Here is a 72,089-nt window from a genome sequence, read left to right as displayed (position 1 = left end):
TGAATAAAGCAGTCTATTGAACTCGACGAAATATGCCGTTAAACATTAGCAACGAATCAGCATCATCACCCAAAGAACTGTGGAACTTCAAATTTGGAGAGTTAATATATTTAAAATCATGGTTCAACCAAAATATTTCAGACGTTTTTCCAAAAAATTCTTAAAACAAGTTGTGCGCCTTGTCAACATAAAACCACTTTGGCGACATACGTATCTAAAGAGTCTGCCGTTGTACAATGTTTTTTAGATTATCATTATTAAATCTGAAATAAAGTTACTGCTTATGCTTAATTTCAATTATTTGAAAATGAGTTTTGAAACTTGTATTCTCGACAATAACGTTTTTTGTTAGGAAGGCCATATATAAACAATAAGTATGGGCTTCAAAGTGCTCAAAAAGAACAAAAAACAAAAGTGTAATTTTTTTAATCGTTAACTTTTCACTGCGTCCAATAACACAACAAAATCATTTATATATTAACAAGGAAAATGTTTAATTTTGGCCAGAAGCAAATAATACACTCTGGAAAAATATTTTTGAATCTAGAATATATTCCAAATTGGGCCATGGGCCAAAAGAGATCCTAATATCACACAAAACATACACATCTTTGAGCCCCTAATAACTCAATGATTGAACACTGTCGAATTTTGCCTAGTGGAGCATGTCCCATTGAACCTCAGTCCATTGTTTCTCACAAGCACCAAAATTTTCAAACTGCTCCATGGCAAGATTAGGAAGTCACGCCCACTCGTCAACGTTATGAATATATATTTCACAGTGGACAAAAGCTAAAAATGCCAGAAAATGGTTCGCATGTTGGAAAGGCTAAAGTTGAAAAAGGAGAGACGGAGATGGTATAAATTTAGTTTGCACCCCTCAAAACCAATTTCATCTCGCAGCTTGCGTCGCTCTGCACGGACGTCGCACCTCACCAGAAGGCGGAGTCAAACATCAAAACTCATGACTGATTCCGGATATAGTATGAGTGTGAGAGGTGATTTTCTACAGTTCTACGTATCCCCATATCTTAGAAATTGAATACATTCATATGAAATCGATCGTCCCATGAACGTCACGCGGGGCTCATTTGTGATTCAAATCTCGTAGACAAAAGGGGCTGGCATGTTTAGCGCAAAATGCTGAGATCGTCCCATGAACGTCACGCGGGGCTCATTTGTGATTCAAATCTCGTAGACAAAAGGGGCTGGCATGTTTAGCGCAAAATGCTGACACTTCAATATTTACCGAAGCCGCTCTACCGTATAAAAATGCTCGGCGTTGTGGCCAAGTGGAACAGGAGTTCATAGAGTTCTCATATCATTGGCCTGGGTTCGCCTACGACAGTTTTAAATGAATCGGCCGCACGTTATTTTTTTATCACGAAGAAGAATGTGAGTCATAGATTCAATCAATGTCTGTATCAATGAAACTTTCTGTTGCATATTTTCCGCAATTCATTTAATCCTGAGTTGGTATTGTGAAGTTTTCAGCTTTACACGTGATGCATTTTTATAGCGACTTTCACGATTCCAGGTTCTCGATTTTATGAAACTTGTTTATAAATTATAATAACATGAATTCGTATGAATATCAAGAGAGGAAAGGTATTAGCGATGCCTAGGCAAATCGTTTCATGCTTTCGAAAATAATCATATCATATTCAAATATAGACATTTTACTTTCCAAACATCACCCCCTTTGAATTCTATTCTTTCGATTTCCAAATTGCCAAGGCGAAGCCTCGGAACACCTCATTCGAGATTCTCAAATTTAGTTGTGGGCGGAGTAAGAATGAACTACAAAGGATCTCTGGAAAGGAACCGTTGCACAATAGTAGTTCAGTCATTGCTATAATAAATTAAGAACTACAAATTTATTCGGCCCTCTTGATATATTCGAATACGGCCTCCTAGGAAGATCGAGGACCTCGTTTGATAATTCAACCTGTAGAATATTTGTAAGTCTTTCAGTTGTCTGGCTCACCAGCCTGACCAACTTTATTCAATTGTATGTGATAGGTATGACAATATTGCTCAGTTCAGTGGTGCTGTAACTTCGGTTTGTGTTTGCTGACAACGTATAGAAGCGTCGCATCTGATCGTTAACTTCTACAATTGACTCAATAATAGTCGGACTGATGTTTGCGCTTAGAATTGTGCGCTTCAAGTATTGAAATTGGAGTTATACTAAATGAAACGCATTGAAACGTGCGTCACAGTTGAACAATATTATTAACAAATGTAATAACTGGGGGTTTTAAAAATTATTCACATCACGCAAGATTCGTGTGTCAGAAAACGATGTCAAATTCTTGAAAACCTATCGATCCAAAAGCTGAAACCTACTGAATGTTGTTAAAAAAAATTAATCTGACGATGTTTTTATGGGACATGTTAAAAATCCAAACCTCAGAGATATGTCTCCATGTATTAGGTACGTTATGACGTTGCTGTTGCTTCCGCCTGGGCTGCATCCAACTAACATTAAAGCTAGCGCTTGAAGAGGTGTCATCGATGACAATTTTATCAATCCATATGTGATAACTGTAATTTGGACATGAGAATTGCACATTGGTTAATTATGAATATTATAATTGCATTGACAAAAATTAGGTGTTCTGGAGTCTATATCCGGAGTATGAATCATCAATTTTGTAAACCCGGAGAGCTGGGGCCTGAAGTTCTGAAGCAAAATTCATAATAAAGCTCACGACAGTCGCATGTTGTTGTCATAGTTTGTATAATCAAAGTATAGGCGGATAATAGTAGTACTCTTATTTTATTTCACATATTTTTTTATTTACTCGTGTCTACTTCATTCAATAGCTTACCAACATTTAATTTCAATTATTATTTCGCGATTAAATTGTTCCAGTTACAAACATGTTATTGCAGAAAAATGAATTTATTAATATTAATCAGTAAACAGCTCTCAATTCAGTTTTATTCAGCAACGACCACAAGCAAGATCATCTATAGAACCCACGCTCAGATTAGAAAGTTGTTGATTGCGGATGTGGATATGTCTCATTATGTTATCTGACTCCTCTTTTTGTCTAATGCATTGAACAATAATGAGGTATTGATTTTATTACATTCCGTGACGTTATCTCTTGAAATTCTATGCAATATATCGAATGGGAGACAATTTAGTGGAGGGAGTCATACAATGTAAAAAGTATTTAACACAACAACTTGATTGAAATACCTGGGACAAGAAATATCTGGCATCCTAGTCCAACGCTGATACCTACAGGTTTCTTCAAATTTGCTATGAGTTTTTTATGGTCCACAGCACATCCCATTCCAAACATAATCACAATGAGAATCAGGCTGATAATAAAACATATATTATACCATGGTAGTTAATGGGAATATAAAATGACCATGAGAATTATACCAGACCATGAGAACGTATAACTCAAACATTAATATAGGTTGTACGGACTTGTTACATCTGTGACGCATATACCTAACAGCGTTTTTAATGCAATAGTTCCAGACAATATTTAATGTTGTATCAAAACTTTTTGAAAAATCGATTTTACTGGTGTGTATAATGGAACAACAATAGTATTAAACATGTCACCTTTACATTACTTATTTTTTTTACTTCAGAATTAAAAAAAAAAAACATTGTTTTTCTTTCGGACTACTTAAATAATAAAATAAAAACAAGTTTAGGAAAACAAATGTATATGACGACGTATCCGGAGGCTAAAATGTACTAATCTATTTGAACGTACAATATTACATCGGACTAAATCCCCACAGAAGAATCGGATAAAAACGGCGATATTAATTAAATGATCATGTATAAAAACAATGAAATCTAATTAAGTTTCTGAAAATAGATTTAATGACTTTATAGCTGTGATGCTGTGTGGTCTATTAAGGCGAAATAATTATGGCCACCAGTTTCGTTGAGAAATTTTATTGTGAATTCAATTTGAGATAAGTACAATGTTCTAATGATATACTGCGGATGTTATATAACCTTGCAGGATAGTGGTAATATGAAAAAACAATATTCATTTTTTATAAATTTTAGAGTAAAACTTTCGGAAAAGTTTAATAGCTTAAAACGACATAAATTGAAACCTATTACTCGCAAAGTAGAAAATATGAAGATTCTTGCTAAAGCAATACTTACGTGAAAATAACTTTAAAACCTGGCATGGATGCAAATGAATTTGTATTTTCCTCAGTGTGGTTTAAAAATGGCATCGTTGTTATATTTTCGTATTCCATACTCATAGATTAAATGTATAAATAGTATAACATAAAAGCAGGTCGATATCGTTACGGCCTTCCGACTGTTTACGACTGTAGAATAATCACGTATCTCATGAACTGAAACATAATCAAAATATTAGTATAAAAAAGGAATTTTATAAATAACGACAGATAAAACTTATCTCAGTTTATCAATGGCCCTTACTTGGCTGATTATATATATAATAGACTAATTGTCTTAGCTATGAATCGATTTCCCACATGTACACTTCACATTTACAGTACTAAGCATAAATATCTAAAAGGCTGATTACCGTTACTCTCAGATTCTGTTAAAAAACAATATTATGAATACATTTGTAAAAATCTGTCAATAATTCTTCAATTCACAATAAGACTAATTTTTTCGAAACAAGCTGCATGATATACATGATATACCGCAATACATACATTGGAATCACACTGAACTGCCATTTCTGGGAATGAACTACTACAAGATAATCTCCGATGTCGATCAGCGTACGGTTTTGAGAAGACATAATATTCTATCTCCTTTACAAAACCGACATGGAATATAAGAAAAAAGCAAGCCATGCCCGAATGCAAACTCACGAAGGCAAAATGACTACTGCAGCGTCAGCAAAATTCTGGTATTAACTGGGTAAAAGAAACACTTTGTGTCTCTTTCCCATGCTAAAACAATATTCAGATGAGCGATGCACTTTATATGACTGCTTCTGATTAATAATTTTACGTGGAAATTCTTACAAATTTTTTTGATGCATTTTGATAAATGATTTTTCTCTCCTCAACAGTCGTTGAGTACGTCTCAACATATATATTATAATATATCATACTCCTGTAAAATTTATGATGTCCCCCGGGTCAAAGCTCTTGTCTGAAACATAAGAAACCTTTTAAAAATAATATCAGGCAATGCAACGTAATAGTAAGTTTATGTGGTCTGAATTGTTTTATTTTTCTACAATTTCTGTTGATTTTATTATGCATATATACTGTATATGTCTGTTTACTATTGCTTTGTTCGGTTCGAAGGTATGTAAAGTTTGACCAAAAACTTCAAAAACTAAGTAAAATTCACAATTTCGGCGTTTATATGCATATATGCAATATTTCATTTTTCACAACCTCAACTATCAATATGGCTGCTAGTCAAAATATCCTCTGATACAAATTGCGGTGGTCCATATTCTTCTGATTATCCCTGAAAACTGTACTCTATTTATCGCATACAATATGAATATTAAATCAATGGATACCTACATAATAGACAGATACAATTATCAATGGTCACGAGAACATAGAGAGAATTTATAGAAATCAAGGGGTCGATAAAGAGTGATTTCAATAACCCCGAATGCGACCAGCTATTTGTACCTATCGCTTGCAAAAAGGTTGCTATAAAGTGAATCTTCTGACTAACATTTTCCAATGTAAACATTTCAATTGGATAATACAAAACATTCGCACGCGACATCAATGCCGGTGTTTAAACGCGCACTTTTGTCTTTTTCATTAGCTACTGAAATTCTACGATAAACGCGTTTTATAGATCGGAACACGTCTTTAATTTTACGTCTTTAAATAGTTACGTTCGTAAACTGGTCATGCTTGGCTATACGGCAAGTCGCTTTTCTACTTTTTGGATTCACTATTCCTTTGTTTAAACTTTAAACCAATGGATTAGGAAGATTTGCGTTCCGCTTACGGACCCAGTATAAAACCGCCTTAAGCTATGTTTTTTTATTGTTGCCCGTCGCATTTGCTACCTAACCTCTTATTTATTGGCGAGTTCTATGCAGTGAGAACGTAGATAAAATTAATACAGTTGAAAAATTCGATCTTCACTATAAACAACGTACACTTTAAGGACGACATTTTTTTTCTACAACATAATAAATGATGTCATTAAAGTTGTGCGCAAGTGTTCCATACGCCCCAGTAAGCGGGCGTTACACGCTCATGGTTCAAGTAACTGTCCCACGTTGCTAATCGTGCATACATAAACTTCAGTGTCTTTTTGCTCTGCTTCATCAACCTATGTAAAGTTTTCGTGTAGATACTGTAGATAAAGATAACAAGTAAACAAGGCAAATTTAAGTGAGCAAAAGCTACATTTTAATGAATTATATCACACATCGTTTCTATATTTATTAACTGCGTCAAAATCAAGAAGTTATACCGGGAAGACGAATCTTTTTTAATGAATTCTTTTCTACCATTTTTGGTTTCTGAGTGAATTTTTCCGAAATAGTAACATAATTTTAAAATAGTCTTAAACATGTTTACTGTTGTAACTACTGGTATTCAGTAGCTGTTCCTCATTTAGTTACTTTTTTTATGCTAACCTGCATCAGCGTTGCAGGTGTCACTGCTTGAAGACCCTTCTAGAACCCTCGCGACTCCTGCCACTAACTTATATATATTTATTTGTTTTATCCGTTTTCTATATATATATATACACTTGTTTTTTGCGATGACAAATAAACGATTGATTGAATTTTATTATTTAAAAGATGATGGTGGGTCATATATTGAAGACACTGCTTTGTTGTTATTTCATATTGTAGTTGTCGTCAATTCAAGTTCATAAACGAAAAATATTTTCAAAGGTCATTATATGCGCGTAAAGAACAAATTGCAAAGTAGCATCGAGTTCTTGTATACATGCTGCGAGCCTGCGACCATGGTTAGTTTAGATATCTATATTTTTACTGCTAATTCACAAGATTTTTGTGGTGAATCGTGTGTATACTAGGGCCGGGAATTTCAGGGAAACACTTTAACCGTTAACCGGGTAAAATTAATCGTGACGTTTCGCGTAATAATTTATAATTTTAGCTTGTTGCGTCACAATGGTTACAAAGCAATTTTGCGTGATTTTATCCCGATATCGCTCAAAATTATTCACGAATCAAGATAGCTCCATGATCGCTCTGCTGCAAGAGATATGCAGCGTAGTTAGGACATATGGAAGTATTTTAGTAAAACCCGATTCCGTTATTAAATGTCATTTATGTGACAAATTTTCAGTGTTCAATGTGCAAATTCTACTTCGAGATATATATATAAAGAAAAACAGCATCAACTACGCACTTGTTGGTGGACATTGAATATATATACGATTTTGAAATAAAATTTTTTTTATTTTTTTATCGATCTATATTCATAAAGGTACAATTGATACACGGAACTTTGTAAAGTAAACAAAATCAAAGGTAAAAACATGTACGTGACATGCGTTCATGTACCGCAAAACGTTAGAATGGTACACAGATTACAAGTATTCCTATAGTCTCAGCCTATTTTTGCGTTCGAGTATTGTGAAAGAAGTCCTTAAAATTCAAACTGGCTTATTCCATCATAAAAAGCGTTGCTGCAATACACTGCAAGAATCAAAAGCTACGACAGGTCAAAAACCATCAATCCGTGGATCGCACTTCCCACGGTGTATGCCAAAGTTAGGATATATGTCCGTGAAAAGCATAATGCACCAGATAAAAGCAAAATTAAAACGTACCATCAAGCCGCGCCAGACTACAAAGAAATTTCGAATGTAGGATAGGACCGAGGTCATCCACCACCGGCAAGGCCCGAGGATACATAGCTAACGTGCCGTCAATATTGCAGTATTGGCGTTGTGCCCAGACCCGACGCAAAACACGCCCCCATTTGCCTCATTTCTTCGACAATATACCGGCCTAAACTCTTTAGCAAAAACGGCGACAGCAAAAAATAGTCATCCCCAAAACCGCCATCCTCACACCAACCCCTTCAAAGCTTTTCAACTAATTTTGTTTACAGCAGTAGTTTTCAATCGGTAGATAAGTGGAGAATTGGGGGTTGCTAGTGGAGAATGAACGAACTTGTAGAAAATTACACGCCGTAAACGAAATAAATAATATAACAGAATGGAAATCAGAGTAACACTAAGCAAAGAAAGGTGCCCATGGTGCCAGCAAGGTACTTGAATTTTTCAGTCAATACCGCACATAAAAATCAAGTTGTCGTTTTTAATCTGTTAACATTACACATTGTATTGACTTTTCTGCACCCACATCAGTAATAATTCTTAATGACAAGTTCTATTAAAATTAGAGAATCTTTGTATTCATCTAAGGACCTAGATTATCTCGTTGAGATCACATTCCAGTTATTGCTCTAAAACTTGATTTTAGAGATTTTATTACATAAGACTTTGAAATATGTTAGAAATTCCACCTTCAAATTCCTCGTACAAAACTTATTGACGATATCATTGATTTCATATGGACTGTGACTGAATACCTAAAACTATTCAATGTTAAAAGTTTAGATTGATCCTACTAAATACTTACCCGACCTCGGAGTATGGAAGCCTTCACTTCGCATTCGAAGGGTACGGCATATACATGCAAAATCAGAGCATTTCTTTTGGGGGCTCCCGAATTATGTGCACCAAGATGGCGCACAACCTGAACCCTACCCTGGTACAACTATTATGTTCAGATTGTGCGCCATCTTGGTGCACATACTTTTGGAGATCCTTTCTTTGAAAATCACTCCAATGCAGTAGTCTACTGTTTTGTTTTAAAATATACATTGAAAACCAGGACAAAGAAAAGTAAATTGGCGCAAAACTAATTAATTAGGTATCAGTACCTTCCTGTGAGTCGAGAACATTACTAAAGTAATGATAACTTCATTAAACGAAGCATAAAAAGGAATATCAATGAGACATAAAATTTATGAAACAGCTTTCAATGTAGCGGAAAGATCATAGGCTACTCACTATTTTGATCATATAAGTCAGGGGTGGCCAACCTGCTTTCGACCGCGATCGACAGATCGGTAGTGATGTCATAAACAAAAATGAATGAATACTGAATACGCAGATAACTGCACACACGCATACAAAAATTCCACCGCTGCCAATAAGCTCGGCTCTGCGGTCGCATTCTCAATTCAATTCGTTTATTACTCCAGAATGCAATGAAATTGCCACAAAAATTAGCATTTTTATGCTCCATTCAATTTGTTAGGTTAATTATGTAATTGTACCCGGAGTAAATGTTTCATCATTTATTTTGGATCGTATATATTATATATCATACAAATCAGATCTAGGGCCTGTCTGATTTTTAGTCGTTAGTATTTTCAATTCCTCAAAAAACCTTCAAAGTATCCATGTTTTATCTAAACAGCGAATAAATAATATTCTCAAACCATAAATAATACATTTCAAACTTCAGTACCTAGTTACAATTTTCTTCAAGTCCGATTCTTTGCTCGCTTGGAATTCGAGAAAAAATTGGGCATTCTGAGTGAGACAATAACTTTTGTACAGTGCATGAATTGTTGTGGGATCGTTTGCCAGTTCAGACAGATGGTATTCAGTACATTCATTTCTAAAACTTGGCAGTAGTGAAACTTGCAGTTGTCACATAATAACATGCTCTATCGCAGTGGTTCCCAAACTTTTTAGAGTTGGGACCCACTATTTATTACCACTAATATTACTATTATGGCGACCCATTTAACTTTTTAGGACATAACACAGAACACAGCAATGGCTAATCATAGCAAAACTACCGTGTTTCCTCAAAAATAAGACCTGGCTTGAGAATAAGACCTAATTTGAATTTTAAAAATGATTTTAATTAAACCCTACCCTTGAAATAAATTCAAAATATGCGGGAGAGGAAAGGTTCAATGACCTGAGGTAAGGTGAAGATCACACCACTATTCAAGATTGTGTGATATTACAAGTATATATGATATTTGTCACTTGATTTTTGTATAGGACATACAAATAAAAACAATAGATGTCGGTTTATATATAATGTTCATTAAAAAATCTCGTGGTTTTTTACAATGTAATTTTATTTTTGATAAATAAACCCAAAAGACCTCTTCCAAAAAAAACATAGCGTTATTCTTCAAACGAAAATAAATCTAAATCCTGTCTAAATTTCGGGGAAACACGGTAAGAAGTGCTGTACATTGTACAAAACTGGAAGCTGCTATGCGTAAAAAAGCCGTAAAAGAAGATCGTAAAAAGGAAACTTTCACAGATTAGAATTTAAATTCAATTTAATTTCTTTTGTTTTTTTGAAGATTTACGTATTCGAGTCGCCACCGATCCTAATACCCAGTATAATTATTCAAAACTTTCTACACCTTTTCACCCACTAAGATTCCTTTTGCTACCCATCAGTGGGTCTCGACCCATAGTTTGGGAACCGCTGCTCTATCGGAATTGTCCATACCCAACTACTGCATGTGTATATATATCGTATTTTGCGCATGTACAGTAGGATACTATATTCTTCCTGTTTTAAAACTCACAACAGGCGCTGTATGAAACTGGTTAATTAAAGGCAATTTTTTGTAATATGTTATTATATTTACTCAACATCAGACGCGATCGACTACTCGAGACGTATGGGCCACCCCTGATATAGGTCATTTCAAATGTTTACTCCGATTGTAGGGAAAGAGAGACATTTGTAATTATGACCAACTGTGCTGTCTGCGGAACAACGCATTGTAGTATTAACTATTGAAATTCTTTGGCAACAACTTTGAGTTTTTGACGAATGCTGGTTCATTACTTTCGCAACTTCAAATGGGTCAAAAACGGATGCAATATATTTTCCTTCAAATTCTGAATTCCCCAACTACGTATTTGAATTTATAGTTGCAAATGTCGACATGAACTTCGCTCAAAGACCAATCTCATGTATTATTTAACGAGTGCGCGTTAGCTTATTTTGAGTAAACTCACATGGGATCACATTTATTGTGACGCTATGGTACGCGCAGTTTATTCACAATAGCGCTTCCAAATCCACATCACACGGAACATCAGTTGAAGCAATAGTTAGAATGTCTTCTCAATATGCATCAGTGATCCAAGTATTTAGCTGTTCTTGTAGACTTTTTCTTATGAAATTCTTGTTCGAAGTCACGTGCTAACCCAACACTGACATTTTTTTTAAAATGGCTTGTCAAATTTCAATACTTTTTAGCTTTTTTCAGATGTTTTCACTCAACCAGTGATAATTTTCATGAGAGGAATGTGAATTCAACTTTGTAGTCGCTCAAGTCGCCTAATTTCTGCCATACATTCTCCATGTTGAATAACAAAACAAAAAAAAAATGTCGTCCCTAACTTTTGGCGCGGCGGTGTGGCTCAACGGGCTAAGCGTTAGGAATACGCTCGCCACCGCACCGCTAATTACTCTGCGTGGGTTCGCAGGTTCGAATCCCATGCAGGGATGGTTATGTGCGAGAGGATTGCTGGACTCCTCGCCGTCGTTGGGTGGTTCACGTAACCGCTGGTCGGTTACGGCTTCCTCCACCACCAAGTCCATGCTTCCGAAAACAAACAATACAGTAAAACTAATCCCATACCCGACTTGGAATGGTAACCGGACGAGAGGCCGTGGTTCGCCATATGGATAAGCCGTCTTATCGGCTTTCCTCTCCCCCGGGATAAATATGTAAATCCTATCCTATCCTTTTGCCAAGATGTACTTGGAGGAAATCACATATCATATTTCTCATAAAACTTTTGTGGTGGATAGCTCGAAATAATTTAATTGAAAAGTATCCATTCATATAAGTCCAGTTGGAAGGTTTTAATATATAGCTTCGAATATGTATACAGTCGACTTCCAGCAAATTTCTATGTTTTGGTGCTTCCAGACTATCTTGCAAATATCAAAAGCGGAATCCACCTATTTTTCAAATTCGTTTTTCGGCTAGGTCAGTCAGCGAGAAGTCGACATAAAAAGTACTATAAAAGAATTCTAATTGAAAGGAATTTTATTGCAAAAATCAGTACAGAGGTATACTTGAGGTACAGTAATTATAAGCAGCAAGACAAAAATAATGTCGAATGCATTTAACATACAATTTATTAGGAAAAGTAATCTCAAAAAATGCATAGGTAGAGATGTACTATAAGCAAATCACAAATTAGGGTAAAATTACCTTGATTAAAATTAAATTGAAGATAATAATAACATCAAAGCATGTTGGATCACCAGATGAAGTAATCTAGTTGTCTAAGCGATATTCATCTTATGGTTGCTCACCAGTCTTCAAACGTTCGTTAATTTCCTCAACCACAAGAGGAAGCTGAGCAATACTGTCTACAACATAATGTGCTCCACTTGTCATCAATTTCTCTCTATTACAAATCAAACACCATACTTTATCAAAAACTCATCGAAAATTGGTTCACAATAATGAAATGTTATGTATTGTCTTTGTCTTATTCAGGGATGGGATTCCCAATTTTCAGAACAGGAGCTCACTAACAACAGGTTCCCTCTTTCAGAAATTGAATGTATGTTTGCAACTACATTAGCTGCTTCAACATGAAACGCGTAACATAAATCTAATACATAACATTCGAAATACAAAATAATGCCGCTAGTCCTCAGCTGCGGTGCAGGTTACTCATTTACTATGGTCGTCAAACATCTCAAATCAACAAAAGGTTGAAATCATTAAGACCAAGTTATCAAATAGGAGTGGTCTGCTGATCTATTAGGACACCACACAAAACCGTGCCCAAAAGTATTCAGGAACTTTTGCGCCAAGCGCTTGTGCACGCATACCACTTTACTGCTAATTGTCACAAGTGGTTTCGCAAGTTTTCCCAATCCATTGCACACTGAAAACTATTTGAAAAATTATGCCTCCCAAACGGCCACATCGCAAACCATAGCCAATGACGTGCCTAAGACTTAATATATTTACCTAATACTGATGAAGTTGGATTCAATAATTCCTCTTCACATCACAAAATTTCAAAGAGTAACAAAACATGTATCAAATAACTGATTAAAATTAGGTAAAGCAAACCTTGACATCTGTCTTCTTTGCTCCTTTTCTTTTTCCGTCATATTGTCCCATTGTTCATGACTGTCTACATTAGTATAATTGGAATAAGCAGCAACTCCAACAGTCCAACATCCGGCATTCAGGCCTTCATCTATACCAGTAATGGTATCATCAACCTGTTAAGATCGTTATTGTTAATAATTTGAACCTACTTTGAATGACGTGCAACACACATTGTTCATTTTGACATGGCATAGGGCGACGATAGGCAAACCGCAAGAGTTTTTATGCGGCTCTTCTCGCTAATATTAATTATTATCCAAGTTTACCTAAGAGAAAACTGTAGTGTAACAGTTTTTTTTTTTCAATTTATTGAGTGGTAGAGAAGTCAAGCGACAAATCTGACGTCACAATGGTCAAATGTTTGTGGCTGCGTTGACGGTACTGCAACTTGGTTGCGATTAAGTGCGATATGTGCTTTATATTTATTTATTGTTAGTTTTATTGTTTTGTGTAAATTTATTTTTTGTTCACGGTATTCTAAAAATTATAATTATGTGGCTCTCACATATTTCTGACTTGCTGCATGCAGCTCTTGTACTCAAAAACTGAGCCCGCATAGGGTAACTGGCACACAAAGAGAGCTTATTTTCAAAAAAAAATTGTTGTTGGGACAAAGAAATAAAAATTTCCATTCTTACCTTAACGACAGATTCAATAGGCCAAACTCCCAGGTTCAATAGATTCTGATAAAGCATAAATGGCGCAGGTCTGAAACCCATGTTGTTAGGTACTTCATCGCCACCGATAGAACTATCAGGAATGTAGCCTTGCTTGGCAGCTTCTCTAAGTAGAATATCAACCATTGCCTAAGATAAAAGTATTTTTATTCAGATTTTCATTGAAAAATATTACACTCCTGATTATTTAACCCAGTGGTTCCAAAAATTGTCAAAAAGCGCCCCGAAAATTAACAGAGTATGTTAAACATACCTAATATATGATTGAATATTTTACATATGGTGTATATTATAAATGTTTTATCATCTTTTGATATTTTAAATGCGGTGTATATGAATCAATAAATTCCTTTTCTATGTCGTTTACTTTCTGTTACGTAGTGTCTGCCTCTATTGTTATGTAACAATAGAGCTATACACTAATTTGCGAGCTTCTTTATCTGCTGAATTGCATTTACCGAACAAGAGTGATTTTCTTCCAAATGAAAATCAGACAGACATGAGGAAGAAGAGAAACTGCCTTCATTGTTTAAGCCTACATGTCTACATTAAAGATCAAAAGTTTAGGAACCGCTGACTTAACCTATGGCCCATTTGTGCTCAAGAATATTTGCACTCGCTGACATTTGCTCTAATGGATATTTGCACTATTGAAAATAAATAAAATCCTACAATATCCCCTCCATTGTGCTTTATGTTTATTAATACATGCTGGTTATTACACTGATGCTCACTGATGCAATTGAACATGGGTGCGAAAGTTATGGAACCATATACTGTTTTCTATGAGACTGCTACCATCCATAGTGCACACAACATAAAAATTAATACAAACCTTGGTGAATCCTGTAGTTGATCCTATTTTAACTTGTAGTTGCGATTTCAGATAATTTAACGCTTCAGCAGTTCCAGGTATAAGACGCCCATATTCACTCAGACATTGTAATTGCATTGGAACAAAATCCTGAGGAAATTAGTTTTTATGCGTGACTGCACAAAGCAAGAGTCCTTATGGGCTTTAATGAGAACAAATGAAAAATTAATCGGAGTTGATTTTAAAAAGTACATCTGATCTGTATGCAAAGTATGCAAAATTTTCACGGGTGGATGAAAAAGTTTTTAATAACTTACTAAATGTCAAGTAGGCATAACAGCCCAGAGGTGGGCAATGTTTTTTTGCAAGAGACACATTCAACGATTTCACATTCAAAGGATTGCATTGAGAAATGTATTTAATTTTTTTTAAAACACAAAATCATATAGTGAGTTACCTTTAAAATTTGATATGTAGATTGTAGAAAAAACCCAAATTAAAGATTTTTAATTTAATGGAGTAACAGCATCAACTAACACAAATTTATTTGACAAATCAAAGTAACTCATTACCAGTTAATATTCATCAAATAATTATTGTGATTATTGTAATTCTTGTAATTATTGAGGATCCGGAGAAGAAAAATACATCAACATTATTTTAACAATTCATAGTTCAGATATTTTATATTATGTTTGAGAATAAATCAAAATTTTGTATGTAGTTATTAAAACAAGATCCCCCCGCTCTTTCCGCAGCGGGGGGATCTATGAAATGCTTTGACAGAAAGCAGTTTGCCCATCTCTTTTCTATCCATATAAGGTTTGAATATATAAACTTGTAAAATCGTATTTGTGATTATTCATCATCAAGTTCGTATTTTCTACATTTAAGGAGTGTTCATTTAAACACAAGCTCTCAGCTCAAATAGACACCAGAAATAAAATAAAAAAAATACAATCAAAACAACAAGTAATACCTTGTACAGAGTCTGTACATCACTTCCTGCAATTTCAGGATCAGGCTTATGCCCTTTGACCTTTTCCCACCGCTTTTGAACATCTGGATTCTCCAAGATCTGCCCAATATGAAGATCTTTTCTAAAATGCCAAAACAAACATTTTTATCTGTAAAACCTAGAATTTTGATACATGGTCCCAAGATTCGTCGATGGGCCGATTTTAATGAATTGAAAACTCTGGTGGTGCATATAATAATAGTGCATATTAGAATTCTTGAATGATTTAATGTGCAACCTCATCTCCATATTTCAATAACTTCCCACCCTTGTACTGTTCCTTGAACATTCGAGGGATTATATATTTCCACATTTTCTGAGTTTTCATTTAAATCCATAACACTTACAAAATACAATAAAGCCCATATGAACCAATGTAAATATGCCCCAAATTAATCCGCACAAAATTAATATATTTTCTCACCGGATACCCATGGGGGTCCTTGCTTCAGTCATTGAGATCGGCACGCCATGTTTTTCGAAAACTTTGGCAAACACGACTGCTGGACCTAAAACGTGAGCATCAGCAGTTGTCCCACTCCAATCAAGTATTACAGCTTTTATCTAAAATAAACAAACTTTTTTATGTTAGCTTTAACAAAATAATAATTCACCACCAGTGTTCACTATTAGCGCACTATTTTGCAAAAATTGCGAAGCACTTTCGCAACTTTTTTTAGGGACTGCGAAATAGCACTTTTTTCCGATTTTGAAGAGAAATAGCACTTTTTTCCGATTTTGAATGGAATAAAAATTCAAAGTTAACAAATATTTTCGAGTATTAAGTTGACAAATAAGTAACATACTAGTACTTTTGTAACTCAATTCTGCATATCATAGCGATATTTACCAGAATTCTAACCTATGAGATGCAGACATAGGAGATAAAGCTTATGCATTAACGGCAAAATTCTTGTTTATAATATGATTATTATACAAGCACACGGATTCCGCTTCTCCCGCATAAACGCTTTCGGCGTCTTTGAAACCAGATGTTGGAATACTACACAGTGCGTTTCTTTGAACGAGAGTGGTCATGTGACTATCAATGATATCGATGAATTCAAAATGACTATAAAAGTGTTAGTAAAGTGTTATAGTCACTTTGGATGAATTGTGACCAAAGTGCACGATTTTCAAATCAGACGAAACTTTTAGCTGCATGTCACAGATTTGCAAAATCACCAAATTCACAAAATACCATTAAGTGCCATTTTATTGTAATCACAATGTTGAAAGCACAGGGCATTTTCCGGAATTTTGCGATATTTACACAACTATTTCTCATTGATATACGAGTACGGGTGGGCAAAATTTAATACTTTTTTGAATCGAATATTTTTAACCGAGTACCGAATAACAAATATTTTTGGAAGGTCGGTAAAAAATCTGCAACAAAGCCTTTTTACTGGTTAATACCGTTGTAATCGCTAATTGTTCTTGTCACCGATCGTTTTGGCAGCGATATCCAGGTTTTGGTAATCTATATTCCCGCCCTCTCTTTTTTACAAATATGAATTCTTGCGGGTCGGCGGACATCGAAGTTTTATATTTCGGGTTTACCCGTTGGTTCGCATCGGCAACAGCTGTTGAAGACATTGAGGACTCAAATTAACATTTGCGTTTGCTTTAAAACCTATCAAGATTTGTATATTTACCGTCCCAATTTTATGCAAATGGTAATATTATTGTCGATACCGTGATGCAGATATTTATTAAGACGATAATTAACTTTCTCATGTTTTTCTATGGGGATAAGGTTCGCAAATCCGAAATTGTGCCAATCCTGAATGTTGATTTAAAATAGTGATTGAATAATTCGGCAATAAAGGCATTTCTGCGTGGTCATAAGACGAGATGACGTTAATGAACAGCACTTCTTTTACAGGATATTTTACGTATGCGACTTAATGCTAAAAAGATTGGGCTCGAGTGCTTTTTTTTCGAGTGCTCGAGTGCCTAATAGAGGTCAGGCGCTAATTGTAACTGATTCCCTCAAGTTTCAACGTGTTTTCAACAAAACAATACCCCGGCGATAATTATAGCTAAAATGTTTCCCAGCAATTCACAATTTTATTTATGGAATTTGCAAATTCACCAGTTTCTTGACGATTTTGATAATGTCACGCCCTAATTATTCGTGCAAAAAATACTCCCCTTCTTCCGCGGCGGTTTGACGGGTTCTTTGTTCCATTCTTCAGAAAGTTCTGACACGGGGATATAGAATACTGAATCCGGAGGGTTGAATCCCTGTCGACTTACTGGCGATTTTCCGTTTTGGAATGGGTGAAACATTCTCTATTTTAAATTAAATGACGTTTCGCGGGCTAGAGTTCTCCCCGAATATGATGTGTACCAGACGTTAGTCAGACGATAGATAAAACATTATATTAATAACGACGCCCCGTTTTCGAAAATACAAAGTTATATCGCAAAAAATGCGTTTTGCAACCATGCGATACATTTGGAATGAAACATTATTTACGGTTAATTCAGATCATATTTTACTCTCCATGACACCCGGTATCCGAAAATACAGTTGTATCGCGAAAAATGTGTTTTGTTACATTTAAAATGAAACATTTTGGCGATTAATTTAGATCATATTTTACTTTTCACGACATCCGTTTCCGAATATACAAGGTTATATCGCGAAAATGTGTTTTGTAACATTTAAAATAAAACATTTTTGCGATTAATTTAGATCATATTTTACTTTTCAGGACACTCGTTTTCGAAAATACAAGGTTATATCGCGAAAATGTGTTTTGTAACATTTAAAATAAAACATTTTTGCGATTAATTTAGATCATATTTTACTTTTCAGGACACTCGTTTTCGAAAATACAAGGTTATATCGCAAAATGTGTTTTGTTACATTTAAAATAAAACATTTTTACGGTTAATTTAGATCAAATTTTACCTTTCACGGCAACCCCTTTCCGAAAATACAAAGTTATATCACAAAAAATGCGTTTTGTTACATTTATTTTGCATTCCCAATAAAATACATATTTTCCCTAATTAAAGTCGTCGATGAAATTGTTCCTGTCGTTCAAGCTCGACACACGTTTGGACGAGTGTGGGGCGGTTTTTTGGTCGACGATAAATTAAAAAGTTGCCACACGTTATTTGTATAACGATAATAACTGAAAATTAAGTTTTTATAATAGAAGTGAATTTGTCTCAAGATGGTATTTTACGATTCTTGACCACAGAAAATAAACACGCCGACAGGCTTGGTTATAATTGATATCCGTTTAATTTATTTTACACTATTAATAAACGCGCCACACCAAGTGCGGCCATATAAATTGCAGTCGCATCGGTATGGACTGTATCTTTTTGGCGCTCTCACATTAATAATAATTTTCAACAAAACAATACCCCGACGGTCATTAAAGCTGAATTCGTTACCGAGTAATTCACAATTTTATTCACGGAATTTGCAATTTCAAGATCTCACTTGACGATTTTAACGCGGTTAATTTAGATCAAATTTTACCCTTCACGGCAACCCGTTTCCGAAAATACAAAGTTATATCACAAAAAATGCGTTTTGTTACATTTATTTTGCATTCTCAATAAAATACATATTTTCCCTAATTAAAGTCGATGAAATTGTTCCTGTCGTTCAAGCTCGACACACGTTTGGGCGAGTGTGGGGCGGTTTTTTGGTCGACGATAAATTAAAAAGTTGCCACACGTTATTTGTATAACGATAATAACTGAAAATTAAGATTTTGCAATAGAAGTGAATTTGTCTCAAGATGGTATTTTACGATTCTTGACCACAGAAAATAAACACGCCGACAGGCTTGGTTATAATTGTTATACGTTTAATTTATTTTACACTATTATTAAACGCGCCACACCAAGTGCGGCCATATAAATTGCAGTCGCATCGGTATAGACTGTATCTTTTCGGCGCTCTCACATTAATAATAATTTTCAACAAAACAATACCCCGACGGTCATTAAAGCTGAATTCGTTACCGAGTAATTCACAATTTTATTTACAGAATTTGCAATTTCAAGATCTCACTTGACGATTTTGATGATGTCATGCCCTAATTATTACTGCTTAAATGCCTCAAAATACAACAAATGTAATCATTTTCGACAATAACAAGCGCAACAATTCGTAAACGAGCCGTTATAACGAAATTCGCGATTGATTTTACCTCTCTCTTGTCACTTGACGATTTTGATGATGTCATGCCCTAATTATTACTGCTCAAATGCCTCAAAATACAACAAATGTAATCATTTTCGACAATAACAAGCGCAACAATTCGTAAACGAGCCGTTATAACGAAATTCGCGATTGATTTTACCTCTCTCTTGTTTACAATTTTAACATCCCGCCGGCCATGTATGGTCGAATAAAATGTTCACATATTCGAAACATGACTTGGCCAAGGATGAAAGGGATCACTAAAGAGCTAATAGAAAGTACATACGCGAGGGTATGATAATAATATCAAGAATATTTGTGAGCATATCACAGGACGGAAATATTTTGCACCCCGCTGTTTGTTGGCAGAACAACGATACGCTAAAGTTAATTGATCGAATACAGGAAAGTATTTATTTATCATCTCACTTGCGAACATCGAGGTTTTGGCGGAATTGTACGATCATGTTGTCTTTCTTAAATAATAACTTTTTCAATAAATGTTCATTTTACTTTTGCGTCTTTATTGTATGTCGGGTTTTCATTTATTTTAAATTCGAAACTCTCCGAAATACTCCAACAGGTGTATAAGTACAATAATAATAGTACTTACCAAAGTACTTACCAGGGAAGTTTAATACACACGATGTGTTAAGGGCGTCGTAACTCCCGTTTTTTTATTTGATTGTTTTACATTCTGCTTGAAAAACAACGTCGTTTTGCAGCCCTCTAACGTAACTCTCGCGACCAAATCTTTTTCGTTTTGTATGGCATCGTCTTGGCGCAATTTATTGCCGACTGAATTTTATTTGTGTTTTAGAATACCGTAAGTTATTTTCTGTTTGTTGGTTTCTAAACTTTACAAACTTGGTAGCAATTACTATTAATGTGAGCCGACACGATTTGTGCATATAAACGATAGAATATCGCGACTGGATGTCCGATATCTGAGAATGCGTACTTCTCTTTCAACATTAATTTTCAGGATATTAGCGTTCATGTGGTCGAATAAAAATTATTTGGGGGAATTATTTTGCACGGGTGATCCACCCTGTAACTAATATGGTTTCCAGCCTGCATGTATCAATCGTTGTCTGTTAGATGGAAGGAGTAACAAATGTGAAAGCCTTTGCTGTTCACGCAAGTAAGCAACTGACACCGTGGTACATTGCATGAAAGTTTTGTCCGCGGCAGGTGTTAGCAGATGTCCTTTCGTTGCCGATGAATTCGCTTGTTTTAATGAAACATGAATTCGCTTAAAGGGAACTCGGTTAACGGAAAGGCTTCTCTTTAATTCATAATATTAACCGGAGGAGCGCTTTTTCGAGTATCTATGCTGTTTTAAATGGTTTATATGAAAGGCTAGGGCACCTAACTTGTTAAAATCGGCAAAAGCACTTTCGCACTTTTTTTTTGGACTGCGAAGCACTTTCGCACTCATAATTTGCTTAGAGTTAACACCAGTGTTCACTATTAGCGCACTTTTTTGCGAAAATTGCGAAGCACTTTCGCAACTTTTTCTAGGGACCGCGAAATAGCACTTTTTTCCGATTTTGAAGAGAAATAGCACTTTTTTTCCCATTTTGAATGGAATAAAAATTCAAAGTTAACAAATATTTTCGAGTATCAAGTTGACAAAAAGTAACATACTAGTACTTTTGTAACTCAATTCTGCATATCATAACGATATTTACCAGAATTCTAACCTATGAGATGCAGACATAGGAGATAAAGCTTTTGCATTAACGGCAAAATTCTTGTTTATAATATGATTATTATACAAGCACACAGATTCCGCTTCTCCCGCAAAAACGCTCCACGCTCCCGGCGTCTTTGAAACCAGCTGTTGGAATACTACGCAGTGCGTTTCTTTGAACGAAAGTGGTCATGTGACTATCAATGATATCGATGAATTCAAAATGACTATAAAAGTGTTAGTAAAGTGTTATCGTCACTTTGGATGAATTGTGACCAAAGTGCACTATTTTCAAATCAGACGGAACTTTTAGCAGCATGTCACAGATTTGCAAAATCACCACCAAATTCACAAAATACCATTAAGTGCCATTTTATTGTAATCACAATGTTGAAAGCACGTGGCATTTTGCGATATTTACACAACTATTTTTCATTGATATGCGAGTACGGGTGGGCAAAATTCAATATTTTTTTGAATCGAATATTTTTAACGAGTACCGAATAAGAAAAATATTTTTAGTTGGTGGAAACAATAAAAAATCGACAACAAAGCCTTTTCACTGGTTAATTCCGTTGTAATCGCTAATCGTTCTTGTCACCGATCATTTTGGCGGCGATATCCAGGTTTTGGTAATCTATATTCCCGCCCTCTCTTTTTTTACAAATATGAGTTCTTGCGGGTCGGCAGACATCGAAGTTTTATATTTCGGGTCTACCCGTTCGCTCACATCGGCAACAGCTGTTGAAGACATTGAGGACTCAAATTAACATTTGTATTGGCTTGCATTTGTATTAATATTACCTATCAAGATTTGTGAATTTACCGGTCCCAATTTTATGCGAATGATAATATTATTATGATGCAGATATTTATTAAGACGATAATTAACTTTCTCATGTTTTTCTATGGTGATAAACTTCGCAAATCTGAAATTGTGCCAATCCTGAATGTTGATTTAAAATAGTGATTGAATGATTCGGCAATAAAGGCATTTCTGCGTGGTCATAAGACGAGATGACTTTAATGAACAGCACTTCTTTTACAGGATATTTTACGTATGTGACTTAATGCTAAAAAGATTGGGCTCGAGTGCTTTTTTTTCGAGTGCTCGAGTGCCTAATAGAGGTCAGGCGCTAATTGTAACTAATAAGTTTCAACGTGTTTTCAACAAAACAATACCCCGGCGATAATTATAGCTAAAATGTTACCGAGCAATTCACAATTTTATTTATGGAATTTGCAAATTCACCAGTTTCTTGACGATTTTGATAATGTCACGCCCTAATTATTAGTGCAAAAATACTCCCCTTCTTCCGCGGTGGTTTGACAGGTTCTTTGTTCCATTCTTCAGAAAGTTCTGACACGGGGATATAGAATACTGAATCTGGGGGATTGAATCTCTGTCGACTTACTGGCGATTTTCCGTTTTTGAATGCATGAAAAATCTTCTTTATTTTAAATTAAATGACGTTTCGCGGGCTAGAGTTCTCCCCGAAAATGATGTGTACCAGACGTTAAACGATAGATAAAACATTAGATTAATACTTTCTATGACGCCCCGTTTTCGAAAATATACAAAGTTATATCGCAAAAAATGCGTTTTGATACATTTGGAATGAAACATTATTTACGGTTAATTCAGATCATATTTTAATCTTCATGACACCCGGTATCCGAAAATACAGTTGTATCGCGAAAAATGTGTTTTGTTACATTTAAAATAAAACATTTTTGCTATTAATTTAGTCATATTTTACTTTTCACACACCCGTTTCCGAAAATACCAGGTTATATCGCGAAAATGTGTTTTGTTACATTTATAATAAAACATTTTTGCGATTAATTCAGATAATATTTTACTTTTCAGGACACCAGTTTTCGAAAATACAAGGTTATATCGCAAAATGTGTTTTGTTACATTTAAAATAAAACATTTTTGCGATTAATTTAGATCAAATTTTACCTTTCACGGCAACCCGTTTCCGAAAATACAAAGTTATATCACAAAAAAATGCGTTTTGTTACATTTATTTTGCATTCCCAATAAAATACATATTTTCCCTAATTAAGGTCGTCGATGAATCTGTTCCTGTCGTTCAAGCTCGACACACGTTTGGACGAGTGTGGGGTGGTTTTTTGGTCGACGATAAATTAAAAAGTTGCCACACGTTATTTGTATAACGATAATAACTGAAAATTAAGATGTTATAATAGAAGTGAATTTTTCTCTAGATGGTATTTTACGATTCCTGCCAACAGAAAATAAACACGCTGACAGGCTTGGTTATAATTGATATTCGTTTAATTTATTTTACACTATTAATAAACGCGCCAGACCAATTGCGTCCATATAAATTGCAGTCGCATCGGTATGAACTGTATGATTTTGGCGCTCTCACATTAATAATAATTTTCAACAAAACAATACCCCGACGGTCATTAAAGCTGAATTCGTTACCGAATAATTCACAATTTTATTTACGGAATTTGCAATTTCAAGATCTCACTTGACGATTTTGATGATGTCATGCCCTAATTATTACTGCTTAAATGCCTCAAAATACAACAAATGTAATCATTTTCGACGATAACAGGCGCAACAATTCGTAAACGAACCGTTATAACGAAATTCGCAATTGATTTTACCTCTCTCTTGTTTACAATTTTAACATCCCGCCGGCCACGTATGGTGGAATAAAATGTTCACATATTCGAAACATGACTTGGCCAAGGATGGAAGGGATCACTAAAGAGCTAATAGAAAGTACATACGCGAGGGTATGATATTAATATCGAGAATATTTGTGAGCATATCACAGGACGGAAATATTTTGCACCCGGCTGTTTGTTGGCAGAACAACGATACGCTAAAGTTAATTGATCGAATACAGGGAAGTATTTATTTATCATCTCACTTGCGAACATCGACGTTTTGGCGGAATTGTACGATCATGTTGTCTTTCTTAAATATTAACTTTTTCAATAAATGTTCATTTTACTTTTGCGTCTTTATTGCATGTCGGGTTTTCATTTATTTAAATTCGAAATTGTCCGAAATACTCCAGCAGGTGTATAAGTACAATAATAATAGTACTTACCAGGGAAGTTTATTACACACGATGTGTAAAGGGCGTCGTAACTCCCGTTTATTAATTATAAATTTTTTTACATTCTGCTTAAAAAACAACGGCAGTCATCTCACGTAACTCTCGCGACCAAATCTTTTTTGTTTTGTATGGCATCGTCTTGGCGACGAATTTATTGCCGACTGAATTTTAATTGTGTTTTAGGATAAGTTATTTTCTGTTTGTTGGTTTCTAAACTTTACAAACTTGGGTAGCAATTACTATTAATGTGAGATTTGTGCATATGAACGATTGAATATCGCACTGGATGTCCGATATTGAGAATGCGTACTTCTCTTTCAACATTAATTTTCAGGATATCAGCGTTCATGTGGTCGAATGAAAATTATTTATCAAATGGATTGGTATTTCGAGACACTCTCAAAATTATTTGGGATCCACTACCATATCATTCGTTTGTTTTTTATATTCATGTTTTTCTCAAGAATCACCCTCGTTATATTCAGTGTACCTTCGCAAAAGAAAACTCTTTGGTGTCATCGTTCCTATTAGTGTAATTGAAATATATGGAAACCTCGCAAGTGGCGTTGTGATGCGAATATTTGATACTAGGTCAGCAGCATTACAAAGAGTGCTATTTATCAATGCTGAAAGTACATGACATTTTGCCAAAATATTAAATTTTCTGCCCGATTTAAACTAACTCGCACACAAACCAAGGCATGTCGACATTTAAAAATTACTTATCTTTGGGTAAGCTCTGAAATAGTATAATATAAATGTAAATGAGAAATTAGGTCACGCTAGCTCACGAAACGGGAGGATTTTCAAAGTGATCTTGTGTAATATTTCGGAGAAAAAGGTTTGAAAGGAAAGTAGGTCAACCTATCTCCTAAAACAGGGGAGTATCCTGTGTAATATTTCGGAGGGAAGGTAGGTTAACTTGTCTAAACAGCGGGTGGCGACTTTCAAAGTGGTTCAAAATCAGATTAGGTTTAGGGATAAATCGAAAAGTTTAATTTCCCGCGCACCTAACCCTAATTAGTTGATTACTATTTATATTTGGGGGGGGGGGTATTTTGCACGGGATTTGTACAAACGATCCACCCTGTAACTAATATGGTTTCCAGCCTGCCTCGTGTCTGTTAGATGGAAGGAGTAACAAATGTGAAAGTCTTTGCTGTTTACGTGAGTAAGCGACTGACACCGTGATACATTGCATGAAAGTTTTGTCCCCGGCAGGTGTTAGCAGATGTCATTTCGTTGCCCATGAATTCGCTTGTTTTAATTAAACAATTCGCTTAAAGGGAACTCGGGTTATCGAAAAGGCTTCTCTTTAATTCATAATATTAACCGGATGAGCGCTTTTTTAAGTATCTATGCCATTTTAAATGGGTTATATGAAAGGCTAGGGCACCTAACTTGTTAAAATCGCCAAAAGCACTTTCGCACTTTTTTTTTCGACTGCGAAGCACTTTCGCACTCATAATTTGCTTAGAGTTAACACTGGTTAACACTGTTCACCACACTTGCATAATTTTATTTGAGTAAAAGATCTTGAATTCCTAATAACGCAATATTTGAAAAAGGCACGATGACGGGCAACGCTGGTACATCTATGGCCAAGTGGTCCAGTCAAAACCTTTCATTATTTGCGTTCTATCCACGTATTTTCAATGTATTTTTTGAATGAAACATACTTTCTTCGCCTTACTATCTGTTATTTGTAGCAGAACCACTGTACTAGATGGTACATGATGCTCAGCATATGAGAATGTAATACCACTGATTTCCACTGGCAAATTCACAGCTTTAAATCTTGTTGAAATGAAATATTCTAGCCTATATTTTTGAATTATTGACACATGAAAATCTTTTCCATATGCTACCCAACCCACCTTTCCTTGATATGGCTTCCTTTTAGGCATCCGTTTGAAAAATGAAGTTGGGGCCAACTTAGCAATCATATGTGCTTTAGATTCCATCTTCAAATGTTATGACATCCAAAGTAACTTTTGATTTTTAGGATTGAATTTTCTATCATTACATTACATGAACAAAATTATTTTTAATTATTATTTGTACAATATCATAAACATGATTTAGACAACTTGACAGAGTTGCTTCTTGGGAATGTAACATGATATAAAGCAGATTAGTACAGCACCACAACGTCATGAAAAAGCATTCAGCTATTACGATATAGCAATGCAATACAGACAGAATGACAATTACATTGCAAGTACAGGATTATTCTGCCAACCAGAATTTCTTACAAACATAAAGTCATGGTACTAATATACACTCACATTACAGCAAAATTGTGTCAGTTTTACGATAAGAGCAAGTAACATAATGATGCTACATAATAGTAAGTTAGATTGCAAGGCATAAAATCTAGCTAGACAGCAAATAGAAGCTGTGTTTACACAACTAGCACCGATAACTCAATTGCCTGGTAAGTTACTTATTAACTAAACCTCATAGTCATAGATATTGAATGGCAAAGGGACTTGGTACATTTTATGGCCTTCATCTCAAGCAAAGTTACGGTAGTTGGCACACAATAATAGGTAAGCAACAAATAACTTCCATCTTGGCACAAAACAAAGAAATTTTCAGTTCCTAAAGAATAAATAGGCATAAATAATTAAATTCATTAGTGTGCACAATTAAGTTGTCTGAAAATTTTTGTATCAATGTACTTTTAAGTCTCACAGAAAATCGAACAACACAAAAGGCATCAAATATGCTTTATATATACCTACATCAAATATGGCACAATAATAGCATGTATATTTTAATTCAATTGTTAACACGAGATTTAATCATTTCTTGGGTATATTCACCCACCCAATTATTGTTAATAAGAAGAAGCATTTTTTTTAACGCTTAAATAATTGATCTAGGCAAGCTTGAGTTTGATATACGATAACATAAAATGATTATAGCAGACAAGAGGCTACAAAAATTCTAGAAGTACGATTAATATAGCAAGTTTAATGATACCCAAACAAGACATTTTTTAAATTCACATAAAGGCACTTCAAAAAACATATCTAATCCGAATCACAATAAAACAAATTCATTTCTTAAGTGCGACCTACAACATGTGTGCTTAAATTACCATGGTTGGGAGAAAAGTTCAACTTACAGTAATAATTATTATTACGTATGTATATATTCACAAATATTAATTCCGTTACTTCTAATCGCGTTACTTTTCTTGAATGAAATGAGTCGACAATGACATTTGCCTAAAACAAAAACACTGCAAAACACAATTTATAAGCAGATGATAACTAAGCAAATTATAAAACTAGAATGAGAAAAAATTGCTTCTTAATTTTTTGATGCACTATAAAGTAATATTGGTATAGAAATTGAACAACTTATATTAAATTCATTTCTCCCCTTTTCAGGATAAATAGCATTCAATAATTCAGAAATTATAATTTGTCTGTATTTATGGTACACAAAGTGCTATTTTTTGTAAGTGAAAATGAAGCCAATTTAGTTATATATATAATTACAACTATAATTTTCAATTAACTCCAATTACAGAATTGGCTATCTGAAAGTATTTACATTTACACTGTATAATCATTTTCTACATTTTTCTCCTTGAACAATTCCTGTATGACATCAATAGTCAGGTCAAAATTTATACCGAAGTCTTTGATAGCTTGAATTGTTTCTTCTTCTTTCTTATCATCAAATTCATCAACTGTCTCACAACCAGCAATTTGTGATAGGAATACTTCGCGATAAGGTGAAGCCCTCATTGCCAATTTGAATACTCCGCCGATAAGCATTCCATGGTATTTTTTCAATGATCCTTCATATGCCATTACCGCACAATTTTTCAAAATTCTTTTCGAATTATCCTTGGTCACATAATCTTCCTTCAATAGGTGAGAAAAGAAGAGAGATATGAACTGCAATCCACGTCTTAGCCACATCAATGCATTGGTGGCAATACCCTGATTTTTGACTTTCAGAGCTTTGTCAGTCTCAGCCAACTCTGTATCGATGAGATCATTCAGAGTTCTAAATTTCTTCGGATTTTCCTCAAATCGTTTACGAATCTTTGCAACATTTCCACTTACATCACTTTTGACAGGGGTGAAAACTTTGCCCATGACCTCAAAAAACTCCACAATCTTATCACAGCTATTAAGAAAAGAATCGGTCACGATTCGTTTATCTTCTGGTATGCATGAAAACTTATGATCAAGAAGTGGCATTTTGACAACTTGGGGAATTCAAACAGTTGCTTGATATGGAAATTGTTAAAATGGTACTAGTACTTTTGATAGTCAGCGTTAATTATTATTCTGCAAAAGAGAGGATTAATTTGCTTCAAAGTTGTAAATACAGTATCTTCATACAGTGATATTTGTCGCTGACACATAACGAAAGTTTACCCTGTTATTGCCACACACCAGTTTTCATCAGATCACTACAGTCGCACTTTACGCTGGATCAAAGTTATTTTCTGATTGGGACATCATAAATATCAAACATATTCTGTCACCGGATGAGTCAAAAGCATTTTATTAAGATCGTGCATTTTTGTTGTGAAAAAAATCAGCTGATATCTTGCTCGGCTAACTTTTTGGAAGCGAGGCCTAAATTAGGATGACCACCAGATCGCCACACCACGGTCAGACGGTGCGTAATTTTTTCTTTCGATGGAGCCATCACACAAAACTTTAAAAAAGTTAAAACAAATCCCATGAACCCCTCAGAAATTTTGGAGAGAGAAAAAGGGTAATAGCCTTTTAGCAATAACAACAATCTTGAACCACAGAAAATTTTAAAGCAATTAAGCAATTGGTCAATTAGTTGAATAGAAAAGCGATTTTTTTCATGACAACAAAAATAAGGAAAGCATACCAATAATAAGACTAACAATTAAACAAAACAATCCATGAGTACGCTACTCGTCCAATAGCTCAATAGTGTGGCATTGTGCGATGGAAATCGTGCGGCTATGAATATCATGAAAATCAAAACGACTGTGGTAAAATGTACGATAATGTTCTATGAAGAACGACTCTACAATTAAACCTAGTCTAGTAGGTAAGGTCTAGTATAGTTTAGTACCACAAGTACTTCCAGTGGGCGTAGCACTGTAGCATAACGAATTTTGCATATGTCAGTATGTTATTCCTAACCCCAACCAGACTACGTCATCCGAAAATTATGTCACTACGGCGCCACAATCACGTCACTGAGCTTGCCAAAGTGTATCGGATCGTTGCGACGAGAAAACAAGAGAAATAGCTTGCTCGATTTTGGGTGATTGGCTGCGCGCTTTGGACGACTAGGCCTAGGCTATCTGCATACTTTGGTGGGCCTACAAAACTACACGAGACCCACCGCACTTTACCGGTATACGGTTAGGATAGGATTTACATATTTATCTCAGGGGAGAGGAAAGTCAATAAGACGACTTAATCATATGGCAGTATGGCGAACCATGGCCTTTCGTTCGGTTACCGGTACCAGTCCAGGTCGGGTATGGGATTAGTTAGCCAGTTATTTGTTTTTCGGAAGCATGGACTTGATGGTGGAGGAAGCCGTAACTGACCAGCGGTTACGGTACGTGAACCACCTTATGGCGCCGAGGAGTCCAGCAATCCTCTCGCACATGATCATCCCCGCATGGGATTTGAACCCACGAAGGGCAATCAGAGATGCGGTGGCGAGCGTACCGGTACCGGTATTCCTAACGCTTAGCACTACCAGTATGCGCCACACCGCCGAGCCGGTAATATCAATCAACTTTTGCCATGATCCTGTGGTATTTTTTATCCGTATATAAGTGAATTAAAATTAGTTGGTTACCGTTATTCTTATCGGAATAAAATTGCATAGCTTGACACGGCGCTAACTAACTTACAAAAAAATTGTAGCTAGTTCGCAGTCGCACATTGTAGTTCCAATTCAGTTGTGCCGAATGTCATCATTGTGAAGATAATTAGATATATTTTATATTAGCATGGAAAAATGAAATTCATGAAAATTAGATTATTATGCATGTCAAGACATGGGTACAAGGTACGGTAGCGCGTTAAAACAATCGGCGTCTTCGTGACATCATTTCAGCACAGAAAATACGAATTCATGTCCGTATGTCATAGCGAAAAAATATGTTGCCAAATTTCATTCAAATAAGACATGAATCTAATACGAAATGCAAAACAGCATTTCTAAACAAGGCAACATAATATTTTTGTGGGCGTTACAATTGACAAAATCAATTTCTCTGCAAAAAAAATTACGCATTATAGAAAAATTTCAACCTCATTTCAGAACGCGGAAAGAAGTATATAGAATGAGTTAAATATCCAAGATAATATTCGAAATGCCAACATAACATATTCAAATTTTGAAATCTGGCCACGTTTTTCAAGTATATTATCTGCAAATGGTTTAGCGCCCCGCCTTCCCGTAGGCGTAGAAAGTCATTCAGTCGCTCCAAAGAATTGGAACACCGCTCTTCCTTCAGCGATAGCTTCAATGGCTGTGATAGTGACATCAACCTAAAGTAAACGTACAAGCAACACGGAGTCGTTCTGGGTAATATACGAACGTAAAAGCTCAAGCAGTCATCAAATGCGATGCTAATCAGCAAGCCGCTGTGCGAGGACCTCGGCTGCAAATGGAAGCGACAAGCTAGCGCATGGATATCGTGCAGTGGCTGAGCGCAGCTGTCGCTGTCGGGTTGATCCTTCCAGCCGTGATATGCAGGGCCGGATCATGCTTTCCAGATGCCACGAGCACTTTAGGACCTTGGTGCCCTATATTTTAGAAGTAATAATATATAATGATAAAACTAGTGTTCCATGCTATCTGAAGATAAATAATCAGTTTCAGTAAGCATTACTGGTTGAAGGCCAAATTATGATTAAGTTACATGATAAATTTGCTCATGCCTACAAACATTTATAGAGAGGTTTATATACTTGATATAGGAAAATATTGAGGTATGAAACGTTTGGCCAACTCAAATCATTTCATTAAACACTGAGGCGCCATTGAAAATTCAACAATGGAAATTTCTGTGGTGCCCCTTTCCCCGGTGCCATGAGCACGTGCTTATTCTACTTAATGGGTAATCCAGTCCTGGTGATATGCTCGTCTTAGATGCTAAATCTTGCAAGTGCCAGTTATCGTAAAGCGAAACTGCGAATGGATCATAAATAAGGTTTATTTGATCTTGTAAGCGGAGTGGTTAAATGCGGTAATTCTAGAGATAATAGACTCTGTACCGTCGATGTATTATTCAAGTGTCCATATCTTCGCCAGGCTGCTTATTTACTTGTGTCCGCTGCTTTTGCTATTTCCACTGTTTGCAATGAATGACAAATCCGAATTCTTGAATCTTCTGATCTAACAATCACAGTTAAACAAAGCAAACTGTGACACAAGCACCTCTTACTTCTGAATTCTTTAATCTTCTAATCTAACAACCTCAGTAAAACAAAGCAAACTGTGACACACGTACCCCTTACTATAACAGGGTGAGACCAGACAAATGCGACCACTGCCGAAGTAGGCTATATTCTATAAGTATAGCAATAAAATGGGTTAGCATCAAGCCTCTTTCATTGCTGACTCTTTCCGACTGTCTTGGTGCTTTTAAAATCATTGAATGCTTTATTAATTCTTCTCATCTTCTGGTTACGCGACTAATTTATAGGCTTACAAATATAGGGAAAGAAGACACAAATATTAATTTCAGTTGGCTTCCAGGCCATGTGGTTATATGTAGAAATAAATGAGTTTACCAGTTAGAGCGATCTAAAGAAAGCATTGGAAACACCACTGTAGACAATATGCGATATACTGAATGCAGCAAAAATTGTAATAATCGTATGGTGTATTAATAAATGTAACTTTGAGAATATCAATCGTCAACTGTCACACTTCAAAATGTGTATCCGGTAGATTCATATCCAAACCTTTATCTCACTCGGGGTATGGGGTATGTGTTCCAAACCATCATTATGATTCATCGCATACAACAATCTGTTTTTTGAAAAAATACCGGTAAAGAATTTTAGCCTAGTCTATCACAGCTATTTCTACACTAATTTTTTATTACTGCAAATAAATTGAAATTTCGAGGAAGACAGAGTGATCATTGGATTATCTGATTCATATTTAAGTTTCAGAAACACAACTAAAAACTAACGAATAGAGTTCAAAAACGCGAAAACAAGGTAATGTTTACGACCACGCTTGGAAATCTGTCTGAGCGAGAAAGATGTCTGAGCGGATGCGAAAAGGGAGCATTGTTACGTCACTTTTTGCATCTTGCTAATTGGCCAATGTCACGAAGTAAGCAAGGAAGTCGATGCTCGTGAATAGGTCCATTCAGTTGAAGTGGAGAATTCTCCGTCCATCCGTTGGTCTTATGTTATGACTCCTGATATAATCTCTAGTAGTTACTTATCTTTAGTAATCTATGTCAGTTCAATGATTCTACAAATTCGTACGGTAGTCACAGTAATTTCGAAATCCCAAAATTCCAATTTTTGTTTTTTGAATTAGATAATAGAACCTTTGGTCTCGCTGCTCATAACCGGCTTTGGTTCCCGCGACTGTAAATCCTAATCCTAAAACTTCCCTTCCCCAGTAAAACTCTGTACGATTGATTTCTTACTTGTTGGAACAAGAGAGCTATGCTCAAATATATGGACACGTAGCGCCACCCAATGGCAATAATTTTGATGACGTCATAGCGAAAAAAAAAAGTAATAGCCTTCTGGAGAAAAATTTTATCTTCAACCACTGAAAATTTCAAAGCAATTGGTCCAGTATTCGAAGAGAAAAGCGACTTTTTAAAAACGTGTCAAAGAACAAGAACAACAACAAGGATAACAAGAACAACATAATATTGAAACGATCGTTATGTCCACTACGTGTCCAATAAAACAAACATGGGTGTCGCTGCTCGATCACCAGTCTTGGTGTCTCGCGCCTCCCTTCACCCTAAAGTACCATATTTCCTATTTCTTGTATTGTGTATTCACATTGTGTGCTTTAGAATGGTGAAAAAATAAATTACTGATTACAAACTTGATTTTTTTCTCGTCTCCACCCCGTTGCCACCAAGTGACAAGCTGTAGTTGTCCATGGCAACTACTATCTATTGCTATAGTGATCACTTGCACTTCTTGCGTCTTTCGCTGAGGTTTTTATCTTAAAGTTTCCTCATCTTTGCAACAATTAGACTAGTAAGTATATCATATCAGCGTTTAATAGTTTCAATATTACATCGATGAGACGACATTTTGGTATTTTATACATAACCGAGGTGGAAATAGCAACAGCAGCACTTTTATGTTAAGACTGTAAGATGATATATTTTAGTTTAGTACTTTCCATGCTACTTTCCATTAACCAGAGTAACAGGCAGGTGACTTATATAGGTATGACACTAAATTTGTCTCATTAATTGAATGAATAAACATTCTGCTCAATACTTGCTGACTTGAATATGCAGTTGCGCAATTTATAAAAAAAATTTGACATTTTATAAAATTTTGCGAAAATGGGAGTACATTGACAGATATAATGGATTGTTTCTTAGGTGAAACATCAAGATGCAGAGGGCAGCGAGTCGACATTCAGAGACTTCTGAACAGGAGATGGATGGCCTCGAAAATGAATTGGCCAAGATGCAAAGACAGTATCGAATAATGGAGGGAGATCGAAAAGCATATTGCGAAGAATCTCAAAATATCATCAGAAAACAAAGAGCACAAATTTCAGCTCTACAGGTAAGACTGAAAAAAAAATAGAATACTACCGTGTTTTCCCTAAAATGAGACTAGGTCTTATTTCTATTTTACTCCGAAAAATACCACTAGGGCTTATTTTCAGGGGATGTCTTATATCTTCATTTATTAAAAACAAAAATGCAAAGTTGAGAATTCATGATTTTCAAATATACAAAAAATGAAAACCTGTATCCATTTACTTATAAATAACACAATTTTATTCAAAATAACTTCAAAACATAGATTATTAGTCATTTAAAACGTGTAGGAGATTTCTTGCTATTGACTTGGTCAAAAAAAAAAAAATTTGCGTTATTGACTAGGTCTTATTTTAGAGGGAGGGCTTATATTAAAATCATTTTGAAAAATCAGTGTAGGTCTTATTTTCAGAATGGGTCTTATTTTCGGGAAAACACACAAAGGGCTTTTACAATTAACATTCACCTAGCATAAAAATTTCAGATTTTATTTCCTTTTAGGACATATTCAAGTGTAATAAATTTTTATCAGTTGTTTAAATTTGAAGATAACACATTTGTTTTACTACACATTGCCTTTCATAATAAAGTATGTCTAGGAATGGCCAGAAGCAAATAAAAGTGTTGTATTTATACACTTGAGCTCTATGACAATTCCAGATATTTATGTTAAGTTTACTATATTTGTATACCTTGGTGTATATCTTGCAAAAAATGAATCAATACTAAATTTTAAATTGAACGTCAATGAGGATGTCCCGCTTCAAATGTTCAGGCATTTGAAGTCTCTAGAGCTGCTTGTGGATATACCGATCCTAATGATCCCCTGTTTTGACCAGAACCTTGTTGACCCTAGATTCTAGATTGCGAAACTAAATATTTAATATTAAAAATAAATATGGGTAGCCACACAACATACACGGTAAGCTGTGATCCACCACTCAAGACGTGACGATCGGCTGGTCGACCATGATGGATTGTTGGCCACCTCTGGTATATACAAATGTTCTTATAAAAATATACTTATTTAATGAATCTGCCAGGATATTGCCATATTCTTTATTTCTTTGATGTCCCTGTTATTATTATTTGTATGGAACAAGTTGGAGCAAAGTTACTCATTTTTTTTATTTCATGCTATCTTCAACAGGAGGAAAGGGAAGACATACAGACCAACTTGATTCTTGCTCAGTCTATGCAAAATAATAAAAATGATAATTCAAATATGGATGAGTTACGTAATTTATTGTCTGAGCAAGACGCATATGAGAAAATGATTCAAGAGGAGAGTATGAGTATACGTAACCTTGATAAAGAAATTCGAGGAATGGAAAAAGAGATAATTGCGCAACACAAGAATATGGGTGGTGTGCATTCTAGTCATCTTCGACATGTCAGTGCACAGAAGCAGAGTCGTGTGTTGGAAAATCGGCTCGATAAAGCAACAATCGAATTTAACAAAATGCTAACAGCTAATGCTAAGCTAAGAGAGGAAATTGATCACCTCAGGTAAAGGATTCTGTCAGATATAATCATATTGATATTATTTGATATTGATCATATTGATTTTAGAAAACATTTCACACAAACATTTACTGTGTATTTTAAACAAGCTGAGATTTACATTACTATTGATAAGATTTTCATATTAATCCTGTGGGAGAGGAAAGTTAATAGAACAGCTTAATCATCTGGCGTGACAGGGTCTCTCGTCTGACTACCAGATCATGTCGGGTATGTGATTAGATAGCCAGTTATTTGTTTCATATGCATGGACTTGATGGTGGAACCACCCAATGGTTACGTGAAGCACTCTAGGACAGTGGCGAGCAATCCTCTCGCACATAATTTTTTCCCGCGGGATGTGGACTCATGCAGGGTAGTCAGAGGTTCGCTGCTGAGCATATTCTTAACGCTTGGCACGATGTGCCTTACTGCCGAGATAGGGAATTTCAGTTGAATATAACTAGCCTATTAAAGAAATGCCTTAATCCATAAACATGTCATCAAGGCAAGCACAAACATCACAACAATATTTTTACCTAAAATATTGATTTGTACAGGTCACAAAGAGTTGTTTTCGATAATTTGAATAAGAAACTGAGTAAAGAGCTGAATGAACAGAAGAAGATCATGGCAGAAATAATTGAACAATCCACACAAGCATATGATCAGAGAGATGAAGCTCAGGTTTGAGTTTTATCAATAAATATTTTCTTTGACTGCTGATCTCCATATTTAATTAATATTATGGCCTACAAAATTACAGTTTGCTAAACCCGAAATTTTTTTGTTATCAGCCCTACCGTTACCAACAACCAAGTCTCAAATTTTTACCACAGGATAACAGTTTTAAAACTACTCCACAGTCTTCTCTGGGTTAAGCTGTTGCCACACTGTTTTCTCAGACACAGTGGTTTTCAACCAGGGTTCAGACAGTCCAGGGCTTGCGCATGTTTACATTCAAATCCGAGTCTGTATTCTTATATGTATATTACTTAAATGTATTGAAATATTAAATATTGAAATGTCATATTTTATGATAACGAATATAACTTTATATACATATAATCAAGTGCACAAGGGTTTCTCAAGCTTCTGAAATGTTTGTGTATTGGGGTTCCGCTATACCGAAAAGGTTGAACACCACTTTTCTGGCATTATAAAAACACTAATAATGAAATTATATTTACACCTACTGTGTTTAGGTCAAAATGATGGCTCTGAAAGAGAGAAATGAAAAAGATCTGTCCCAGTACAATATGGAATACAAAGAATTGATGAGAATAATTGACCATGATGCAAAATTAAAATTGTTCATGAATGTGAAAGCGCAAGAAAGAAGTGAACTTGAGGAAGAAGAAGCAGCTAAAAGAAGAGCAGGTTCATTTTTTCTATATTTACCTGTGATAGCAGTATCGGAATGTCTATCAGTCTTCAGTATAGGATCATTTTTGGGTACTCCCGTAGTATGTGTACCAGGTTAGGGTTAGGCCATAATTTTATTCCGATTTTCCCTATTTTAGTTCTATTACGAGTTTGGGGACTGTCTGTGTTAGCCAAGTCAATATACCCCCTGCCCCTGCCCATAGGTTTCAATCCCTTTACACATTGCTGTAAAGTAGGCAAACAAATTAAAGTTACCTCCATATTGGTACACACACTCCTGGAGCGCCCATATGTTTTTTACATTTAATACAAACAATATTTTTGTAAAATGGCTTGATACCACTGTAAAATATGTCAATTGGAGAGAAATTCATTTTATGGTGAAACTTGAAGTTTTTTGTGATAACATCAAACTCCAGGTTACTGATGTGCTGCCGTGCTTTCATGTGGTAGGCTACAGATCGTCAATTGTATTCATAAATGTTGATACTATTTGGATAAATGTCGGTAATACAGTAGCAAATGCTTTTTGAATGAAATCCCTCCACATATTCTGTTCTTTTATCACTTGGCAGGGGTTAAGTGTAAAATCCAATAGAAGTCCAAGTGCCGGACTTGGGCTCCGAACTGTCACTTTTCATTCGATTACCAGGTATTTAGGGAATTTTCAGACACACAAAATTTCATATGATTGCTAAGTATTAATTGCACTCAATTTGACTAATCTCACAATGTTTGAAATGTAAGAAAACGTTGTTCAGCAGTATTGAACATTAACATTGAGGTGTTTCTCTTGCTGAATGAATACTTTCGTAGTAACTATGATATAGTCAATTAACTGAATCACTTGTGTTATTTTATTTTAGGAGAGGAAGACAGAGCAGAAAAGACAGCCGAAGAAACAATGGAAATATATCAAAAAGCATTTGGTCGTATTAAAGAAGTCACAGATGAAGATGACATTAATTTGCTTGTAATTCGATTCATCAAAACAGAAGATGAAAACTTCGCACTTTTCAATTATGTTAACGAGATGAACAATGAACTGGAGCAAATTCAAGATCAAATTGATGCTGTGAAAAAAAATATCAAGAAGTAATTCCTTCTGTTTAAAATATTCTTTAATAAAACTTAATATTTAATTAAAATTTAGAACATTGTTACTATGTCCTTAGTTAATTAATGACACACAGTAAAATTTCTGAAAATTTTGGCGGGTACTGAGGTAACATTCACATACAATTTTTATGCTTTTAATGTTAGTTACTAAATAGTATTCTCTGTTGCTCCATGCTTGTTAATACCCATTTTGTTATCCCCTGTGTTACCCCTAATACTAGTAGCGTTTCTGTTTGACTGTATCAATATTTCTTGTATGAAAACCAAATTTGTGTTGTGAATTTGTTTAAGGTTTAAAGAGGAAGGAGTTCAATTCCAGGAGGAAAGGGAGAACATTCTTCGTGGTTTGGATGAAAAGTTTAAACAAACAACGAAAGAGGCTGATTTGTTTGACAAGTTAGTAGTACATCACGTCCATTTATTTTATTGAACAGCCCAAAGGAAAAAATTGGGACATGGCATTTATATGAATTGATGTAATGAAAAACAACGTGTGCACAAAGGGTTTGGCAAGGCTAACAAGGTGGTTTGAAATATGACTAAATAAGGGGCCAAATACAATATAAAATTAGATACACCAACATTGAAAGTAAACAAATTTCTACAATTCCCACTGTGATTTGGAATTCCGGATGGACATAGCGATGTTCATAAATTAACCTGTGTTTCAGGCAATTGAAAGCAAGTGTGAAGATTCTTGACCAATTAAAGGCCGGCATCGAGTCAGTGTTTGGAAAAATCAATTGTGATCGTTCTGCAATTGCTGATATGCTCGGAGATAATGATAGTGTGAATGAAAATAATATGATGCAGTATCTCGGCATCATTGAACAGAAAACCAACGAACTTCTGCAAATTCATGCATATCTCCAATTGAAAGAGCTCGAATCGAAACCAGAGAATGTTGCACCTGTTCCAGGCACCCCGCCAACAGCTACTGTTGCTCTACTTGGCGGTACAGCTGCTCCCGTGGCACTGTCACAAATTGTAGTTGTACCACCCTCCACAGAGGAAGATAAGGATGAAGACGACGATGAATCTATTGATATGGGTAGACCACTGACGACCAAAGAGCTCAAAGAGAGGGTATTGCGCAACATTCAAAAGAAAGAGTTAATCAGCCAGGCCACCGCCGATGTAACCGGTGCACTTCTGACCCAAGGCAAGCTACAAGGTGCCACTGGTTCTCCTGAAAAAATTGCAAAACATGAAACACAGAAGAAAAAATCAAAGTAGTTTATTTTTGTAGATTTTATTTTTTTACTTACAATTGCACATCCATTGTCTATAAAAAGCCATAATATTTCTATAGCCATACATCACTGAAAGTATTTTTACACCGAAAGTATTCTAGTCTATATATAAATAAAACTGTGCAAATTTTATTTTTTATGTAAATGACATTACACAATAAAGAGCAGATCCTAATCCTACATTTGAAATTCTATAATTGTATATTGACACAGAAAAGTCTCATCCTTGACAAGAAAGAAGGGAAGGCAGAATTACGTACTTGTAATAGGGATAAGATTTACATATTTGTCCTGGGGGAGAGGAAAAAAAAGGCTTAATCATATGGCGAACCACGGCCTCTCGCCGGGTTACCGATCCATATCAGGTATGGATTGGTTAGCCAGTTATTTGTTTTCGGAAGCATGGACTTGATGGTGGAGGACGTCGTAACAGTCCAGCGGTTACGTGAACCACCCTACAGTGGCGAGGAGTCCAGCAATTCTCTCGCATAGAACTATCCCCGCATGGCATTTGAACTTGCGGACCCACACAGGTTAATCAGAGGTGCAGTAGCAAGCGCACTACTGACTCTTAGCACCCTGCGCCACACCGCCGAGCATCAGGATTTCTTTTTGAATGGGGATAGGTAATTTAGTGATAATAATTTATGAAGAAGACGGTAATTACACTTCAAGCCATTTGTGCAAGTACCCTCCATATTTTCTGGAGAAACTTATCTAATACTGCTGTGAAGGATAGGTTTCAAAAGCCTCTTTACTCTGTAGGAAGAAGAAATGGTAAGAACTGGGGTTAACAGGATTATTTAAACAGATTGGAAAATACAACTTCAAAATATTAAATGCTCTATATCAGTGGTCGGCAAACTGCGGCCCCAAACAATTTTTTTTTGGCCCTCCAACGAACTTCCCTTTTAAAGCACAAAACAAAAATTGTGCATAAATAAATTATTATCTGCGCACAGATGTATGTCCTAACAAAGGCTGCTGTTCGGAGTTTGTTTTTGGTAGTTAGCATGAGCAAAAATAGGCACATATGAATCACCGAATGTGCCTACCCTTAGTTTTAATAAAAACAGAAATGTGCAATGTGGCAATTGTTAATAAGGTGGCCCGCATACGGCCCACATGCCACATCGTCAATGTGCATATTTGGCCCAATAGTACATAAAGTTCGTCGACCACTGCTCTACATGGAACGAATCATACCATTGTTCTATATATTTTACTGGTTATTCTGAAATGTCAAAAATAAATACCTACAAAAGATAAATACAAAAATTACATCAATCACAATTCTACAACATTCTTTTATTGTGAACATGTGACATTATTTCATCCCGCATTATGCCAAGAGTTTGAGCCCACTTTTCCACAGCTTTACAAAATGGTAACCATGACAGTGGTCTTTCTGCTATATTGTTCAGAGGATTTGCTGGGTCTTGAATTAGTGGAAAACTAGCTGCGTTTCCATCAGTAGTGCCTAGGTTAATTGCAAAAATTGTCATTGTCATGCAGCATTCTGATTTTATAAGAAAAGCTGTCATTTACTAGCTTAGATAAGGTTCTTTTAAAATATTTCTTATACTTAGAAGAAGGCCTTCAGCCAACCATCGCAAGCAGATAATTGGCACAGGTCTTTGGGCATTCACCATTTTGCTGTATGGTGATCGACACATATGACTGAATGAATGATATAGGCAGATATTTTTGCTATAGAAATGTATGAACAATAGGTTTCTTGGAAATCAGTTCTGTTTTCAATAAAACTGTTCAAATGATTATTGTATCGGTTGAAGCATGTTATCATTTACTCAACTAGATCTGTGTATGATTACATAACCCAACTTGAAACCAAATGCGATTGCGAACAATTTTCACCGACCGACTAAAGTGCTAAATGCAATTATTATTAGACAACATCATGTATTGTATATTGCTGGTATAGTACCTCATATATATATAAGAGGTACACCGCATGAGACACTCAAAGTATATAGTAGAAGTAATTTCAAATAAGAAGTGCTGTGAAGCAATATTCCAACACGGCCATTTTGTACGTGAGAAAACCTAGTTTTTTACAAAGCAGAAAGATCAAAATTTCGATGACAATTTTCTACTGAATCTGCATTATTATCCTCATTCAATTCCATATTAATATTAGTTCGTAATTTCCCTATGTCCATGCGGTTTTCAAACTGTTTATAAGACCCATTACAATTTTAAAGAACCTGAAAGACATAATGACCTGATTGCTGCTTGATTACCGAAATTGAGTCCAAAAAATTAGGATTAGAAACAAATTGACACAACTCTGTTGTTGCACAACATAAATCTCAAATGTTCCCAAATAGCATGTATTTTCCTACAGCTTACCACTCATTTCATTTCAAACAAGTAAAAAGAAGAGTTACTTCACCTGTGTATTCAATGCTATAGTCTCCGGGATCATAGAATCTTCCCCATGATAGTTTTATATTTGGTTCCCTGCATAACAAAAAGTTGAAAACTATAAAATACAAATAAATTACAAGCAGGGGTTATCAAACTTTTGCAAAATATGGAGCCACGAAGAGGTTGACTATTATCTACAGAACTCCACAATAAATCGTTAATTATCGATGAATGTTCTAGAGTAAATTGAAACTACTTTATTTAACGAGTCTGATGTATGCGCTACTTTGTATTTAAGCTGTATACAAGCTGGAAATAAATCTAAACTTGACAGATAAATTATATTAAAGTGAATTTGACACATGACAAACATATCAATAAAGTAGTGTCAAATTGTGGCAACGAGGCGGTAATTGAAGTATGGCATTATCTATAAGAACTTATGTAAAATGTCATATTTGAATTACGGCGTTTTTGCCACGCTTAGACACTACCATTGTCAAATTTCATTAATGCCGCTATTGCTTCTTTAGACAAATTAGTTAAGTCAGTATTTTAATAAATAAAGGAAATAGATCGCGGAGCCCCTAGGTTTCTCTCGTGGAGTCCTAGGGCTCCATATGGAACACTTTAAGAACCTATAATTTATAGTACCTACTTTTCATTTTTCGAAGTGAGCACCAGATTCACAAAGCTGTTAATAACAGTACGATTACTTGGTAGACTTCCCTCAACCTCATGACAAGCTATCTCATATGCACGGACAAGAAGTAGAGCTAATAAATACGATGGAGGTTTCCATTTAGCATCAATCCAATCTACTGTGTTTCTCCAATTTTTTACAACTTTAATAAGGTCTTTTACCTGAAGGAAAAAATTGTTCAAATATATTATTTATTCGAATATGTAATTTGGGATTTAGTTGTGCTTACCAGGTATATGAAACATAAAACCCAGACAGTGCGAACTGTACATACCTTGGGGCGATTCTGAGGTTCATTAATATTCAAATCGTTTGATTTGACTGTGCACTTTGTTTTCTGCAGTACGGCCAACATTAGATGATAAAGTTACATATTTTGAATATATAATAATTAGGACATAACATTATAGTAGTTATCTCTCCCACACCGAACTGCGATACTGTATGACCGAGAGATTTCATTCTACCGACGGGACGGCAGAACAGCTTGCCAAAACTGGAACTGTCCCGGCTAAACCGTATGGTAAGCCCCAAATTTAATTGATTCAGTTTAGTCATGTAATTGATTCAAACTAAACAGAAAACTACAACTTTGGTATTGTATATGTTTGGCTAGTTATAACATAACATGATTAGAATGTGTGTGCAATTATTTGGTGCTTGCATTGTTTAAAGATATTACCCATTTCTAGCAATGTCCTAACGGGAAGGTTCTTGAATATTTTTAGACTTCTTTATCACATTTATTGCACATTTTTTTTTCTTTTTTTACCGTCAGACCGCCGTCGGGTGCGGACGTGGTAGGTGGAGTACTGGAGTAAAAAATATTTGGACTAAAACTCGGAAAACCGGACAAACAGGACTGAATACAGACTAGCTTTTATATCTTTTATACATTGGAGCTGCTTTGATAAGAATTGCGTTGATCACTTGTAACAAGTGATTGAACCTAAGGGACTTCGAGAAAACAGAAATAATCGACTTAGCTGCCGACACTGGATTGGTCAGTAAATTCATGCGAGAGAAACAATTCATAGGAACAATCGATGTTCAACACAACAAGATGGAACCTCCGGATTGTTGGACGTTGCAAAGAATAAAAACATTTACTCCAATTTCTACGAATTCGAACCAATTTTGCAACATGAGAAGCAACGCCCGAAACTAGTTTTCGTGTTTTATGTTTGTTGTTTAGTTTTATTTGTTTACAAAAAACAGCAGCTAATCAATTAATTGTTATTATTGGTATTCGCATTTCGGCACAGGCACCGTCACATAACTTCTAAATATTTTTGTATTAATCACGACTTTCACTCATCAAAATTATTTACAACATTACAAGTAAGCTTTGCCCATGAAATTTATTTTCTCGTGATCATGTACTCTGTTCATTAATTTATACTAGTATGATTGTCTTGGTGTGTTTCACGTGTGTGAATGTGGGTGAATGGGCACAGTCGCTGGTTACAGCGTTCGTTATAAACCATTATATAGGTTTTGCCCATTTTCCCGATCTTTCAGTTGACCTGTCTGTGTTCTTTTTATTTGTGTTGTAGACGAAAGATCGAAATAAAATTATTATTATTATTATTATTATTATGGTATCTCAGTGAATAGAAATGTATTAACACTGGTGTTTGGAAAAATATAACATTCTGAAAATTCTATATATTCATTCTTACATATTGTTAAATATTATTGCCTGGTTCAGAGCAAAAGATGCAATTGAGTGTCATAGAAAAAATAATTCTTAGTTTGTTTATTCTAGAATACCGTGTACCTAGGTTTGTGTTTTTTCTACTAGATTCTTTGAAATATTTACAAACCTGGTCTGGCTGTTCTTCAATGAAAATTTTTTGTCTTTCCGCCGCAGCAGAACAAAACCATAAAAGATTTTCAGAATTATGTTGCTTCAGTAATTCATTATATAAAGCATCATATCCTCCTGCACCTTCAGAATTCCAATCAAAAGTCCAGTATAGGTCCACTTCAATTTTATCGTTGTACATAAACTGAACTGTGTATGCACTGAAATATAAATCAAAGCTTATTCTAGGGATTTACGAATATTTCCTGTCTGAATGTAATGTGACTTTTGAATGATGACTCTCTTATCCTATCACAATAAATATTTGAAGGTATTAATTTCTTTCTGCACTTTTTTGCGGATACCTATATGAACAGAAAAAACTGATCCCAAGTATATTTTTGGCCTTAAAAAATCCATTTAGCATATATGATCTGAAAGACCAACATCATCCCTCTCAGTACCATAAAACGATAAAAAAAGTCAACAATTGCGTTTTGATACAAAGCAAACAAATTGCAAGTAACACTTGCCAGGCCTTACTGTTAAGAATATGTCAGCTCGATATAAAAGCAAGGGTTGGCAAATCTATCTGGTATGGTGGATCGCATAAACTGTGGGACTAAGCGGGTAGGCGACATGTATCTAGATTTTATTTAATTCTAGTGATGACTGCAAGTACTTATTTATAGCGAAGTGTGTAATGTCTGTATTTCAACATATCTATCTGGAGGTGTGTTGCAAACTTGAGTTTTAAAAAAAAAACTGCTAGTAGAAATAGGTGCTTCTAAGCAGGGACATATATTTTAAAGAATGGTTATGCAACAAAACAAAACCGTCATTGTTATTCTGATTTGACAAAAACCCTAGCAGTGGACTGATAAGAAGCATGTTTTAATTGACTTATTCACTCATATTCAGTCCAAAAACATTATTTCCATCTGATTGCGTAACCATCGACCAAGAACACAACAGATTACCTGCTGTGGACTTTTCTAATAATTGTTCTGAATTGGCTCAAGACATTTCTTACTCAAAGTTACAATCATTGAGATGAATTGAAAACCTGCTATTTGATCTCGATGAGACCAGACATGCTTAACATAATTTGCTGAAGAGGTGAATACAGCATTATAGAAAAAAAAACGCTGGAATGCAGTAAAAGTAGACCCACACAACTACTGTTTGTTCTGTTTTAAATGAAAAATTACTCACTTGTGATAAAATTCGGTAAATCCCTCAAGTTTGCCTTCATCAACAGCCTCACACATTAATTTAGTGATAGCATGAACAAATCCAGGTAACCAAGCAGCATGACCATTCTTCGGTAGATCTGGCGTAAGTAGAATAAAATCAACATCTGTCCGATTGCCACACATAGTTCCAGTCCCAATGGATCCTGTCAATATTAATGAATTGTTTACTTTCGGAATAGATGCCTCATAGCAAAACCAAAATCAGACAAAAATTCATGATGTATAAATTCATGCATTTACAAATGCTACATGCTACAAACTTGCAATAATACATAAATATTATATGAAAACAAACAAATTATATTTCAAATGAACTCTGTTTTTTGAATGATTGTAGTTTCTATGTTTAGCTTAGCTTTATAAAAATCAAAAAGTAGAAAAATTCATCAAATTTTGATGGGTAAATACAGTGAGATTCTAAAAATTTATCAGAATTGTCTTTAGAATTACACAAACCACATACCGGTATGTACCCTTTCTTATTTAACCCTTTGTTGCATGTAAAATTGTTGTAACTAGGTAAAATTCACATACCTATATATATGTATGTATATCCTCGCATATAAACAGAGTTGAAAACTCAAAAAAAGTCGACATATACGCGCATAACTGTGATCGCACTCAAACGAAATGACATTATGCTAACTTAACTAGTGAGGAGGAATTTGGAGGATTTTGAGACACCAATATTATTAAAAGTAAAACATAACAAAAGAGGTTATAATTTTATTGATTCTCTTCTGCAACAATTTGCTGTGATAGATGCGTACGGCATGTTACGATATGTAAGGTCGGCTTAAATGCGAATTTTCATAAATGTACTGTTTTATGGCTGTTTTCAGGGGGTCGGCTCATAAGCGAGTATATACGGGTATAATTTTTTATTTTGCATAATATCAAATAATCAGTCAAATCTGATTTGACTGAGTTGCAGGGTCAATAATCAAAGAATATTTCAACCTGCTTGAACGATCCTTGTGAGACGAAGCGGTAAAGAATTGTTTACAAATCGAGTTAGTTCAAGATGTAGTTCTTCAACTTCTCTTTGAATGGTAGCAAGATCTGCAGGATCTGGCCGAGCATCATTCACCAACCTGGAAAATTTCAATTAAGCATTTTTGTATCCAGAAAAAACTCATTACGAAGGGAATCCAAAACATACAAAACCCATTCATGATAATTTTATTCTGGAAAATTTAGTGGTAGGATTATGATATATTTTAAATGGCATTTTGCCTTGGCCTTAATTAATTGTCTCTTACAAATCAGCTCTACAACAATATTTAGGTTTTTTTAAACTGCAATTTTCCCAGTCCATCAGTTTTAATGCTACACATTTAAACAAAAAAGTATTCATACAAACTAAAATGCTCTCTGTATCTGATTGAAAACTTGCAGTTTTCTGCTTCCGACTGAACTACTGGGCGAATGTAGGGTCTTCCTGTATTCCCACTGTATGATTTTCGCCATGCTGAAATTGCAAACCAATATCACTCATTTGGTTAGCTAGATTATTCAAATATTGAATAGTGATTTTTGGGGTATTTTGGGGAATATTTGAATCCAAAGTTACATTGGTTTGCATGCCCTGATTACCCTGCATGGGTTGCAGGTTTAAATCGAATCGTGGGGGATAAGTATGTGCAAAAGAATTGCTGGACTACTCACCCCTGTAAGGATGGTTCACATAACTGCTGGATAAGAGGCCGTGGCTATCCTATCCATGAATATGGCTATCCTATCTTATCCTATTATTAATATTGTGACACTAAGCCTATTGTACAGTATATTGTGACCTATGAGCAAATAATTTTTCTGAAGAATTGTTTACTCATTGTTCTTTATGGACATTTTGCAGAAAAGGAAGCATAAACAAATCAATTCCATATGAAAATCAATTTTATCGTGGATGTTCTCCTTTCACAGACCACAACAAGCACTGAAGTACCAAATATTCTTTTTGCCATTATTTTCTTAGTTTTTAAGTAGAACCTCAAATATTTTCATAAACTCTTGTTCACTCATGATGTTTAGGGTGATACTACCAGCAGAACACTCACCATCTTATTGTATCACATTATGCATCAATGTATGAAACTTCACCAAATCTCTATTCTGAAGAATGATAGTTTCACCATATCGATAAAAAATACATTGTATACCTTTGGATACATGTCTTTCTGCACATTTATCAATCAAATCAAATAAAAATCTGAAGCACATTGCTGGCCATTGTGGAACAGATAAAATCAATGTGGATTTTGGTGCTTCTGGCATTTCCTGTTGCGCTTGCTTCAATGCCATCATTTTATTTTCCACTTCTTTCTTTTGTTGCAACAATTCTTGATATCGGGTATGCATATTACCCCTGTCTTTTCTAAACAATTTAAAAATGAAGTCAGTAGATTCATTATAATAATATTAATAATCATATTCCAGGTTGTTCATAAATTTCATGAATATGGATAATTATGACACGTAACATCTCAATTGATTGAATATAAAAATATCTTATAACCTAACTCAAACTTGATATATTTTCAGAGACAGAATAAGAACTTTAGGAGAATAAGATTTACATATTTACCCCAGGGAGAGGAAAGGCTGATAAGATGGCTTAATCATACAAATAACTATGCCTTCCGTCTGGTTACTAGTTGGGTATGGGATTAGTAAGCCAGTTATTTATTTCAGATGCATGATGGAGAATGAAGCCGTAACCGGCCCGCGGTTAGATGAACCACCCTGTGGCATCGAAGAGTCCAGCAACCCTATCCCACATAATTATCCCCCATGGGATTCAAACCTGCAAACTCATGCAGGGTATCAGAGGTGCAGAGGCGAGCGTATTTCCTACCGCGTAGCATGATGCACCACACCGTCGCACTTTTTCACCTTGATTATAAATTGATACTAAAACCACACCTATTATTGTTAATATTGTAAAGAACTTCATTTTACTCAGTGTCACTATTTATCATAGTCGACATTCCTACCTTGCACAATATAAAAGTTTTCTCTCTCTGTCTGCAGTCGGTGATGGTGCTGGTGTTTTATAAAGTAGGTGATTTGAAACAATATTAATGTGAATTGTGATGTATGAATACCTGTATATAACAAATAAAGTTAATCTTAATTTGAAGCCCATATTCGCTGGTATATCCTCGAAAGTGTATGCAGGCGTATAATAGATCTAGGTTGAAATCACCGCATAAAACTAGATCAATAAAATGTATGTTTCCTATTTTTGACATGTTTACTCGCTTGTGCAGTTTGACCAATATTAATTCATTCAAGTGAAAATCAAAGATCAAAAATGTCATCCTAATTTTTTTTTCTCAGAATCAGTGTACTCAAAAATGTATGCACAAAAATTTTTGTTCAATTCTTTACTTCAAGTATGGCATAATTTATGATATATTACAAACTCATATATGCATTAATATTATCCATAGTATTTTAGGCAAGGTATATTCAATTTGTCATTACATGTTCTATTAAACTTATTTTTATTATTTAATCTGATACTTACTGTTCATATCCATCATGAACTTCGGTACGATATGGGTTGTCACTCACTGAAAGATCTTGAATTTGCATTTCTGAACGAATAACGTCAGCATCGGACCAATTTTCACCAAAATATCCAATTAAAGCTCCTTTGTTGTTCAATGGTACATTTAGGGATACGTCTTCAGAGCCTTGAAATAAAAAATGCAATAAGAATATACAAATTTAAAGCTATTTTGTAGTTTTAAATTCTTAATTCTGAAATTGAGAAAATCAAACAAAAATGTTTTTGTCAAAGACTCTGGCATCGCATAAAAAGGTGGAACAATACTTGTTTATATTAAAAGTGTCTTTTACCCCAGCAAGACATTATGTCAAGAAATTTGTCAAATATTACTATTGCTATTCTTATTGATCCATTCCATGCGACTTGTTTGAATATCATTTTTCAAATTTATATTTTGATATACAAATAAATTAAATAAATTTTAAAAAATGTAATTTATAAATAACCAGGAGCAATTAGTGTTGCATTCCACATTATATGTCTATGATAGAACTCTTGTAATCCACTTGTTGTTTTCTCATTTTGATCAAGCTTCAACTTTAATTTGATTGCCTGTAAAAGAAAATATTGTGACTAACATTTAGTCACTTGTTAGCGCCAATAAGATTTTAGTTATTCCAACTGACTTACATAAAATGTGACATAAATTTGTTGGCACATATCCTTGAGAGGGTAAAGAAATGAATACATTCTTAAAAATTTATATTACCTGCAATGTTTTCAATACCCACGGACACCCTGTTAAATCCTCAAATGGTGTCATACATACTGTTGGACATGATGTCGTATCGGATAAGGTCACATGAACCTCATTCACCTAAAATTTTACACAACATTTCATTTGAATGTTCAAGTAGTCACAAACTTTGAACAAAAATCAGTAGTGTCATAAAACAGTGTACTAGGCCTGGTGTTAAGCTTAGGACTGACATCAACTGCATATAATATTTCAGTATTGCCCCACCACTAGTAATTTTTTGATATGATTCTTTGATTCTGTTTTCCTAGGTTTGTTCAACATAAATTAGAACAATTAGGCAATAGCCTAGTTTTTTGAAAAATTCAAAATAAGAACAAAACTCATAACTCAAAATTTACTCAATGTCACAGATAAAATAATCAGATTACATTTTTGAAAAATAATTTCACTCAATGAACCTTTTTGAAAAAAATGTTGATATAATATATTTATTGATACGCCTATAAAACTGTAAAATTGTTTCAATCAGATACTTTCCAATAAAATCGAATTATATGATAAACTGTTTTAGATTTAGAAACAATTTCTTTTCAGTGAACAAAAAGATAAAATGATATACGAACCTCATAAACGGCTATAAACTCAACTCCTACAAGCAATTTGTTATTTTTTAAAGAAGACATGAAATCTCCCTTATTTGGAAATGCGACACCACTTGGCATTTCACTGATACAATTTGCTGGAAAGGTATGTTCATATACTGAAGGTGAGGGCTGAAAGAAAAATCAGATTATTATATAATATCACACATTTTACATATAGTAAGAGCAGGAATCTTGGTAATAGTTATTAGATTTGCACTGTATGGGCAATAAATTAGGGGGTGCCTAAATGTGTGCAATATGATTAATGCAATTCTGAGAAAAACCCAATATATAAACATAACTTTGGTTTTGCCATTCTATCTGCAAGAACAAGTATATATTAGGTATATATCTACCAAAGAATATGACTCTTGTAGAAAAGGATAATGAACTATTTCATCACCAACCCACATAAAATCTACAAATTGCGTAAATTTATATTATGTTAAGTATATAAATCCAAAAATCTAATGTTACTTGGTATTTATTTTATATAAAGCAGTATTATTTTCTTTAATCTCACCCAAAAATTAAAGTTTGATCTTGCTTACAAATAATAAAATATAACATAATTAGCGTACTAATTTAGTATTCTGTTTCAGGAAGTAGAATTCATATAATTAGAATACATAAAATATAAGTTATTACTGTGGTCTGAAGTATACAAACATATTAAAAATAGATTAATAAAGAACTGATAGTAGCATACCTGACCATGAATAAGAAACCTGGTTTTAACTTTGGCCAAGTGATTTGAAGTTGTACAATGAAGAAATAAAGCCACATTTCCTTCACTTTCATTATCAGGTCCATTCGGAAATATTCGAATCTATAAAAAGGAAGAAATGTGTCAAACCAATGATCCATTATAATCTAATTTACAATTAATGATACCAATTGATTTTATCGTTTTAGATAGCATTGAGTAAGGTTGTATTACCTAAAAAAATCAGAAATTGAGGTAAATCTGTCAATATTGCAACAATTTCCAATTATTTGATTGTAATCAATTAATAATATGAGTGTTATATAATTATTATAAAATATTAATACCAACCAAGAGCGTAACCAACCCCAAATTTTGTAGGGACATATTTTTTTTGTTTGTATAACGACGTAATACGACTTCACTCGTGCCTTTTGCTCTGAACAAAGCCAGATAAAAGTAGCCACTGATATCTAACAATATCTTAAAGAATCGCTCTACAGACGTACTTCGCTGTCGAAGTTATCCAAGGCACATAAGCGCACATTTTTATCCATCTCTTTTCGTTCATTTGGTAAAAGGATTATTGATAGCAAGCCAGGAAACATCCGGTTTTCAGAAAATCGTTCAAGAATATAGCAAAATGTGTTGGAAAAGGCTTATGAATCTATGTCTTACTGCAAATCTGGCAAAATTGCAAATTTTTGGGGGGATGGGGGATTTGTGATGCTACCAAATATCTTATTAGCTTACCTGCCATGCAAATCCACCAACACTGAAGGGTGATGTGTGAATTACTGGGTAAGGCATTTCATTTGTAATTGACGGTAGCATAATTTCTTCTTCAAATAGAGTTTTGAAGTTTTTACATTCTAGATCAATTAACACTTTATTTCCATCATATAGAAAACCACCACTCGGCTTCAGTAAAGTCTGCAAAATAAAAAACAATCTGCTGTCTCTGGGAAATTACAGAATCACACAATCAATTCTTATGTCACAATTTTTGTACAGATCCCATGTGAATTTAAACTTTTTAACTTTTATGACAAAAACCAAATATTTTAATGATAGTCGATGATATAGCCCAACTCATCTTTTAACATATGACAGTATCTGAAATGTCTCACAACCTTGGTATGGAAAGATTTTTATCATACAAAATTGCAGCGAACCAAGTTCACCATATCCAATCGCCACTAAGCAACGTTTCGGATACCCCTTCAATACTGAAACCACACAGAATTGTGGTGGCCATTTAAGTTCAACAGTTATAACAAGAATGTTGCAATTTCTGAAATTCGATTTTATGAAACACGAATGTGTGAAACACGGATTCGCATGCATATGAATTGCCGAAAAATGTTTATAATGCTACGGAATATATTTTCGAGGCTTCATAGAAGTTTGCAATGGATGCCACTCCTAGAGAACTATATTTTAATCGACTTTGGGCCGCGTTAGAATCACTACTATCGTGCTCAACTATTCTTTTCGATTTTTGTAGTCGTTATTTTAGGTCTACAAATTTTGTTTTTGAGCGGTTATTTATGCTGGAAATAAATAAACTGAAATAAAGAAGATTACCTCTTTCCTTATAAATTCTTTCCATCCCCATGATAATGAATCATCATCTCTGCAAAAAACTCGTCCACCAGTAGGACTGTGACAAGTGTAGTTATTTTGGTAATTGACAGCATTTATGACAGTGAATGAGTATGCAGTGTGAACTTTGACATCTTTGCCGAGATTCACGATTCGCAGATAAAAGCTATAAAATGAAAACATGCAAAACATATTTTTATCCAAAAACTCGAATTCGTGAAAAAATCTATTTTAATCATCCAACGCAGTCATAAGAGTTTTTTCACTGTGCAGTGAATAAGTAAAAATATCCTCCATCGAAAACTGATTTACTCCAAATCCTAATTAGTTGAATTGTATTAACAAATCAGTCTACTATAAGAAAATAATAGATTGAATTGCAAAGGAATAATATCGGAGATATTATTGTTGTGCAGTGTGCACGACAAATAATGTGTGTTTAAAATATATAATCAAACATGAATTATGTTCATAAAATTTGGCAGATGGACTTATAAATTGTTGTCTACTAAATAAATTTTGTTGTTTTTAAATACAGGCCACAAAACCTGAATAGGAAATCATTAAAAAACATTTTAAAGGAAAATATTCGAGAAGGAAGGACTAGGGGTAGCAGTTGGAATCAACTTCGTACATATGCAAAAGTCGGTCTGCGCACTTCCATTAAGCAAATTATAGTAAGCGTAGACGTGCTCTATCAGAAAGCAGGCCGGCGTCCGTACATGGTGAAATACATGTGTTCATTTATTTAAGGGCAATAATAACTCACTACACTTACTGCGACGAATTAAATCAGACGGTAAACGCCGCGTAAATGATGTCTCACGGTAAAATCAATTACAGTTCACAATATCCGTGTACTAACTTATACTTTAAAACATTCTAAGTACAATTAAAGAGAAGAATATATCGGAAAGATCGGTCTACTTATAGCCGATACCGATACAATTACCGATGTCGACAAAATGGACGGTATTGAACACTGTACACAAGATTTAATGGTTTTGATGATTTTACCGAAGTTGACTATAGGTGCAAAGGAACCAACATTTCACACCGGAGGAGAATTTGAATGTTTTGGGGAGGAAATTTTGCCTCGTATTTGCGTGTAGTATCACTAACATTTTTTACTTATTTAGTATTATGGTTAAACATATATATATATATATACAAACATTATAAACTATTCAAAATGTACAAAGCCAGAAAACTAGCTATACGTATCGCAAACAAATGTTCCGTTGAAGATTAAATAACAAATGAAAGTAGAGTGTTATGCGTATTGCGTAGTACAAAAACATTGAAATAAACAATTCGTAGAATTTACAACCTTATAAATCAAAACAGATCATGCAACTACAATTGCATCGTAACAACCATACAATAGATATGGCGCCCATGGTAAAGTTTAAAAATGTTGTCTTACCTGTAATAATCATTTGATTTTCCAGTATAAACGTACCATCTGTGACCAGCAAATTGAAATTCTCTTGATCGTACGTCAAAGCCAGTAATATCGTGCGGATTTTCGATAATGAAAGTAAATAAATGTGTTCGCTCTTTGTCTTGAATATCTAGAAATCTATGCAATTGTATGCAAGGTGCCATTTTAAAATTATATTGGAAAAACGCTCAATGAAAACTATTAATTTCATCTGCTGCCATGACGAACTGTCGTACCTACGGAATGGATCTTTACGTGACGTTTATGTATGTTTTAAGAATGAAACACGATCCCCTTATCAGGGCGTTGGAGTTTAATAAATTAATCAAGCGGTCAACAGCCATTATAGTATAGTACCTGTTTTGAAGAGTCATTTGTGTTTTTGAGTGCATTCACACAAAGGCGGTAACCTCTTTCCATAAAATTCGATTCGACTTCAACACAAAATGAATCGACGAGAGCATCGTTCCCCTCATTTTGCCAGTTGAAATATTTGTAAAGGTTCCCTAAGTGCTACAAAATATAAATTAGTAAGAAAAATGACAATATCCATACATGACGACAACCGGTTTTAACATATATATGTACTATGTTTGATTTTAAGAATATTTTAGTTCTGAATGTGGCCAAAAATCATTTAAAAATGCCCAAAACAAAGCTCCCATTTGTAAATCGGTCAATGGATCTTATTGTTATTCAGCAATTTCACACACAGAAAAAAATAAATCTATATTTCAGTATTTGAGCATATGGCTTATATAGCCTACGTTTTTTGACACTAACAGAATGCACGCCTCATTCCGCGTAAAATATGTATACACGTGATCATAATCATTTCATATTTCGAACAAACTCGATTTAAACTGCAGTTATTAAACTATTTACAAGTTGTTACAAATTTTACAAAATATGTAACATTCATTAATTTACTAACCCGAATGACTTTTACAATGAAAATGATGTTCGTTTTCATCAGTTCAAGCATATATAGGCGACCATTATTTTGGTTTTCAGTTCTATAGTATACAGCAAGGAGCATTAGGCTTAGAGGAAACATTTCCTGTTATTTTTTTTTTTTAATAGATCTTAATAGCGACTACATAGCGCTTTAATGACACTACCATTTGCAAACAACATAATTTCTCGGTTGTTTGGGAGTGTTATTCGAGAGGGCTAATTTCCAATTAAAACTAATAATACTGAAACAACGATTCGACTCATTTTTATTTGAATATGATTCAATGAACACATACAAAATACTCGTATATTTATACTTTGAAATCAATTATTTAATGTAACTTTTATTGTGTGTTATGCAAAACAGAAGTTGACTTCAGGAGGTGTTAAATTTGATTTTAATTCGGATCAAGTGTATTCCAGGCAAATATATACTCAAATCTAATATGTGACGGCGCCAAATGTCGTCGGCCATGGACGGGAATGATGTGTAATCGAAACCTTTAGGAACGCATTCTTATCAATAACATATACCGGTGTTACACAAGCAGGCCCGACCACAGCTCACTGATTTCAACCACCCAGAAACCTTTCACGTGAGACCATATATTAAATGCTGGGTGATCTTATCAAATGAAGGAGTGAACTAACATTAATATTAAATGGAAGTAGACGACTATGAGAAACATTTTTTTGTTCTTAGAAGTATAATATTACTTCGTACATATATCTGCCACAATATATTTTGTCACAAAATATATTATTTAATGACGCGACTGTTATGAAACAGGAATTGGAATTGAGCTTAATAGACTTCAGGTAAGAATAGTTTATGATTTATGTGCAGAAGTGAGAGTCGTGTGTCATCGTTATTCCAATATTATATACATCAGATTCTTATTCTATTGCATTCATAGTCTTAAAATGCATACAATCCGTTAAATTATTCAAGATACTTCATATAACTCAGTATATCGCACAGCAGATGAACAAAACTTGGACCTCTCGAAGTATGCGCACCAAGATGGCGCACAACCTTAACTCAGGTTGTGTACCAGGTTGGGGTTCAGGTTATGCGGCATCTTGGTGCGCATACTTCAGGAGTACCTAAAACTTAATATTGAAACCAAACCTGGATGTGTTTGTACCGGCTAAGAATCTCTAATTTTTAAACAAATAAACGATATTTTAGTTTAAAAATATTACATGAGAAAGGAATCGTGCTCATATTTTAGTGCTTGGGTTGAAAATCACTGAATTTAAATAAGATATCTTTTTTTTTTGCAATTTGACTAAGGCGTCAAGTACGTTGGGTCAGGATTATGGTTAGGTTTGTTGTATTCTCAAAATTCAAACCTAACCTAAATTTTGATATAATGTTTGACTGCATGTACAACAGATTGCATGTCCCAGGACGTAAATCTTATGCAGTTTTATGTGACAAGTCAATTACATGAATACAAAACCCAGCTTGAGTGTTTTATTCTACGAAAATTTGTTATATTTGAATAATAATATTTCCTGGGTTCCGCTATTTTGGGATCACCAAAATTTCCATACGAGGAAATGATTGTAAACGTAGGAATAAGTTGAGAATACCTCAAAATTAGTTGAGAATGTGTTATTGTTACATTTACGAAGTAATCGGGCATGGGAAATTTCAGTAGCCCAGGAATACATGAAAATACTACGTAAACCCATGTTGCGCCATTTCATAATATATTACCGTTGCACTGTCGTCGCATGTGTGATAAGGCCTGAAAAATCAATTGAAAATAATCTTCTTCTAACATTCTTATACCGATGAAAGTACTGAAAACTGTAACAAGTAAGCAGTATAGTTTTGTAAGAATAATGAGAGGTCCACTAGGATCGTGTTATAAAATTGATCATCCATAGAATATAAGTATCTATCAATTTTGAAATAGAAAATTTTAAAAATATAATTGCCATTTCCGATATTGAATGATTTCAAAAATCAAATTATTTGGTAGCATAATATAGTGTTGTATAATCACGTTTCAGTATATTGTCATGCGGTTGATTGAGACGGAACAATAATGTCCGATAGACCTAATATGCAAAACCTCCCATATTACTATCGAAGTACGTATGTTATATAACAGATTCCCAATTGGTATATCAGTTCCCACGTCCATGCAGTATAAATTTCACCGCTTAGTTGATTAATAGAAATTTCTTTCTGATAAATGTAAGATTATTTTTTTAGATTCGAGAATTCCATTCCATTCTCACAGGAAATTAAAAATGAAATATGTATTGCGGTATTCATTAAATTTAATTCATTATCAATTTGATTAGGTGAAATTTTATTCATATTAGAAATATTTTGAAAACCTGTGATTAGCATATTTTCACTAATCGTCAAGTAAAGTGTCCAGACAATGCTGTTCAAATAATCAAAACTGGTGTTGTCTATACCAGACTGTAAACACGTGAATTAAATGGACATAAATGCGTCAGTTTAAATGAGATGTAAGTACAAAATATTTCAAAAATATCGTTGGGTGTGAAACAAAACTGTTTAAGTGTCCAATCTATTCTTTTAACGTTACTCTGATCAATCTTTTTGATGCGCGATTGATAAAAATTCAAACGGGAATTCGACTCGAAAATTATTAACTTTATTTTGTGCCCGAAACTCAAAAACGGTCGAACAGGTTCTCCAATTGATTAGTAATTGATTTTGTCTTTTCTCGTATAAACGATATTTAGAATGATAGAAGATTGGTTAATGTAAGCTGAATATCGATGAGAAAAATAGAGCCGGGTGTATACATGATATTGTTGGAATAAATCGGTATATTTATAACTTTAAAACGACAAGACTGTAGGGCTGAATGAACAAGAGATTTACATGAGAATTGCATATATTCCACTCTGTTTTATGAAATTGGTGTATTTGTTTTAGGGCTTCATTTTCTTCTAATATATTGTAGAAAATGTTCCCTAACAAATCTCCCCGACTTCTGACTATCATCGAGAGCACTTTCAAGAACAAACTTCAATATTAAATGGAATTGGTTCAGTAAGGTGGAATACTTATAGGTTGTGCATGGTCGCACTATTATATTCTTTAATATCATAATTTCGTAACTCGACAAAATTTTTATGTAGATTAGACATCAATCAGATGAATACAAGTGATACACATAATCAAGGGCAAAGTGTCGTCTGCTTTGCAGTCAAAATGTTGAGATGGTTTGTAACGAAATATAATCAAAACCGCAAGAATCGTTTGTCTGTCTTTATAGTATGTAAGAATAACAGAAAAAATATGAATACAATCAAAGCACACTACATGCAACTCATAGCATATTCAACTTTTATTTATTTATGTGCACAGATGTACAACAATGATTAATTAAGAAGAATTATAGTCACTCTTTGGAACAAAGATGTAAGTTCACTATACCGAAGATTTGTGAGTCCAATGTTCCCTCTAATTTTTTGTAGTATGTGTGCGCAGAAATTTTGGTATGTGCGCACTTTTTTGGAAATAACTAATATTTGTGCAAAAACCAATGAAGAAATTTAGGCGTTCTAACCGGGTAATGGGTGGGCCAACAACAGACTTTCTCAATCTGCCAACGGAGCACATTGTTACATTACATCGAAATACGTCTGTGCGCAGTAAATCTATGCGTGTGCGCACCCTCTGAAAGCTGTGTGCGCGCGCACACGCGCACACCTTAGAGGGAACACTGTTTGTGACCTCCGTGACCGTGTCACACTCAGTCAATGAGCAGAGTCAACAGAACAGAGAACAGTTGTTGTTACCACATACACTGCGAGCCGAGCTCGAATTCGTTAAACCCTAATTGTACTGATAATTGTCAGTAACAATCGTCAGTAAAATAACTTTGTGATATTGTGATTATGTCCCACTTTTCTAAAATCAATGCGGATACAGCGAGGGAAGAAGTACAAACGATATGTGATTTCTCAAAAAGGTATAAAGGACTTGTGTGTGTACAAAAAAATGGCCTAACGAAAGTGTAATTATCATTGGTTATTACCGATTCTCCAGGAAATATCAAAAGAAATATCGATATGAAGGATTTATACCGGACTGAACCTACATTACGTATTCTTTATAAAACCGATGAACACTTTGAGCTCAAGGTGTTATTTTATAATATATTCGTAATGTTATTGTCGGGACGATTCACGACATTTTAAAATGTAAGACACTCAAAACAAAATTGGCAAATTACTCAATGTTAAAAATGGAGAATTTGTATTCTAGGCAGCATACAAGGTAACTAATATTTCAGTAACAACCACCATGCTTTCCGTGAAATTTCTCTGGGAGTGTTTACCAGTTGAGATTTGAAAGCGTGAAGATATTTTTTGGGTACTCCCGTGGTATGTGAACCAAGATGGCCGGAACGTATACCAGGTTAGGGTTAAGCCATAATTTTATTCCAATTTGTTTTTATTTAGTTCTATTACGAATTCGGGGACTAGCCAAGAGACTTCCGTAGTATTTGTACCTGACATTAACCTGGTACACATACTACGTTCCGGTGTCTGCCATCTTCGTTCACATACTACGGGAGTACCATTTTTTCTGTGTAGTTTTTTCCTTTTTATTTTCTTTACAAATTTGTTCAAGATTGCAAATATTTAATATGAAGCATTTTTTTTCAAAGGCGCGGGGATGGAAATAATAATATATATACTTGAAGTAGCAAAGGAAGAATTTGTTTCTGGCTTTGCTTTGGAAAAGAGAAGTTTGTATTTTTATTCATTGATGACCGAATTGGATATTCTCTAGAAGTGATCCCCAATATTTCTACCACGTGGACTGGTGTCCAGTGACATAAAATAGAATGACATCGTGAACCGGCAACAAAATATTGAATTTAATAAATCAGAAAATAATAACCTTGGTTTGAGTTTCATACAACAAACGGGCAATTAAAGTCAAGTATATATGCACTTCTACCTTCACGTGGACGGTGAAAAAATATGGCGCAAAATAGCGATGACTTTTCACAAGAATGATCCAATTTTGAGCAGGGTTTGAAAAACCTTTCATGCGATTTTGTATGCTTGCTGTATCATCTGATGTAAGCTGATATGGGATGAAGAAAACGATTTCAGTGTTCAGTGGTCAAGCATGATACATCTGAACTCAAATTATTCCAAATTTGATTCTGTACATTTTAACAGTGCTTTGTTTAATTTTACCCAATGTTAAAATATTAGAGATTCATCCATAATAATTGAAGAAAGCATGAAGTAAAATAGGAAAACATGTACGGGCCTCATAATATTGAGTGTCTTTCATTGTATCTGAATTCGTTGTTGTGTTGCTTTTGACTACGTGAAACGCGAAATAACAGTCTCCTCAAAATGATGAGTGTAATGGTAATTTCTGATAGTAACTTAATATGTATTTGTCTTCAAAAACAGTACCACGATCTCACGGGTTTTTACTAATAAATTTACCGATTTGAATCGAATAATGTAAAATCATAGTCTCATCAAATACCAACGTGTAGTAGGCTATTAACCTAAAGCAAACAAATAGCGTTGCGACGGTCTCAAAAATCAATATAGGATCCAGAAGAAACCCACTTCCATACCTGCTCATTTCATGCGATCAGCCGAAGCATAAGAAGTGACTAAAAATTCTTTCTAGACTTTGTGAGAACTATCGACATTTTTTAATAATGTGACGTTTTCTATTATATTTACACTGATTGCATTAAACATTCACGTTTTTCAAATTCCAATATATATTTTTATGTGTTGGAAAGTAGTCTACTTTGATACTTGTGGTAGTATTGAGAAACATAGGAATAAAATACAATACGCTTCCTATTTTTATTTTTTGTTTTAAAAATTGTTTATTCCGTTGTCTGAATACAATAATACTCATACAACATTGTGCACTTTTATGCGGGGCGATGTGGACCTAAACACGTATGTGTAGATTTTAGACACTTGTGAGAAATACCAAGTGTCGAAGTAACTAGTGTAGAGGTTGAAATTGTACTAAAGTTAACTTGACCGAAATTTTATCGTGGAGATTGGCATTATTTAATCGTTGAGATTTGTATGTGCTATCACAATGCTCACAGCCTAAAATCCTGATTAGAGAGTATCGTACGGATTGTTTCGATAAATTGTTGTTTTTGAGATAACTTTTTTGGTGCGGAAACATCGCTTTTTTCCGTATGAACGGATCGATTTCGAATATTTATTAGTTTTCAGAAGGCTATTTCCTTTATTTATTTCTTAAATTTCCTCTGATATTAAATTGATATTCCAGCCAAAAATTCTCTGTTTTATTTTTAATTCCTGGAAATACCATCTTTATTTCGTCAAGTATGACTGACCCTCCGCTCTGGGTCGCGAAACAATTTAAATTTTCCATAAATATGAGCATCGCGTCTGTGCAGCGTATTTATGTATAACAACTTTATAAATCTCTGATTATAATTATGAATACTTCCCTGAGTATACACTTCCTTATTTACTGCTGTAACATTGGCCAATCAGCATAAGTGCAAAATTGAAGTAACAATAAACGTTTCAGAAGCGCTCAGATACTTTTGCCATTCAGACAGTCTTTCGTGGTTGTGAATATTATCTCGTTTTGTCGGTTTTCGCGTGTTATTTGTTAGATTTTAGTTGTGTTTTGGTAAATATAAGTCCTAAACTCGCAAAACCATTCTTGCAATAAGTACCAATAATTTTGCAATGGTAGAGTGTAAAGAGGAAGAATTCAAGAGATCAAAAGTCTGGGAACCATTCGTTACTTAGTTGTTCGCATTGTTATATTCTACTACGTAGACTTTGGGTTCTCAAAATACTCCGTACGGAGCCTCAGGACTCCGTTTCAGACACTTAAAACTGTCCTCGACCCACTGCCCGACCTCCCTTAACTTTGCTAGCTTCGACCCACTGCCCTATCTCCCTCAACCTTCCTATCCTCGACCCACTGCCCCATCTCCCCAACTTTCGCATCCTCAAACCACCACTTTATCTCCCTCAACCTCTCTCTTCTCAACCTACCTATCCTGGGACCCACTGCCCTATCTGCCACAAGTTACCTATCTTTGACCTACGGTAGCATACTATTCGTTACCTTACCTAACAGCAGCGTTCAGCGCCACTCTGAAGTTTACTATCTTGCGACCAACTTCCATGTGTTATACTGGTCGTGTATGCCAATGAGATGATTCAATTGTACGTCGACAAAACATGATTGACAGCATTCGTATATGTAGGCTGAAATCTCAAATAGTAAACAATAACCTTAATTGGCAGTTTAAAAATGTGTTACTAATTGGGCTACTGATGGATAAAAATGTTTTACTAATTGGGCTACTGATGTTTTTTTGCTGGGAATAACAGTTTTCTAAATTTTAACAAGCCGTTTTATGCCCTTAATAATTGGCCATGTCGTGAGTCTTGTGAGAATATGATGCTGATCCGAAATAAGCAATAGTGCTCTGGTCCGTATAAAGTATTTTTCTTCAATGTTTTATAGTAAAAGCGATGCCAGAGATTACGTACTAACTGCGTCCTTTGCAACTTCATTAAATTGCAGATAAGATAAGCTCAATTTTGGTACTATACGCTGAATTAAAGGGCAGTTGGCAACGCTATCTATGACAAAACATTTCATGGCTTAAAAATAGTTTGGAAGGAATTACACTCACTGAGCGACTTATATTTTTGACTGTTTTTGACTTTTCAGCCTTCTCAGTCACGTAAAAGAAATTTGTATATACAACAGAATATGGCAGAACATTCGTTGAAAATGACTAAGCGTGCAAATATTTGATTATTTCCTCATCGTTTTGCCTTGCACGGAAATACAAGCGACATTGAATGAGTTTCTTAAAATGAACTCAGGTATGTCGATATCGAGTGGCCTTTCAAAATTTTAAAAACAGTCACCTCAAACCCGATGCCATCAGTAGCTTAATTAGTAGCACATTTTCAAGCTACTAATTATGGTTATTGATTACCGATTAAGATTCCAGCCTACATGTTTTGTCGACGTACGCTTGAATCATCTCATTGGCATACTCGACCAGTATAACACATGGGAGTTGGTCGCAAGATGTTAGAGTTCATTTTGACGATCGAGTCGTGATTGTAGCGCCGTTAGGTTAGGTACTCAGTGGTATAGCGTCGTGTGTCGAAGATAAGTAAGTTGAGGGAGGTCGGGCAGTGGGTTGAGGGTGGGAAATTTGAGGCAGATAGTGGACTGGATAGAGGAAAGGAAAGTTGGGGGAGATGAGGGTAAAGAGGTTGAAGGGGATAGGAAGGTTGAGGGAAACAGGACAGTGGGTCGAGGGAGGAAGGTTGAGGGAGATAGGGCGGTGAGTCGAGGATAGGAAGGTTGAGGGAGATAGGACAGTGGGTCGAGGATAGGAAGGTTGAGGGAGATAGGACAGTAGGTCCAGGATAGGAAGGTTGAGGGAGATAGGACAGTGGGTCGAGGATAGGAAGGTTGAGGGAGATAGGGCGGTGGGACGAGGATAGGAAGGTTGAGGGAGGTGGAGCAGTTGGCGAGGCGAGGGAGACAAGGCAGAGGATCGAGAATAGCAAAGTGGAGAGAGATAGGGCAGTGGGTCGAGGATTTGAGTTGGGATGACTGTATAACTTCACTGGCTCTAAAGTCTAAAGCAGAAGTCGGCAAACTTTTGTCGTTTGCGGGCCAAAATTAAAGGTTGCAAGTCATTGGCGGGTAGCATGTATTTTAGAAAGTTAAAAACCAAAGGAATGGCCAATGAATCACATTTTTTACCCAGAAATTTCAAGCAGTGCGCGAAGACTGATCATTTGAATATTTTCAGCGTCATTAAACCATTTGCGCTCAGCATCAACTTTCTTACGTTCTGTTGCCATTTCTCTAATTATAATCAATTATGAGCTCATTAAACGAATGATTGTGAATTATATACTTATTAGGTTATGGTATAATTTAGTTTCTCAAAACAAATTTTGTCACGTAAAAACTATATTCGTCAATAAAGCTGTTTTGTTAATATAATTCAGTGAAGCGTCGCGGGCCGAATCCGGCCCGCGGGCCGTAGTTTGCCGACCACTGATCTAAACCCTTCAATGAAAGTTTGATCATTTTACTGTGTCGGCCGATATTTGTCCGATCACTGCATCTAGAAATCACTGATATATTTATGCATAGACCGAATTCGATATCAAGGTATCAAATATAATTGGCTTCATAAATACAAAATCTCCCTTAACAACGAAACATTGCGATAATCCTAAGTGCTGAAAGAGCAACTCAAAAATACGATTTCAATCCATTCATTGCTAGTAGACGGTTTAACAAGTATTTCATGGTTGCCGTAGTATATTAGTTAACTCAAAGGCGAGCAACGATGAACACAATTGAATTGATATGACATCACTTTTCAAATTCTCGAGTCGGCCATGGATTGAGCGGTGAGTGTTGCTCGGGAATTTTCTATTCTGAACCCATCCCTTTTAGAAAACCATGGCTGCTATTTGAATCACTACCACATTTCGACACCACCATCGTCCAATTTTTTTAGTGACGTTAATGCTTCTTCACAGATACAAAATTACCCAAGTCAGTTTTTCAAGTGAACGAATAGCTCGCGGAGCCCTGAGGCTCCGTACGGAGCTCTTATAGCAGTGGGGATCAACGCCCGACAAAAGACTCCTCTTCTCACCCTCATCGGATAGAAATACATTTCTCAAACCATACATATAAGCGGAACAACAGCGAATAATGTATAAAGATTGGTTTCACGTGTATCTTGCAGCAAAGCATCCAAAATTCATTAAAAAACCAATACATTTTTTCCCGCCTATCAGCGTTTTCATACATAAAATACAATTACAGATCAAGGCTAGAGGTAGAAAAATATCTTCGAGTTGCCGTCTCCCAAATTAAACCTCGATTTGATATGTTGTGTATTATACACAAAGCTTATAATTTGCATTAGTCATAATAAACGCTATTATTCACAATTTTATGTGATAAATTTCATATAATTTTGTGCAAGAAAAATGCTAGCGTCGACAATAGTCTTAAAATCAATAACTAATTACATGTTTACCAAATGCTTGGGTCGCGAGAAGTTAGAAAATTTTTTTTGGGGTCGCGCTAAAAAGTATTTGCGGACCCCTGGCTTAGGCTACCGATCGGTACTGCGGTATTTGGCCACCGTGTCTATATAAGCTACTTGAACGAATCTCTGCTGTTGTTACTTATGTTAATGTCTTATCACAATACTCACAAGTTAAAATCTGGATAAGATTGAATTTAGCCTAAATATTTATCCCTGAGAAAGTAAAGCCGGTAAGAGGGTCTAATCATATGGCGAACCACAACTTCTCGTCCGGTTATCAGTTCATGTCGGGTATGTGAATATAGTTAGCAAGGTATTTGTTTCAGGTCATTGGACTTAATGGTGGAGAAAGCTGTAACCGACTATCGGCTATGTGAACCGCCATCCCTAATTAGAGATTATCTCATCGTCCCACGCGCAATACGAAAGCCATTTTACAAGTTTCAAAAGACGAAGTTTCTGCGAATAATAGACTCAAAGAGGATAGGAGGTGTCGGGTGCAAAAGAAGGTAGATTTTGAAAATTCTGCCAATATCGGCCTGGAAAGGGATAAACTTGAGTTTGAAGAATCTATTATAAAATGTAACTAAATTTGAATTGGTCAACGGCGCAAAAGACCACTAAAGTTATAAGCGCCACAAAACATATAACAACAACAAAGGAATTGTCAAGCAAAAAGTGGTATATAAAATGAATTTTTGGAAAATGTTTGCGAAAATAAAATGCTGCTCTGGGCAAAATAAAGGGTCACCTAGTGGGCGGTTATTGTGGATAGTTTTCAACAACTGCAGTAAACATGATGTGATGTTTTGAGCATGGTTGGAAGAACAGAGACAATGAGAAGATCTAAATTTGTAAATAATTAAGATACTAAATCCAACGTGCTTTATATGAATTATGAGTTCTGTTCCTTGTGGTAATTGAAGCAATTTGCGGTCTCATCTCGAATCCTGCCAAGCTCACTCCCGTGAAGATATTTCTGATATTTATAGACTTTATTGCTGACTGGTACAATAAAAATCTCAATCTTAGGCTACTGAAATTGTCTGGGATAACTTTCATTTCAATCATGATTCATGTGCCACCTAGGATGGGACTTTTATAAATATACCCGAGGAAGCCGAGAAGGTGGCGCAATCATATGACGTAAAACGACACTGCTGTAGACGCCGCCCAGCAACATGCACTTCGAAAACATCACATATTTTAACGGCAACATATATTTCTCCGCGTATCAGAAGCCAAAAAATGTATTCGTAAGTGATAAAGTGTTGTGAAGCTGCCATCTGGTAGGAGAAAGCTGCCTTAGGTCTAGTAGATAAGTAGGATGTAGAGTTGAAATCAAAATTGTAAAATTGGTATTTTTTGCATGCGGCTTTCAACAACCTTTTCTGCGGCTCTTGTTAATGCTTAAAAAATTAATTACTTTCAGAGAAAATTTTTTATTGAAAACTAATCATTAACCTGAAATTAAAATGTGGAAGTCTATTAATTAGTCCAGTGGTTCTCAAACTGTGGTACGCGTACCAGTAGTGGTACGGGGAAGATGATCAAGTGGTACGCGGGCAGTCTTGAATTATTGCAACAATTAACTTTTGAGTTGGCCAAAATATGCCGACAACGCTTTATCTTCCATACTGTATGTATTCGCTGAACGGCCTTTATGAAGTTCCCCGTGCATCAATTTCCTTGTTTATTTCCGTAACCAGCAACAATCATTGAACATTGCCTCGTTTTTGTAGTTTTGCGTGTTATTTGTCAGTTTTCAGTTGCGTTTCAAAAAAATAGTTGCGAGTTAAATATCTTAATTGGTATTATGTCTTCAAAAGAGCATTAATTTTGATGCTTTAATCAAAAATGAGTCTCGCAAATGCTGCGATAGACTAATCTCAACTAAGCTATCATTGCCTGTAAGCGGCACATGGTTGAATAATTTTAATGAAAATGAGGGTTTTCAAAATTATTTGCAATAGTAAAGTATAGAAAGAATTCTTCTGGGGTCAAGGGTCAGAGAAACGTCTTATGGGCCAGTCCAGCCTTTAGAGATCGCTCTCGCCTGCTATTGTCCACGAACGAATCGAGACGGGCATGTTCTTCCGTCTTGCGAATTAGGTCACTAAGGATGTAGTGCCACGTTACAAAATACTCCAATAGCGCGTGTCTTGTGCCATTGTTCCCTGCACCAAAAAGAGGCTTTTCAGTGGTACGCGGCCAGTAAAGGGTTGAGAACCACTGAGTTAGTCGAACGGATTCCTCGTGTTTATTTGCTTTGCGTTGACTAATCTACAAGATGCAATAGTGACGCAAGAGTAAGCGTTTTCGCGGCCCATCGTACACTTTTCACTTGGAAAGATTTTAGACAAGGCTGTAATCATTGGCTTGCTTTCGTGGATTTTCAGTTTTGTCGCATTTCCGAATATTATGTAGAAATCAAATAACTCAATGATTATTTAAATTTCTAGAGCATTCTAATTTTGTTCCAGTAATCGAAAATAGTCCCGAAATATCTGGCGATCATCTCAAGCAGCTACTGTACCTTGCATCCTCCACGATTACGACCCGCTTTGACAAACTTATTAGAAAAGTTATATAAAAAAGAATCATATTTTCATATTTATTGTAAATCATTCGCGTGAGATATGTACTAAACAAAGTATAACTCATACATATATTAAATGATGCCACCTTGAAGACTCGGGCTATATTTTAAACTGTAGGCCTATAGAACAAAATCTTCATTTCGTTGAACGAAGCAATAAAGTTTTGCTTTTTCGGCTTAGCTAACTACTGCTAATATATCGATGCAAAAATTTAGCCCGTATCAAAAGTATGAGCGTCAGTAAGTATAATGTGCTTATTGACAAAAGAACCTCCTTATACTGGACCGTTAAATGTGGATATAAGAGAAGAAAAAATAGGAAATTCCCATATTCTTCACAATGCTGAATATGGGATGTATCAGTTGATGGTATTTAATCGGGAATTGCTACTTCAGTAAAAAGTAAAAAAAAAAATTATATAAATGTAACACAAGGCACTATGCCAAGCATTTGTGACAAAATACTGTTTTCGAAAACTACAGTGGTTTAACAAAACAAATTATATTTACAAATGAAAATAGCCAAAGTGAGGTTAACTATATAGATTGGTAAATTTGGTCCGACTTAACTGGACGGATTATTAACTAGTCACAAGTGAGATATACAAACGGTTTGTGTGATTCCGGATTACCTGTTTATAAGTGTTTATTAGCGCTTCTTACCACAACGAATCCGTTAGAGACTGCGAAAGAGAAAATAGATAATGTAATTTGTGCGTAGTGTCACATCTACACATATTCAGTGTTTGCCATGTTTTTTCCTTTGTTATAAGTAGGCATATAAGGTGTTCTTCTAACACTGTCCTCCTCATCGTCAACCAGACTACCACATCCGGAGACAAGGGCCCCAAGAACAAGAATCGCGATGGAGGCCCATCCCACGAATAGACAGACACCGTAGATAAATCGCTGCCCTATATCATCCCGGAAAAGAAGTATATCACGATTGTATTCGGATAATACCTGCAAAAATTAAAACTGTATATTATAACTGAAATATTATGGATAAACTACACGTGGTGATTTATTTACGGAGTATCCATGGTTTCTGTCTTTAGAAGTTAAGATTCTATGAAGTAAAACTTGTTCTAAAATAAAAGTAATTTACCTGGTGGGCGTAGAATGAGACGGCTGCTCCAATGGAAATTCCACTGAGTCCAAAGGCAATGGCCCCGACCATTGAGGTTCTTGCTTTCATTCGGGGATTTCCCTCAAAGCAGTTCGTGCATTGCATTCCCACCAAACTTACTATAAAGCCCATGAATCCAAGAATACATGCTGTAACACTCAGTCCTCTAGCAACCTAATGGTAATTTTGAATAAAAAGTATGGGATAAGAAACAAAACTATGTATTAATTGTTTTAAAATATTGACATCGCCTAGCAAAATAAACAACCATATGTTTAATATAAATAATACACAAGGCTGTGTAATTATACCTCAAGTACACTCCAATATACGTACATAAAAGTATTTTCATTTTAGACGGTTCGCGTCATTCTGTCTGCGCATTAGATAATAGTATACCTGTAACTGCATTGGGAGACCAAGAAAAAAGGCGTCGTAGTCGTCACATTGCCATTGCCCAGTGGGATATGCGATGCACCGGACCCATATACCTAAAATATATTCAAAAAATATACATAATTCAGAAAATATTATTAACTTGTGAATTATCAGGGGGCTAAAAATGCCAGCATTCACCAAAAGGGTGTACTACCTGTTTCTGTTCATTTCTTAGAGAGATAATTTGGGCTAAAAACTCGATTAACACTAAATTAAATTTTTTGTATATCTCATTGTTTCGAGGAATGGAATGATAATTTTATTTATTAGTAATTGGACAATGCCTTCCCCTTCTGTACCTAAACAGGGTATTATGACGTTTTTTCCTGGCATCATGCCATTTTATTACAGGCCTGAGTTCCTTGAATTGTACGTTTCGTATTTGGAAAAACCCTTTAAGGTGTCACAAAACATTCAATGGTATAGACGTTTGCTGTGGGAGGGGCAACACAGATGGAGTCGTCGCAATCCGGCTATGATTTTACGGTGCCTATGGCACCAATGCCCCGGACAAGTAATCGAAGATATTATAGGTCGCATCTTGAAAAAATCTTAGAACAACAGGATCAAATGTGAAATGAATATTCTCATACCTTGGTGTCTCACAATAGATTCTAACACTTCCCCAGCTGGGTCATTTCTTCTCCATTCCGGTACAAACGTGGTTACAAGAACGCAAATCAGTCCCACGCTATTCATAATAAATCCGATTAGTTGAAGAATCCCGTTCATTGTAATAGTTGTGGGATAATAATTTCGGAAAGCACAAATTTAAACTGAAATACATCATTGAAAAAATAGGTAATTATGATTTTACATTTAAAATTATTATGGCTATCCCATACAATATTCTATTATGAGATAACTAGAATTACATACATACATATTTTAAACCAGCCTGAATCAGTAATAATTTTTATAATTATCAATTTTTGTACAAATCCATTTGAAAAACGTAGAAGTTTATAATCATAGCTTTACCACTTAGGTTTTCACTATTTTCTGCAAGGCACATCTTGTAATTTCGCTCTAGTTTATTTGCTTTGCCAAGCTTGTTAAACATCTTAAGTCTACATTAATTTATGTTGCATAGAAAATTATCTAAAACTCTGATTGGTAAAAAGAAAATTTTAAGATCTTTGATCAATACAAGCGGGTTTTAGAATTGCCGTAGTAACTAAAACCCCCAAAAACCTGTTTTGAATTTATATCAACTTTGTTTTAATTATATTTTTAACTAACGTGAATTTCCAAAATTTCGCCATTGGAATTTAAAAAAGTATTTTCCGCATGCGATTCTTTTGCTATGGGTACCAATAATCTGGACTGTATTTGGAGAAAACTGGCGAGCAGTTTTGTGTCCCTGAAATTATACTTTTTCTTCAAACCAGCAGTTAATCTCAACGATTTGGGATATGCTTTCATAACGATGAAATCTTCAGGCAACATAATAAATCAATTTGGTCGATTTTATAAATCTTTTTTATTCTCACAGACACCTCACTCGTTAATTATTAATTAAACCCCGTCTCTGCCTACACAAAGTCAGATGACTGTCCGACAAAGAAGCTAGACGAAAGAAAGGCCCAGAAAGAACAAAGTGAAACCAAACGAACATTCATATTTTAGGTTATACCACTATAAAACAACAGGGTGCGGCTAGCTTGCTGAGAATGCCTTCTTCTCAACGTATTGTGACAAAGCCTATTAGTATACATACTCCCCCGCGTGAGAATGAATTCCTTCTCCACTAATCTTTTACGACGCGAAACAAACGTTAAGTTTTTCTCCGCGAACAATAGGTCCCACAGTGTGACGACGTTCTCAGACAATAGCAAAAAGTCGATCACAGTTGGAAATCGAATCTCCTGTAGACGCGATTGCATTGTCTTTTGATAATTAATAGAATTATAATACTAGGCAACAACAGGCTTTTACACATATCAAACTGCTTTCCCCTCTTTCCAATTCAATTAGCTCGTCATAAAGAATGTTTTTTTGTTTCACATCATATTGATTAGGACTATCGTTTGACGCTAGGAGAAAAGCGTCATAGAGGTAACAGATAAATAAGCGTTGTGCATTGATGATTGAAGCTTAAACAGTATGAAACAGCTTTGATTCAAACTTGTTTAAGAATATATTTTCTGTGAGAGAAATATATTTATCATTTTTGGAACTAAAAGAATATAGATGGTGAAATTATCTATTATTATAACAAGACAACACACGAAGGAACAACAAAGAATCCGAATAACAATAACGGGAAGCACAAATCAAAACATTCACTATAGTCATAAGCTAAACATTGCTATTGTACATGGATTACAAAGGAACCTAAATCTACGCCCGTTCC

The 72,089-nt window shown here is 35.0% G+C and overlaps 6 protein-coding genes across 6 annotated transcripts in view; 1 reads left to right on the top strand and 5 right to left on the bottom strand.

Moving 5' to 3' along the window:
• The window catches only part of LOC120348239 (ileal sodium/bile acid cotransporter-like), an 8,356-nt gene extending 3,001 nt beyond the window's left edge, over positions 1–5,355 (bottom strand). The window contains exons 1-4 of the mRNA XM_039418346.2: positions 4,690–5,355; positions 4,157–4,356; positions 3,212–3,336; positions 2,412–2,547 (exon numbers count right to left, since the gene is read on the bottom strand). Of these exons, the coding sequence (XP_039274280.2) occupies positions 2,412–2,547; positions 3,212–3,336; positions 4,157–4,260 (365 nt within the window). The 5' untranslated portion in view covers positions 4,261–4,356; positions 4,690–5,355. The remainder of the gene's footprint in view (positions 1–2,411; positions 2,548–3,211; positions 3,337–4,156; positions 4,357–4,689) is intronic.
• Positions 5,356–12,039: 6,684 nt separating this feature from the next.
• LOC120343606 (phosphonoacetaldehyde hydrolase-like) lies at positions 12,040–26,668 on the bottom strand. Its single transcript, XM_039412803.2, has 7 exons — positions 26,528–26,668; positions 16,092–16,231; positions 15,629–15,749; positions 14,671–14,799; positions 13,797–13,964; positions 13,117–13,271; positions 12,040–12,436 (listed from the first exon to the last, which is right to left on the bottom strand). Exons 1-7 carry the CDS (start codon positions 26,612–26,614, stop codon positions 12,328–12,330), a joined length of 909 nt encoding a protein of 302 aa, XP_039268737.1. The 5' UTR covers positions 26,615–26,668; the 3' UTR covers positions 12,040–12,327.
• LOC120343622 (glycolipid transfer protein A-like) lies at positions 26,663–29,225 on the bottom strand. The gene has a single exon (XM_039412804.2). The coding sequence runs from the start codon at positions 28,874–28,876 to the stop codon at positions 28,220–28,222; it is 657 nt and encodes a 218-aa protein (XP_039268738.1). The 5' UTR covers positions 28,877–29,225; the 3' UTR covers positions 26,663–28,219.
• Positions 29,226–33,728: 4,503 nt separating this feature from the next.
• Positions 33,729–39,845, top strand: LOC120348293 (coiled-coil domain-containing protein 63-like). The gene is made up of 8 exons (XM_039418413.2): positions 33,729–33,880; positions 34,237–34,426; positions 35,555–35,913; positions 36,468–36,594; positions 37,113–37,287; positions 38,160–38,388; positions 38,704–38,808; positions 39,084–39,845. The coding sequence occupies exons 2-8, from the start codon at positions 34,250–34,252 to the stop codon at positions 39,646–39,648; spliced, it is 1,737 nt and encodes a 578-aa protein (XP_039274347.2). The 5' UTR covers positions 33,729–33,880; positions 34,237–34,249; the 3' UTR covers positions 39,649–39,845.
• Positions 39,649–54,758, bottom strand: LOC120348292 (uncharacterized). The gene is made up of 17 exons (XM_039418412.2): positions 54,481–54,758; positions 53,037–53,220; positions 52,203–52,382; positions 51,453–51,572; positions 50,723–50,872; positions 50,109–50,216; positions 49,846–49,951; positions 49,355–49,523; positions 48,819–48,929; positions 47,985–48,199; positions 47,182–47,293; positions 46,783–46,916; positions 45,782–45,965; positions 44,586–44,787; positions 42,715–42,920; positions 42,082–42,149; positions 39,649–41,145 (listed from the first exon to the last, which is right to left on the bottom strand). Exons 1-17 carry the CDS (start codon positions 54,660–54,662, stop codon positions 40,961–40,963), a joined length of 2,616 nt encoding a protein of 871 aa, XP_039274346.2. The 5' UTR covers positions 54,663–54,758; the 3' UTR covers positions 39,649–40,960.
• Positions 54,759–68,167: 13,409 nt separating this feature from the next.
• On the bottom strand, positions 68,168–70,529 carry LOC120344091 (claudin-7-like). The gene is made up of 4 exons (XM_039413179.2): positions 70,327–70,529; positions 69,695–69,786; positions 69,275–69,469; positions 68,168–69,129 (listed from the first exon to the last, which is right to left on the bottom strand). The coding sequence occupies exons 1-4, from the start codon at positions 70,463–70,465 to the stop codon at positions 68,896–68,898; spliced, it is 660 nt and encodes a 219-aa protein (XP_039269113.1). The 5' UTR covers positions 70,466–70,529; the 3' UTR covers positions 68,168–68,895.
• Positions 70,530–72,089: the final 1,560 nt, after the last annotated feature.

Source organism: Styela clava, chromosome 1, assembly GCF_964204865.1.
Source record: "Styela clava chromosome 1, kaStyClav1.hap1.2, whole genome shotgun sequence".
Classification (NCBI taxonomy): Eukaryota; Metazoa; Chordata; class Ascidiacea; order Stolidobranchia; family Styelidae; genus Styela; species Styela clava.
The sequence above is the reverse complement of the archived record's forward strand: the minus strand, read 5'-3'. Positions and strand labels throughout refer to the sequence as shown.

Bases quoted from the DNA above. Each gene is read 5' to 3' on its own strand.
- LOC120348293 (XM_039418413.2), top strand. From the start codon at position 34,250: ATGCAGAGGGCAGCGAGTCGACATTCAGAGACTTCTGAACAGGAGATG. The intron at 37,288-38,159 runs GTTCATTTTTTC...ATTTTATTTTAG, and splicing joins AGCAGCTAAAAGAAGAGCAG to GAGAGGAAGACAGAGCAGAA. The intron at 38,389-38,703 runs GTAATTCCTTCT...AATTTGTTTAAG, and splicing joins GTGAAAAAAAATATCAAGAA to GTTTAAAGAGGAAGGAGTTC.
- LOC120343606 (XM_039412803.2), bottom strand. From the start codon at position 26,614: ATGGAATCTAAAGCACATATGATTGCTAAGTTGGCCCCAACTTCATTT. The intron at 16,232-26,527 runs GTGGGTTGGGTA...TGTTTATTTTAG, and splicing joins GGAAGCCATATCAAGGAAAG to ATAAAAGCTGTAATACTTGA. The intron at 14,800-15,628 runs GTATTACTTGTT...TAATTTCCTCAG, and splicing joins ATGTACAGACTCTGTACAAG to GATTTTGTTCCAATGCAATT.
- LOC120344091 (XM_039413179.2), bottom strand. From the start codon at position 70,465: ATGAACGGGATTCTTCAACTAATCGGATTTATTATGAATAGCGTGGGA. The intron at 69,787-70,326 runs GTATGAGAATAT...AATATATTTTAG, and splicing joins ATCTATTGTGAGACACCAAG to GTATATGGGTCCGGTGCATC. The intron at 69,130-69,274 runs GTAAATTACTTT...TAATTTTTGCAG, and splicing joins TCTCATTCTACGCCCACCAG to GTATTATCCGAATACAATCG.
- LOC120343622 (XM_039412804.2), bottom strand. From the start codon at position 28,876: ATGCCACTTCTTGATCATAAGTTTTCATGCATACCAGAAGATAAACGA.
- LOC120348292 (XM_039418412.2), bottom strand. From the start codon at position 54,662: ATGGCACCTTGCATACAATTGCATAGATTTCTAGATATTCAAGACAAA. The intron at 47,294-47,984 runs GTATACAATGTA...TTGCAATTTCAG, and splicing joins AGAAAGACATGTATCCAAAG to CATGGCGAAAATCATACAGT. The intron at 45,966-46,782 runs GTTGAAATATTC...TAATATTGACAG, and splicing joins CACAAGGATCGTTCAAGCAG to GATCCATTGGGACTGGAACT.